The sequence below is a fragment of the Microcaecilia unicolor genome, chromosome 3 (genome assembly GCF_901765095.1).
Source record: "Microcaecilia unicolor chromosome 3, aMicUni1.1, whole genome shotgun sequence".
NCBI classification, from domain to species: Eukaryota; Metazoa; Chordata; class Amphibia; order Gymnophiona; family Siphonopidae; genus Microcaecilia; species Microcaecilia unicolor.
Genome location: NC_044033.1, coordinates 400,590,549 through 400,662,637, shown reverse-complemented (window position 1 = coordinate 400,662,637; position 72,089 = coordinate 400,590,549). Strand labels below are relative to the sequence as shown.

Here is a 72,089-nt window from a genome sequence, read left to right as displayed (position 1 = left end):
TTTGAAGGTTTGAATAAACATGTAGTTTATCTAGATTTTCAGAAAGCTTTTGATAGAGTTCCTCATGGGAGACTCCTGAGAAAATTAAAGAGTCTTGGGATAGGAGCAGTACTTTTTTTGTGCTGGTACACGACGGTATGGCGTACCGGCACCTTTTTTCTGGGGCTCACCTGCTCACTCCCTGCTGTTTGCACCCGGCCGATCCCTGCCTCGTAAAACTTTTATTTTTTCGAGAACCGGCAGACTGAAGAAAGAAAACAAACAGCAGACAGGCTTGCCTCCTTCCATCTCGTCGGCCGCTTCGTTTCCCTGCATTCTCAGCACGTCCTGCCCTCCTTTGATGTCATTTCCTTTCCTCGAGGGCGGGACGCGCTGAGAATGCAGGGAAACGAAGCGGCCGACGCAATGGAAGGAGGCAAGCCTGTCTGCTGTTTGTTTTCTTTCTTCAGTCTGCCGGTTCTCGAAAAAATAAAAGTTTTACGAGGCAGGGATCGGCCGGGTGCAAACAGCAGGGAGTGAGCAGGTGAGCCCCAGAAAAAAGGTGGGGCTGGGGGTGTGTGTGTGTGGGCAAGTAGGGCTGGGGGTATGTGTGTATGGGCAAGTGGGGCTGGGGGTGTGCGGGCAAGTGGGGCTGGGGGTGTGTGTGGGCAAGTAGGGCTGGGTGTGTGTGTGTGTGGGCAAGTGGGGCTGGGGGTGTGTGTGTATGGGCAAGTGGGGCTGGGGATGTGTGGGCAAGTGGGGTTGGGGTGTGTGGGAAAGTGGGGCTGGGGGTGTGTGTGGGCAAGTGGGGCTGGGTGTGTGTGTGTATGGGCAAGTGGGGCTGGGGGTGTGTGTGTGGGCAAGTAGGGCTGCGGGTATGTGTGTGGGCAAGTAGGCCTGGGGGGCTGGGCAAATGGGGCTGGGGTTTGAATGATCTCGGGGGCAGGTGGAGGCTGGGGCGAGTCACTGGACATTGAAGGGAGGGGGAGGATAGGGGCAAAAGAGAATCGCTGGACATGGAGGGGATGGGATAGTAGGGCAGGGGAGAGAGGAGAATGGAGAATTGCTGGACATGGATAGGAGAGGAGGGCAGGGGAGAGATAGGAGAATCACTGGACATATGAGGGGAGGGCAGGGCAGGGCAGGGGAGAGAGGAGACATGCTGGACATGGATGGAGGGGAGGGAAGATAGGAAGGAGATTCACATGGATGGGATGGCAGGGGAGGAAGGAGAATGCTGGAAATGGATGGAGAGGAGAGCAGAGCAGGAGATAGAGGAGAATTGCTGGACATGGATGGATGGAGGGGTTGGCGGGGAGAGAGGAGAAATGCTGGACATGAAAGAAGAAAGGAGGAAAGTAAAGAAATAAATGGAAATGAAGCCCTGGAAACGGAGTTAAGAGAACAGATAGAGAGCAGCAGAATCAGACACTTGGACCAGTATGGATAGAAAACAGTCACCAGACAACAAAGGTATAAAAAAATTATTTTATTTTCATTTTAGTGTTTGGAATTTGTCCAATTTGAGAATTTACATCTGTTGTCTTATTTTGCACTGGGTATACTGGAGCTGTAACATCTTACAGAAATGATTTATAATGAAAAAAAATCACAAGTTATTGTTTTTCTCCTATGCTAGTATATTTTCTATGATGTCTGTTTATATGCGCCATGGCTGATATAAGGGGTGTGGCTAATGTGGGTGTGTCTAACATAGGGGTGGAGCCATATGTGGTGACTCCGCCCATAATGAGTACCGGCACCTTTTTTTCTACAAAAAATGCACTGGATAGGAGGCAAGGTTCTGATGTGGATTAGGAATTGGTTATTGGACAGAAAACAAGGGAATTAGGAAAGGAATGGTGAAAAAGACCGAAAATACTATAATGTCTTTATATCACTGCATGGTGCGACCGCACCTTGAGTATTGCATTGCGTTCAGTTTTGGTCGCCGTATCTTAAAAAAGATATAGCCTAATTAGAAAATGTTCAAAGAAAAGTGACCAAAATGATAAAGGGGATGGAACTCCTCTCATATGAGGAACGGCTAAAGAAGTTAGGGCTCTTCAGCTTGGAAAAGAGAGGGATGAGGGGATATATGATTGAGGTCTACAAAATCCTAAGTGGTATAGAATGAGTAGAAGTAAATTGATTTTTTACTCATTCCAAAAGTACAAAACTAGGGGACACTCAAGGAAGTTACATGGAAATACTTTTAAAACAAATAGGAGGAAACATTTTTTTCACTCAACGAATAGTTAAGCTTAGGAACTCTTTGCCAGAGGATGTAGTAACAGCGGTTAGCATATCTGGGTTTAAAAAAGTTTTGGACAAATTCCTGGAGGAAAAGTCCATAGTTTGCTATTGAGACAGACAAGGGGAAGCAACTGCCTGGCCCAGGATTCGTAGTATGGAATGGAGCTGCTAATTGGATTTCTGCCAGGTACTTGTGACCTGGCTTGACCACTGTTTGGAAAACAGGATACTGGGCTAGATGAAGTATTGGTCTGACCCTGTATGGCTACTCTTATGTTCTTATGCACACTAACCAGGAAAGAAACAGAGGTGGGCTTAATATGTTATGAGCTGTTGTATTCTAATTGGTCTTTCATGTGTAAGCATTACAAAAAGGCTACTATGACTGTTTTCTTCAAAGCAACTGTGTAACATTTTTTTGGATGTTTTGGATAATGCCCCAGCAAGTCTGTTGGGGGAAGGAATTACAACCCTGATGATTTAAAGCCAGTGTGAAATTGTTTAAGCGTACTTGGTAATTGGAGGTGAAAGAAACCCCATGCAAAGGTGCAGAGTTTTCAAAAGGCAGTTTGGGAAAAGAAACAGACTGTGGTGAAAAGCTGAATATTTTTATGTTTGAGAATTATGTTACTGCTGTACTTGTGATTGGAAAGAAAAAGACTCTGTCCTGTATTTTGTTTTTGAGCAAAATGAAGACATGTAAAAGGAATACTTCTTTTTCCAAAGACAGATTATTTTTCCAATAAAAGAAATAAAAGGTTCAAACAGTTTTCTAGAGTGGAGGAGGGCCTATAGATCCAAGTATATGGTAAAATATAGTCCAGGAAAACCTAAGCCTATATTGTGTACAATTTTGGAGGCCATATCTTGCTAAGACAATATGGTTCAAAGAAAAGCAACGAAAATGGTATGGGGTTTGTGTAGCCATACGTATGAGGAGAGACTTGCTGACCCAAACATGTATACCCTGGAGAAAAGGAGAAACAGGGGTGGTATGATACAGATGTTCAAACATTTTCCAGAGAAGGTAAGGCGGTAGAAGTAGAGGGCATGAATTGAGGTTGAAAAGGGGCCGACTCAGGAATAATGTCAGAAGTATTTTGTCATCGAGAGGGTGGTAGATACCTGGAATGCCCTCCTGCAGGAGGTGGTGGAGATGCAAATGGTAATAGAATTCAAAAATGCATGGGATAAACACAAAGGAATCCTGTTTAGAAGGGATGGATCCAAAGAAGCTTAGCAGAGATTAGGTGGCAACACTGGTAATTGGGAAGAAAAGCCAGCACTGATAGTGGCTGAATAGATTTGGATGGGCTAGAGTGGAGTTTTCCAAGGTCTTCAACGACAACTTGAGAAGTTTTAGAACAAGGACAGTGCCAGGCAGACTTCTACAGTCTATGCCCTGCAAATGGTAAGGACAAATCAAGATCAGGTATACATATGAAATATCACATCATGCCATATGAAATGAGTTTATCTTGTTGGGCAGGCTAGCTGGACCGTACAGGTCTTTATTTGCCATCATCTACTAAGTTACCAGAAGTGCTGACCACACCTTGTCATAAGAAGATGGTTTATCCAACACTACTGAAGCTGACCTGGAGGAGGTGCTACGTGTCAAGGACCACCTAGTAAAATTTGCCTAGGGGAAATCTGACACCAAGAATGTCCCTTGGCCTAATAGACCAGACATCTGGAATCCAAATAGTGTGAGGGAAAGGAATTTAGATTTCCCATCAAACAAAGAGAAGACAAAAATGCAAGAAGTCAAACACCTACCTAATTGTACATAGATGATCAACTCACTGCCATATCCAAGCTATCCTCAGCACCCCCAGACCACCCTTTGGCACCATGGGCCTGGTGGGTGCCAGATCAGCTGCTAAGAAATCTTCAGTGATCCATTATGTCATCTGTGAACAACATCTAGACATTTTAGGAATAAGTGAAACTTGGCTAGATGAAACCTGTTGGGCATAGTTAGTCAGTGCTAACCCCCCCAATTTCAACATCCAACATCAAACAAGACCAGGGAGATGGGATAGAGGGGTAGCAGTCCTGATTTGGGACACAATCAAACTGCACAAAATTGCCATCCCCCTGCTTATTGAATCAGAAAAGAAGAAACTAATTTGGATGCTCATGGTATACTGAGTTCCTCATGACAACATATCATCTGTGAAAGAACTCCTTGATCTGATTACAGAAGACCTTGAATTACCCAATGCTGGTGATCATGGCAGACTTTCATCTACATATTGAAACCCCAGATACCATCACAGCTGTCTTCCTGGACATGATTACAGCAGTAGGATTGACGCAGATGATCAATTCTCCAACTCACAAAAAAGATCACATGACTAGTCTTAATCTTCTACAAGGGTGTTAACATCCCAGAATACTACATAAGTACATAAGTACATAAGTAGTGCCATACTGGGAAAGACCAAAGGTCCATCTAGCCCAGCATCCTGTCACCGACAGTGGCCAATCCAGGTCAAGGGCACCTGGCACGCTCCCCAAACGTAAAAACATTCCAGACAAGTTATACCTAAAAATGAGGAATTTTTCCAGTCCATTTAATAGCGGTCTATGGACTTGTCCTTTAGGAATCTATCTAACCCCTTTTTAAACTCCGTCAAGCTAACCGCCCGTACCACGTTCTCCGGCAATGAATTCCAGAGTCTAATTACACGTTGGGTGAAGAAAAATTTTCTCCGATTCGTTTTAAATTTACCACACTGTAGCTTCAACTCATGCCCTCTAGTCCTAGTATTTTTGGATAGCGTGAACAGTCGCTTCACATCCACCCGATCCATTCCACTCATTATTTTATACACTTCTATCATATCTCCCCTCAGCCGTCTCTTCTCCAAGCTGAAAAGCCCTAGCCTTCTCAGCCTCTCTTCATAGGAAAGTCGTCCCATCCCCACTATCATTTTCGTCGCCCTTCGCTGTACCTTTTCCAATTCTACTATATCTTTTTTGAGATACGGAGACCAGTACTGAACACAATACTCCAGCTGCGGTCGCACCATGGAGCGATACAACGGCATTATAACATCCGCACACCTGGACTCCATACCCTTCCTAATAACACCCAACATTCTATTCGCTTTCCTAGCCGCAGCAGCACACTGAGCAGAAGGTTTCAGCGTATCATCGACGACGACACCCAGATCCCTTTCTTGATCCGTAACTCCTAACGCGGAACCTTGCAAGACGTAGCTATAATTCGGGTTCCTCTTACCCACATGCATCACTTTGCACTTGTCAACATTGAACTTCATCTGCCACTTGCACGCCCATTCTCCCAGTCTCGCAAGGTCCTCCTGTAATCGTTCACATTCCTCCTGCGACTTGACGACCCTGAATAATTTTGTGTCATCGGCGAATTTAATTACCTCACTAGTTATTCCCATCTCTAGGTCATTTATAAATACATTAAAAAGCAACGGACCCAGCACAGACCCCTGCGGGACCCCACTAACTACCCTCCTCCACTGAGAATACTGGCCACGCAATCCTACTCTCTGCTTCCTATCTTTCAACCAGTTCTTAATCCATAATAATACCCTACCTCCGATTCCATGACTCTGCAATTTCTTCAGGAGTCTTTCGTGCGGCACTTTGTCAAACGCCTTCTGAAAATCCAGATATACAATATCAACCGGCTCCCCATTGTCCACATGTTTGCTTACCCCCTCAAAAAAATGCATTAGATTGGTGAGGCAAGACTTCCCTTCACTAAATCCGTGCTGACTTTGTCTCATCAGTCCATGTTTTTGTATATGCTCTGCAATTTTATTCTTAATAATAGCCTCCACCATCTTGCCCGGCACCGACGTCAGACTCACCGGTCTATAATTTCCCGGATCTCCTCTGGAACCTTTCTTAAAAATCGGAGTAACATTGGCTACCCTCCAGTCTTCCGGTATTACACTCGATTTTAGGGACAGATTGCATATTTCTAACAGTAGCTCCGCAAGTTCATTTTTTAGTTCTATTAATATTCTGGGATGAATACCATCAGGTCCCGGTGATTTACTACTCTTCAGCTTGCTGAACTGACCCATTACATCCTCCAAGGTTACAGAGAATTTGTTTAGTTTCTCTGACTCCCCCGCTTCAAATATTCTTTCCGGCACCGGTGTCCCCCCCAAATCCTCCTCGGTGAAGACCGAAGCAAAGAATTCATTTAATTTCTCCGCTACGGCTTTGTCCTCCTTGATCGCCCCTTTAACACCATTTTCGTCCAGCGGCCCAACCGACTCTTTGGCCGGTTTCCTGCTTTTAATGTATCTAAAAAAGTTTTTACTATGTATTTTTGCTTCCAACGCTAATTTCTTCTCAAAGTCCTTTTTTGCCCTCCTTATCTCCGCTTTGCATTTGGCTTGGCATTCCTTATGATCTATCCTGTTACTTTCAGTTGGTTCTCTTCTCCACTTTCTGAAGGATTGTTTTTTGGCTCTAATGATTTCCTTTATCTTACTGTTTAGCCACGCCGGCTGACGTTTAGTCTTTTTTCCCTTTTTTCTAATACGTGGAATATATTTGTCCTGAACCTCCAGGATGGTGTTTTTAAACAGCATCCACGCCTGATGCAAGTTTTTTACTCTGCGAGCTGCTCCTTTCAGTCTTTTTTTCACCATTTTTCTCATTTTGTCGTAATCACCTTTTCTATAGTTAAACGCTAGCGTACTTGATTTCCTAGTTTCACTTCCTTCAATGCCAATATCAAAACCGATCATATTATGATCACTGTTATCAAGCGGCCCTCGTATCGTTACCCCCTGCACTAGATCATGAGCACCACTAAGGACTAAGTCTAGTATTTTTCCTTCTCTTGTCGGCTCCTGAACTAGCTGTTCCATGAAGCTGTCCTTGATTTCATCAAGAAATCTTATGTCCCTTGCGTGTACAGATGTTACATTAACCCAGTCTATATGCGGGTAATTGAAATCCCCCATTATTATTGTGTTGCCCAGTTTGTTTGCGTCCCTGATTTCCTTTAACATTTCCGCATCCGTCTGTTCGTCCTGGCCAGGCGGACGGTAGTACTCTCCTATCACTATCCTTTTCCCCTTTGCACATGGAATTTCAATCCACAGTGATTCCAAGGAGTGTTTTGCTTCCTGCAGAATTTTCAATCTATTTGATTCAAGGCTCTCGTTAATATACAATGCTACCCCTCCACCAATCCGATTCACCCTATCACTACGATATAATTTGTACCCCGGTATGACAGTGTCCCACTGGTTATCCTCCTTCCACCAGGTCTCAGAGATGCCTATTATATCTAATTTTTCATTTAGTGCAATATATTCTAACTCCCCCATCTTATTTCTTAGGCTCCTGGCATTCGCATATAGACATTTCAAACTATGTTTGTTGTTCCTAAGTACATCATGCTTAGTACTTGACAGTATTAATTGGCAATCTTTTGTCTGATTTTTAATACTGTGTTAGCAGTATTAAAATAACACCTCTATCATGCACAGACCACCTTCTAAACAGATTTTCTCTAACAAACCATCTGAAACAAATGTCACCTCCTAGAGTTTAGAAGCAGATCAGAGACAAGAAAAAGCTGACTGCTGAGTATTTCCTGGACTATCCCCATGTGGATGAAAAGACAACTACAGTGTTGGAACAGATTGATATTTGGAATATACACATAACTAAGCCCCTATAGAAAATTGTACCACTAAAAAAGGTCTTATGCCCCACTCAAATGCTCACTTTAGTTTCTACCAGAACTTCAGACCCACACAAAGGATGGAAAATGGAAAGAAGATGATGTATATCTTGCCTGGATGAGGACAGTCTAAACTGTAGGAAGTACATAACAAAGTACCACCAATCTATAACAGCAGGTAAAAAAACAATAAATATAATATCCAGCCAACAGCGGGCAGCGCTTTTGCTGTCCGCCAGTGGCATTAAACCTGGATATGCTGGGTATTGCCGGAGACTAGCATTGAATATCTGGGGTTTTTATAACCACTAAAAAGTTAACCGGCTATGCCGATGTTCAACGCTAACCAGTTAACTAACTTTTTAGTGATTAAAGATAGGACAGCTATTTATGTGGTTCTATTTGACTGCTAAACTTATCTGGTTAGGCATTGAATATCGGCGCAAAACCAGATAAGTCTCGCAACATAGTCATTTATGTGCTATGTGCTAACCAGCAATAATCAGTGGAGATCAATGGCGTAGCTAGGTGGGGCGCAAGGTGAGCAGTCGCTCCCCCAATCAGATTTCAAACGAAAACGGTGCCTACCTCTCCTGCTGCTGAGCCGCCACACAACAGCATAGATTTTATTTTAAACTTTGCTGCACTTCTTCTCAGAAGCGTAGCCAGGTTTTGACATCAGGGGAGCAGACGTTTGTAAAATAGGCGCCAGTGCGAGGCTGAAGGACTGGGAGAGAGGAAAGGGTTAAAATCCTCATAGGCATATATGTGTGGTCAGTGACTCAGTTGTTTGGGGAGGCTAAGATGGAGTGAGGTGGGCCTAGAGTGGGGTTGGGGCAGGGCTAGGTAAATTCCTTAGGGTGAAGGCAGCACCTATGTCAGCAGCAAAGGCACAGTGAGGGCACTTTTTAACACAGCAGTGAAGGACCCCTTCACTGTGTCTCTGGTGCTCCTGCACTAGTCATTTCCCCCTAGTATCTCTATTACAGAAGGTATTTACACTGAATACACTCCAGGGAATGATGTGCCAATAACATCCATATACTGTACCACAATAATACTAATAAGTAAACAGAATAGTATTTACAGTATTCTGTAAATATATAAGGGTACTTTTAAAACTTGGCTCCCAGTCAGTTCTAGCTCTCTAGTCCAGCATCTTTCTGTTGGCCATGTGAACAGTTGATGTTCAGCAGCACTGTAACAGAAATCCTGTGGTTACTGGCAACCATAAGATGATTTGGCTATCACATTTTTGGTAAGTTGCCAAATGGCCACCAGGTTTACTGCAGAGTTACAAAACATGTTTGTTAGATGAATCTAATGGTTTGAGAAGTGAGCTAAGAACCAGAGAAGCCAGGGTTCAAATTCCACTGCTGCTCCATTACCTCCTGTACAAACTTAGACTGTAAGCCTCCAGAGGCAGGAAGATACCTGTTGTAGCTAAATGTAACTCACCTCTAGCTACTACAATGAGAGGTATGAGCTAAATACAAATCCAAAGTCCAGTACCAGGTATATTGTGAATACAAAACCCTACAAAAGTTACTTAGGACCTATAGAGCAGCTCTAGCATACCATAATAGCACTAAATTTCCAGGAATCATACAACAAGGGTCTATCTAGGAAAAGACAGCACTGTAAATATTGCAGTCGGTACTAGAACTCAATACGTCTATTGAGAAATCTAAGCAAGCTGGATTAGTACAGATTGATCCTACACAGAAATTCAGTGCTTAACAGAATACCTAGCCTCTTTCACACACAGACCCTCACCAAATACAGAATAAGTAATCATAACCTAAAAATAGAAATATGTAGACAAATTAATCTGAACCCTCATGAAGCCAAAGTCTGCAACACCAGAGAAGTAGCAACACTATGTGTCCCCCTGTATTGTGCAAAGCAAAGTTAGTAGCTGCAAATTTCAAAAACTGACACATTCCAATCACTTTATTAGGCATTAACAAATACAAATAAAACAAAAAAACCCAGAAAATAAGGTGATATCTTTTTACTGGACTAAATACATTTTTTTGCTCATTTCCCCATCCAGCTTCACTCTATTACTCTCACTCTTCTCCCCCATCCAGCATTACCCCATCTATCTCTCTTTTCACCCATCACCCTGTCTCTCTTTCCCCATCCAGCATCACCCCATCTTTCTTTTTTTGTCAGAATCCAGCATCACTCTCTCTCTCTCTCTCTACCCCCCCCCCCCAATCCAGCATCACCAGTGGTTCTCAACCATTTTTTAGTGAGGACATACTTGATGGACGATGCTCACATCCATGACACACTACATACATGACCCTCTTGGACCTTTGATCTGATACAGTATCCTGCTTATAATCGAATGAGAAAAACGCCCAAGTTCCGACCTAAATCGGGAGATGGACGTTTATCTCACAAAAACGAATAAAGCGGTATAATCGAAAGCCGATTTTTGGACTGTTAATATATGGCCTAGCTTTAAGGCTACCACTGGAATATTGCTGGCCAAAGCTATGCAGCCTAAAAACAACTGAAAAAGTACTGACTAGGCCAAACAACAAGTAAATGATTTAATATTTGAGAATCTGCAAAAAGCAGGTCTGAACAATGAGTCCTGCCACAAATTGGTACAATTTTTAAATCAAATATAGCATCTGTAATGAAAGATCAGATGAATAAAATGGAGCTTATTAGTTTTGGTATACAATGATACAGAGGTTATACAGAGTTCTTAAGATGGTGTGAAAAGTATTGCGACACAGAGAGATGTGGAACTGTTATCTCAACGTTTCCCAAAACATGCTGATAAGACCGCATGGGAAAGTCTCATGGGAAAGTATCATCTCAGAAATTGAGAGCTAGGTATCTAACCATTGACTTCTATGGAGAGGTTTGTGTATAAAAGAGGGGACAATTTGCCATAGCTTTGGAATGCTCCCCAACGCTTCTGTCAGACGGCAGGGCTCTGTCCGGTTGTACCCAGAATCTGTCTGCTGAATGTACCTGATTAAAGTCTGATGTCTGTATTTGTACCAACTTGAAGACTTGTCTTTGGGTAAGAAATAAAATGTATCTATCTATTTAAACCTATCTCTGTCTTTATTCTATCTTCTCTTTACCTTACATTTAGCTTACAAGGCACATCACATACACTCAGTCTCTGGAGAAACTTAGACAGATTTTTATTAGGCATTATCTGGGAACATAAATGGCCCAGAGTATACCTAGATCCAGGAACACAGAAAGCAGTAGTTATGGGAATTAGAATTCGATTACAGCCCCTAATGCAAACCCAGAGCAGACCTCCTTGTGATTGGGTGGCAATGGAGGTTGGAGAAATCATACAGAACCTGTTATGTGACATAGGTATCGTTAGCCCCCCGTGTGATCTGGAGTCAGAAAGAGGTCCAAGAGGGGGGGGATTAAAACAGTGGTGACCAGCCGTACGCTGACCGTTCACTCTATCCTCTTTTCTCTTCTTTTGAACGCAAGAGGGGATACTTATATTGTGCGTTCAAATGTTCTATGTTATCTTTCTATCACTTTTTTCTCTTTTTCTCTTATCTTTCCTTCCCCAATCTCCCTGCTGTTATTCCTTCATTTTTCCCCTATCACGGACACTGCCCACTTCAGGGGTATTGGGCACCAATGTTCTGTCTGTTCTCACCCCTACTTTAAATACTCTTCTATTCTTCTGTCTTTTTACTTTCTTCCCTGAATGTCTTCATGCCTTGCACTGACCTAACACACCTGCCTCTCTGCCCTTGTCTATGCTGATCTCTATTTGTGGTCAAACCTTCGTTTCTGTCTTTCTATATCCTGTACTGTTTTTTCTCACCTTTTTTTCCTTCCTCCTATTCTGTCCGTCCCTTTGATTTGAAAGATGTGCGCAAGACTGTGCTTGTTGTGTGCTTGGTGCATAACACCGAATCCAGGCGACTGCGATTTGGGGTTGGCTGTAAGTTTATTTCAATGTTCAAAATCTTTGGATTGGTCTTTATGCTAGCATTCTCGCTTAACAATCCTTAGAGATTGCGCATTTTTCTGTTTCCCATTCTCACCCTGTGTTCTGTCTTAATCCCTTCTTTTCAAATCCCTGTTCCCTTGTTCTCACTATGTATTCTGTCTTTCCTCCTTCTGTCGACCTTACTTTCCACTTTTCCTGTTCTCCTTCATCCTAACTTCTTCTGCCTACCTCTTCCTATTAGTCTTTTCTCTTCTGTATGTTCCCGTCTCGGGGGAATTTTCTTTACTCTGGGAGAACAGCACGCTTTCAGATTGCTCCCTTCTAAAATCCTTCTGGTTTCTCTGTTCTTATTACCACTCTTCAAAACTGACAGCCCCCACCTTTCCACATCTGCTATTGCCTTCACTCTGTGTGTGCGACACATACTTTTGATCTTGTGCTGAAACAGTTATCCACGAGATTTTTTAATGTCTCGGGACTGTTCCTTTTACTCTATGCCTCTAGGAGGGTATCTTCCTATTGGACTTCCTACAACTTTCTTTTCTTTTCAGCTGCAAACACTGCTTACCGCCGTCCAACTGCTGCTTTCCCCTTATCTCTCTAAGTCTTATCTGCGGTTGTTTTAAACTTCTCTGTCTCTCATGATAACTGCAAGAATTGTATATTCCTTCAGTTCTTTGCCATCCGTATCCACACCTTTGTGCACTACACTTCCCAGCATACCCTATTCTATTCTTTCAGTCCTCTGCACTATGCTTTCCCTCTAACAGCCCTTCTTCCTGTACTTTTCTCGGCTCTTTTTCATAGTGCAGCATCAGAACCTCTGATTTCCGTTTCTCCTTACACATATATAGTTTCTATCTTATGCTCCTGTGCTATCTTTCCAGCTGTTACACACATTTCCTGATCTTATCTTTCCTTTTTAATTTCTGTGACAGTATATGGCCGTCTTGTTGTCTGGGGGTGTGTCCGCTCCTTTTTCTTTTTCCTCCTTTTGCATCTTTGTGTGTGTGTTTCTGTACTCCGTCTGATTTGGATTTTTGTGGGCACTATACTGTGCCGTTTCTGTTTTTCTTAGTTCTTATCTCTGTATGCCGTTGTCTAAATCTGGCTTGGCTTTTTTCACTTTGAAGCGCATTTCCTGTCTTTTATTATCTACTGCGTAGTTCAACTGATTGCTCTTTTTCACTGCTGCTCAGTTCTGTGCTCTCACCCTACCCCCATAGCCACTTCTTTTTCCCTTAAGTCCAATCTGAATTCCTTCCTCTACAACACTTTGTTCTGCTCCCACTTTCTCTGCCATAATAATCCTCCCTGCCCTCTTCTCTGATGCTTTGCCGACTCCTAAAATTTATAAGGATGTGGCCCGCACGATACCAATTGGGGTAACTTAACACCTTACATACACCTTTTTGGCTTCTGGTGCAAACTAGAAATCATTTTTTTTGATTCCCTATAAAACTATCCCTTTTCCTTCTCAGTCCCATGTGGTGTGAGTCTTGATTATATACTCCCTCTTGGGCTTCGAATAAACTTGCCCGAAGAGCTGTAAGTTCTAAACCCCTTTTTCTCACATTTTTTTAATATCCTTATTCAGGCTTCTGAAACTGCCATTTCTTTCTGTAACTTTTAAGAGTTTTCCCTAACAAGCGCTGTAGTTCACTATCTCAAGGACATGAGAATCTGGGAAGCTTGCCCACTTTAGCTGCCTTATCAGTCCAGCACTGCTTTGGCAGAGGAGGCTCTACAGTTCACTTTTAAAAGCTCATAAAGTAATTTTTTTCCCCCTTCTCCGTCCGTTTTTTCTGTTCTATGCTGAGGTGGTACAAGTTAACCAGTCATTTACACAGGGATATTGTGAACCTCTTGCTGTCTATCCTCTGTCAACTGTATTGCTCCTAAATCCATCTAACTAACTCCCTCTCATATCTTTTTCATATCTTTCAACTCCGTTTTCCCCTCGACATTGGTACAACTTTTTTTTCCAACATATTCTCGACGGTGGACTTATGCAAGGGTCTTTCCCTTAACGCCGACGAGATTATCTGATTCTCTGGTATATTTCCTTAGCAGGTATCATAATTGTAAAATGACTTATCTTTTCATGCCTCATGCTGCCAAGTCCGTTATACGGGCACCTCTGAGCATGTAACAATGTACGGATGTATTCTTTTTCTTTCACTTTTAAGATTATGACACTGCACCTTAGTCTTACTCTGCATTCTCCTTTTATTAGGACGTTGTCTCCCACTCCCCAAAATTTATGCTCATACTGCCTTGACTTTTGTGCGTTGCCCTCTCTTTCAGCTCACCTCCCTTAAACAATAGATACTCTAATGCTTTCTCACTCCGTCTTTGAGTCATGATTTTAAACCCAAGACAGGTTTCTTTATTTTTGCGCTGCTAGTGACAGCCTGATAGACTTCATTGTGCTACACCATGTGCTTACAAAGTGTTAAAAAGGTATCTTTCCTTCAAACATACATAACTTAACCCTTTGAAAACCGGCTTTCTCCTTCTTTGTCCGAGTACAAGGTTAAGTATTTCTCAGACTTTTTCAGCTTTGTTTGTCTTGCATGATTGCTTTTGTACTGTTTGCTATATTATAACGTTATCTACAGGAAATACTGCACTTCCTCGCCTGCATTGTGGTTTTCGTCCTCCGACGGCATACAGCCTGGACTGGCTTATTTTAAATATTTGTAATAATGAGCTAGGTTATAATATTTCCTGATGAATATTTCCACGTCCTGAGAATGACAATCACTTTTAAATAATATGGTTCTATAAAGAGTTAAATTGTGTAAGTCTTTATAATAAGTTTGATATGAACCAAGATCCAACACAGAAAGTCACATAAAATTACAATGGTTTATTGTTACATTAAGAGCTAGATAATCCTTTGTATAACTTATATGATAGTATAAATATTCTGTACTATATAGAAGCATTTCTCTGCTTTTACCTTAATAGATATGCATATAAAATATGTTTTACCTTTCCGGTTGAGAAGATGATGGCTGCGTGCCATGAGAATACAGCGTTGTTTTACTTCAATTATTTCCTGTTGGTCCTTTATAACCCAACCTTCTCTTTCCTTCTAATGCTGCAGCTGTTCTGTTTGTCATCATTTAGACATATCATTTCAGTCACTGACTAGTATGTATGTTTTATGCCGTATCATTGGAAGTTCTTGATGTAAGAATCACATGTTTTAATTTGTTTTTTTCCCCTTTCACCTGTTTAGCCACAAAAGCTTCCTGCCATTGCATTCGGGTTTATTTTATTTACTATGTCCCTTTTCTGAGTGTATATTTATGGGTATGAGCTTGTCATCTTTACACCACGATTCTGGTGTCCTGTTTCAAAATTTATTGATTTATATGCTTCTCTTATATTTAATATGTCTTTGTTAATATACATTTTCTTGCCTTTTGTTGAAATCGGTGTTTCCTTTCACTATTCTATTTTCCATTGCTGCATGACAGTGATGTCTTTGGCATTTTTGGTTCTGGCTAATGTGTTCCAACTAGTGACTTTTTTTTGGACTGTGCCTTACCCGAAGAGCTTACATGTTTTTTTCCCTTTAAAATAATTTTTTTTGCTTGTTACTTCTGGATTAGGTTTCAGAGGTTCTTTCTAGGAACATGCCATATTTATTATTTCCTTTTTCTTTCTTTCTCCTTTATTTCTTAATATTTTTTCTCTCTCTACTTTATTGTACTAGTGTCATGCAATTAACTTTGATACCGATGTCTGGGACTTACATGCATTGAAGGAGATCCTTCAATGGATGACGGCATCTTATCTATTAGGGGCAGACTTCCATTCCATTTTCGGAGTGGCCTGCGGTTTCGGCATTATTGCCCACCTATGAGTTACTTGTATAGATGAGCGCGGGGTTAATAAAGAGACGTCTAACGACTTTCGTTGCGATTGTATACAGGTTGACTCGGGCATTCAATATTTTTGGATGGTTAACTTTTACACGAGAAGTTTCCTAACTTTCCAATGTTGTAGTTTGGTTAGTCATATACGAGAAGTTCCCTAACCACAAAATTTTGAGTGGGTTGTTGTACACGAGAAGTTCTCAAACTACAGGTCCTTTGGGGTGATTAGACGCACACGAGAAGTTCAAACGCACACGAGAAGTTCACTAGTCAGCGAAAACCCATTGGACCGCTGCTCTTCGACTCATGACACCTTATTCGCTGGTTTCTTGAGTCCTTTTTGGGAGTGTTTGCAATGTCCCTTTTTGGGGGCTCTGCCATGTATACGGAATAGTTCTTGGTAGGCTGGGAAACTGGGTTTCTTTACGCCTTTAGAAGCACACTCTGGGGAGCAGTTTTTATTAATTTGGGATAGAGTAGTATAAATCTATAATAGCTGACACTAAGTATTTATTTACTTTTGTACTGTCTCTCTATGCATATTTCTGTTTGCAGTTTATGTCTTGCTTTCTCCTAATGTCACTTGCGGTCAAAGCGTCGAGCTTTCCGCCAATTAGTAATTTTTATTTTGGGTCCCTATGTTGGAGTACATTAATAGATGCGTGAGTATGATTGTGTTATATCTCTGTATGTTTTACTATCAGGATAATCATTGCATGTTTTTGTAAACTGTTAACAAATTATCATTTCTAGGTCTCCTTGCTGTCTCTGAAGCTGCCTTTTGAACCACTGACCTTGTACCGGGTTCTAGATCTGGTCAATATATATATTACTAATTTAGTTCTTTTTTTCCCTCTATATTGGGTGATGTTGTTCACTACCTCTGGTTAAGACCCTAGGATTACTTTTATTACTCATTTTCATTAACCACCAATTGCCTTTGGTATAGTCCAGATCTTACATTTAACTATGGAAACTACCAACATGAAGTGCCTAGCCCTTTTGTTGTGTATGCTCACCATGCCTATAGTAATACTGGTGATCTGACATCTATTCAGAACCCTGGTAAGGACTTTCCGTCCGAAACAAAACCTTTCTATTTTGCGGTATGCCACCGAGATTTCGGACGGGCGTAGTGATCCCGCCAATTGTCCTCTTTCTCTATTAATTTTCTGCCCTGGAGATTACATTGCACGTGAGTATATTTTCATTTATTGCATGTGTTGCTATGAAGCTTGCCATTGTATATTCGAATTTTTTTTGGAGATAATAGTAACAGATTGTAGTGATATAGGTGTTTTATAAGACTAGATTTGCCAATACTATTTGACACAACCCTGATATCGGTGTTCTACCATACCAGAGTTCTGGTACCCAATTCATTATGCTGCCTCTTGAGAGAGTGATAAATCACTTCCCAGGAGACCACATATATCTTATAAAGTTTTGCCAAATATGGCATTCTTGGAATAAGTTTCAGCCTGGACTCTCGTGGCCCCGTAAGGGCACCTTTAAGACCAAAACTCTGCAAAGGTTATTAAACTTTATTTACACATACACACCCGATTCCACCCGTCATCTCCACTATCAGATTCTCAGTAGATGGCTATTGACTATCACTGATTACGTGATCCCAGACACTGTCGATCTGACATCGTTATTGATACCTGGTGAGGTCAATCTTAATCCACGACCTAGTAGACGGCCCCCTACAAGAGCCGATTCACCCATTCCACATAAATTCAATGGTCCTAGAGGTAACAATCAGTGCCGGGACTATCGCTCTCAGCCTACTCCCAACCACCGAGCTGAAGTACAATGCAACCGTTGTTTCCAATTGGGACATTACGCCATGGAATGTCCATGCCGGCACTTTCCTCATAGTCAATACCGTCAACCTCCTTCAGACTCCCCATCGTTGCGTGTCTCCCAGATGCAGATACGACAACCACAGAGAGACCGCAGGCAACCAAGTGACCTCCCCTCGCTAGATAACCCACATCGGCAAGACTGTAGGAATGATTACCCTGATAATCGTGGCCGCCGGTCTCAACCTGCAAAAGGCCCACCCATCACTAATATACGACCCAGAGACTATCGTTCCCGGCCTAGCCCTGATCGTTATATAGATGTTCAGTGTTATCGTTGTCATCAATACGGTCATTATGCATGGGAATGTCCACTACCACCTCAAAATGCAGTTATGAATCAAATCCGCCGTCAAAACCGTCAAACCCGTCAAAATCCCCCAGAACGACAGTCATTCCCTTTGTGGAACCCGGATCAACGTAGACTGCAGTGACCACAGACCTAGGGATCAATATTAACCGCCCCATAATGACTGGACGTAATCCGAACCCGATCTAATTTTGTTGTTCTCAGTTACTCATATTACTCAGCTTCTCATTTAGTATCCAGAAACCATTTCTCTGTATCTGTATTGGTGTGATGTTTCGGTTTCTATTACAGGTGACATGTCTTTATCTTATATTTTTCGAGGTTTAATAGCAAGTGTATATTTATGGTACCACACAAATGACCTAACTGAGTCAGCAAGTTATTTATTTGCTTCTAAGCATACCTTCCCTGGGGAGTTCTTATCAACTGCAGGGATGAGCGATCCCCGAAGGATGTTCATTTTATATATATACCTGTACTGACTTATTTATGCCATTTTACTTGATACGGGATCCCTTTTTAATAAAAGCTGTGTATTACTCATTGTTAAAATATTTTCTGCTTTAACTGTTGCGCTGTTTAAATTGATGTGACATTCACTTCTTTAATTTTTTTATTAATATAAAGCCTTCATTTTTGAAATCTCTCTATGATATGTGTGACATCTGAAGGCTTTTCATTATTTCCTTGTCCAAGAAAGCAAAATATTAAATAACCATTATCCGATTATATGGAATAAATGCGAGAAATATTCCCTTGAACTGGCCATTTGGGGGAGCATTTTGCGCTGATCATAGATTTTATAGTATTCTTGGACTGAGAATTGGTGAAGCTTTCAGACATAAATTAGGAAGATTATACACTCCACTTTCTGATTCCTTTCTATTCAAAACAGCAACTATTACTCTTTTTATCTCTCTGTCTTTCACTGTGAGTGATTGTGAGAAGAACTGGTGTACATTATTTGTGTGCAGCGGTCCTGGAATTTATGCTTTGTGTATTTAACTAACACCTTGCTTCAACTAACTCTTACCACGTGGTGGCTTTGTCTTAAAACGATATGCTTCTCCCTACTTCTTTGACTGATTGAAAAAGGTTACTTAAACTCTATGTGAGGTCAATCACTGGTGTCTGCACTTTTGAATGTTTTTTTCATTTGTCTTTTTCAAGAAACCTTTTTCTTGCATTGCCATCTGAATATGCCTTGTTACAATTCAGATATATCATATTTTGTTTTATTTTTATTTTTCTTTTAAGCCTATTTTTATCTTACACCCTTCAGGGTGCTTTTTTTTAAATATTTTAATCTTTTTTAATTTTTTTAATTTTTTCATTCTCGATGCTTTGTTTCTTACCATGCCTCCTTCCTGAACCCCATTTATACCCACAACCCACCTCCTAGCATTATGACTTCCTTCAATAAATTTACTGGTCTGTTTTAGTTTTGCCTTTCTCCAGATGGATACACGAATTCCGCTGACGTTCCTCACCGAGGACACGACTGCTAGCAAAGAAGAATTACCCGATAATGTATCTGATCTGAAGGCTATGTTGCAGCAAAGAATCGCTAAATTAAAAGACAGATGCACAGACCCCAACATTACCTGGTGTGAGAAACGAGACATTATTCAGCGTGAGTTTCGACAGATGCATCAATTGGTCCATGAGCAAAAGAGATAGGCTCTCCACTTACTGGAGTTGCAAAAAGTTTTGGCCTCTACCCTTCCTTCTGAATCATCTAGCTCGTAAGTCCTGCTGGCCTCCTGCAGCTGAGGGCTCAACCCTTGGTGAATGGTAGTCATTACAGGTGAAGAATCCATACCTACTGGCTATACATTGCAACGCATTATCCGTGCCTTTTTGCCTATTTCTGTTCACCATATTCCTTGCCCTCCATACATCAATAATTGAACATTTACCATCATCTCTAAATTCTAATTGTTTTTTTGTAGATACAATTTCATATATACTATTGCTATTTATGTAAATTGGCTTTTCATTATTGAACCCTTCTGGTTTCCCTTTTGCTTTTGTACTTAATTAACACTGTTTTCTCCATGTTTACATTGTCTTTCATGTCTATTCAATTCACCCTGACTATGCCCACTAAGATATAGCAATGTATCATTCAGGCATACAGTTATTTTGCTTATTCCTTTGCCAGCCTCTGGCTCTTGATGGACTGATTATGATGGTGTATGCCTAGAATAAAGACATGAAAAGATCCCACTTTGTACACCACAAGTACGTCTTCAAGATCTATCCAGGCCCAAATGATGTTAGATCCCCCAAGGTTGTGGCAATAATCTTTACACCTTGCAAACTACTGGACCATAAGTTTTGGGTCCATGTGAAAGATATACGTGTTTACTCAGCCGCAGAACCAGATGTTACAAGCCTAACCATCTCAAGACCGACAACTTCCTTCAGCAAGCCAGCCTGAAAACCCAGCCCTGTTAGATCTTCCAGATCTTCCAGATTCTTCAACGCTTCCACCGCCTCAACCATGATCGATGAAAGAGAATTTAGAACTGATACTTAATTTGAGAACTACTGTTGCTGTTTATGGACATTATAGATTCATATTTTGTTTTATTTTCAGTTTAGCAACAATCCTGTCTAGATATTGAAAAGGTTTTATTTTTATTTTCCTATTATTTCCTATTATTTCCTTTATTGTTCTAATTGTTTTTCTAAAAGTTTTCCCGTTATTTCTGTTTATGTAATTTAAAGTGAAAATTGATATTGTTCAGATACAAGGGTAACATCAAACCCTAATACTAGCTAAGATATCATAATGTAGATGTAAACTCTGTTAGTATCAACCTGTTATGCAATTGTTTAACTTTGGTGTAGGCTTACTTGAGCCACATGTCTTTCTGTAGGTTTGACTAAGCTCCAAGAGGGGTAACGGATATATACAATGCTTCCCATACTTCCAGGTCATACTTGCTATCCACTTATTAGTGCTCATGATTGGATGCCAATGATGAGTACTAGTAAGGTCCAGGAATCCTGACCTATTTTAGGATTCTGAATACCTACAACCTTAAACAGCCTATTAGTATGATCCACCTGAAATTGCTATTACCCGCATACCTATATTTCATGGGATTTTGTAAATGAGCTCATGGATTAGTCCCATTCATAAAAACATTTCTCGCTACAGGTTTGAGTAAGTCTCAACCGAAAACTAAACAAATTGTACCAGTTGATCTTAAGACTCAGACAATTTGATGGCCTCCTAGAATACCTTCTGGAATGGATGGTACCAAGGTACGTTAACCCTGGTGTCACCCTATGGGATAGGGTGAAGAGGGGAATGTTAATATATGGCCTAGCTTTAAGGCTACCACTGGAATATTGCTGGCCAAAGCTATGCAGCCTAAAAACAACTGAAAAAGTACTGACTAGGCCAAACAACAAGTAAATGATTTAATATTTGAGAATCTGCAAAAAGCAGGTCTGAACAATGAGTCCTGCCACAAATTGGTACAATTTTTAAATCAAATATAGCATCTGTAATGAAAGATCAGATGAATAAAATGGAGCTTATTAGTTTTGGTATACAATGATACAGAGGTTATACAGAGTTCTTAAGATGGTGTGAAAAGTATTGCGACACAGAGAGATGTGGAACTGTTATCTCAACGTTTCCCAAAACATGCTGATAAGACCGCATGGGAAAGTCTCATGGGAAAGTATCATCTCAGAAATTGAGAGCTAGGTATCTAACCATTGACTTCTATGGAGAGGTTTGTGTATAAAAGAGGGGACAATTTGCCATAGCTTTGGAATGCTCCCCAACGCTTCTGTCAGACGGCAGGGCTCTGTCCGGTTGTACCCAGAATCTGTCTGCTGAATGTACCTGATTAAAGTCTGATGTCTGTATTTGTACCAACTTGAAGACTTGTCTTTGGGTAAGAAATAAAATGTATCTATCTATTTAAACCTATCTCTGTCTTTATTCTATCTTCTCTTTACCTTACATTTAGCTTACAAGGCACATCACATACACTCAGTCTCTGGAGAAACTTAGACAGATTTTTATTAGGCATTATCTGGGAACATAAATGGCCCAGAGTATACCTAGATCCAGGAACACAGAAAGCAGTAGTTATGGGAATTAGAATTCGATTACAGCCCCTAATGCAAACCCAGAGCAGACCTCCTTGTGATTGGGTGGCAATGGAGGTTGGAGAAATCATACAGAACCTGTTATGTGACATAGGTATCGTTAGCCCCCCGTGTGATCTGGAGTCAGAAAGAGGTCCAAGAGGGGGGGGGATTAAAACAGGACGTTTTCAACTGCAATCCGTCGCGGATGCGGACAAAGTTGATGGGGGCGTGTCAGAGGTGTGGCGAAGGCGGAACTGGGGCGTGGTTATCTGCCGAACAGAGATGGGCGCATTTCACCGATAATGGGAAAAAAGTATGCGTTTTTAGCTAGAATTTAGGACACTTTTCCTGGACCCTGTTTTTTCACGAATAAGGCCCCAAAAAGTGCCCTAAATGACCAGATGACCACTGGAGGGAATCGGGGATGACCTCCCCTGACTCCCCCAGTGGTCACTAACCCCCTCCCACCACAAAAAATGATGTTTCTCAACTTTTTATTTTCACCCTCAAATGTCATACCCAGCTCCCTGACAGCAGTATGCAGGTCACTGGAGGAGTTGTTAGGGGGTGCAGTGGACTTCAGGCAGGTGGACCCAGGCCCATCCCCCCTACCTGTTACAATTGTGCTGCTTAATGCTTATTAGTCGTCCAACCCCCCCCCAAACCCACTGTACCCACATGTAGGTGCCCCCCTTCACCTCTTAGGGCTATAGTAATGGTGTAGACTTGTGGGCAGTGGGTTTTGAGGGGGATTTGGGGGGCTCAACACACAAGGGAAGGGTGCTATGCACCTGGGAGCTCTTTTACCTTTTTTTTTGTTTTTGTAAAAGTGCCCCCTAGGGTGCCCGGTTGGTGTCCTGGCATGTGAGGGGGACCAGTGCACTACAAATCCTGGCCCCTCCCACGAACAAATGCCTTGGATTTATTCGTTTTTGAGCTGGGCGCTTTCATTTTCCATTATCGCTGAAAAACAAAAACGCCCAGCTCACACATTGTTGAATAAAACATGGGCGTCTATTTTTTCCCAAAATACGGTTCGGTCCGCCCCTTCACGGACCCGTTCTTGGAGATAAACGCCCATGGAGATAGGCGTTTTCGTTCAATTATGCCCCTCCATGTCAGTTCTTATATAGTAAATGTAAACATGTTCTGCATCCAGAAAAACCCTATCTCCCCCCACCCCAATAATAGGTGCAGATCATAATTAGCATATTTTCTCCATGGAAGTTATCATACAAAAAAAAATTCTGATTCTCACATTATCTCAGTAATAGCGAAATACATTTTTCCACTACCAGGCACATTGTGAAATAACACAAAACTTGAAAAAAAATCCTAACTCAACATACATGTAGAAAATCTACCATAGAACAGTAGCACTGATTCCTATGATTTAAACAACAAGAACCCTATGTAAGAACAGACAGCACAACAAACAATACACAGGATGCTAGAATAGCAATACACCTACCACTGGTACAACAGAACAAGTGAGACTGCTACAGAATTCTACACAGAAACTATTTGCCAACAGAATACTACACCTCGGTCACACACCAAATAAAGAACAAGGGATCACAAATTAGAAATATAAAGACAAAAACTGAACTGGGAAACCAAAGAAGTCAAACTAGGTATGTACTACAACATAGGAAAAATAAAAACAGAAATGTGTTTCCTTTTGTAATGAAAAAAATACAAAGACATCCATGAAGTACATTTCCCAAAGCTAATGTTTTCCACCAAATAAATACAGATAAAACACCTTTTTTCTACCTTTGTTGCCTGGGTACTTTATTTTTCCAAGCATATTGTTTCCAGTTTCTTCTTTTCTGTTTTCCTGCATGTCTTCTGCTCTATTTCCAATAAGTGCAGTCCACTTATTTGTCCTTTCTCCATGTTACTCTTATCTTTTCCTATTCCCTCACTATATCTCTGTGATATATTTCCTCTCTCTCCGTTTTCTGTCTCTCCCCTCAAATTTCACCTTCTTGCTTGTCAATCCTCCACCTATATTTCACTTGCTTGCCACTACCTATCAACTTTCCATGTCCTCCTCTCCCCCCTACATCTCCTGTGTCACTCCATCCCTGGTCTCATTCCCTTCTCTTTCACCTACTCCTCATTAGTACAATTCTTCCTTTTGTACTTCCTTATTTGGATTTTGCTCACACCTTTTTTTCAATAGTAGCTCAAGGTGAGTTACATTCAGATACACTGGGTATTTCTCTGTCCCTGGAGGGCTCATAATTTAATTTTGTACCTGAGGCAATGGAGGGTTAAGTAACTTGCCGAAGATCACAAGGAGCAGCAGTGGGATTTGAACTGGCCACCTCTGGATGTCAAGACTGGTGCTCTAACCCCTAGACCATTTCTCCACTCTTACTTACTATCCTCCTCTCACTCCTCTCCTTGAGATCCCCCATGGTCTCTCCCACATGGTTCCACCATGCCAAGTATCTCCCTCTCCCTCTCCCTCCTTACACTGTTGTAGCCCCGCATCTCTCTGTCCCTCCCCTCTCCACCAATATGGTCCAGCATTTCCCTTTCCCCTCTCCCTTCTCTTCCACCCTTATGGTCCAGCAATTCCCTTTCTCCTCCCCCCTTCCTCCTTATGGTCCAGCAACTCCCTATCCCTTCTTCCTTTCCCTCCACCTCTATGGTCCAGTAACTCCCTATCCCCTCTACACCTATGGTCAAGCAACTTTCTGACCTCTCTCTGCCCCTCCACATTTATGGTCCAGCAATTCTCTGTCCTCTCTTCCTTTCCCTCCACCCCTATGCTGCAGCAACTCCATGTCCTCTCTCTCTCTTTCTTTTCTCCACTTCTGGCCCAGCAGCTCCCTGTCCCCTCTCTCTCTCTTTCTCCCTTTCCCAAACCTCAAAGTGAGGCTTCAGTGTTCAGCAGGGCAGCAGCTCAGAGAGGCGAGCCTACTCAGGAAATCCAGCCTGGTGCCAAGAGAAGTGGCTACACATATCCCAGTGCCATGAACCTTTCCAGGTTGTATAAGTGGCAAACCACACAGTAAAAATAAAAGCCTGCTAAGCATGGTTTAGCCCCTACACAACCCAGGAAGGAGCACCGCATCAAGGTTTGTGTACCTGCATCTCCTGTGAGTCCAGCATCTCTCCCCTTCTCTTATTTACTCTCTCCATCCGCCTATGGCCTTCCATCTTCTTCCTCTCTCCATGGTCCCCTCACCCATAGTCTGACATCTCTCCTATCCCACTACCCCTGCACATCTAGCACCTGACCCCTTCCCTCCCTCTTTCTCCCCCCTCCATGGGTTCAGCACATCTCCCTTCTCCACAATGAGTCCAGGACCTTTCCCTCTTCTTCCCCAAGTCCCCCTGGAGTCCAGAACCTCTCCTTCTGCCCTCAGCCCCCGCCCCATGAGTCCAGCTCTTCCTCTCGTTCCCTCAGCCTCTCCTGTCCAGCAACTTTCTCTTTATCCATCAGCCCCCCCCCCCCCCCCCCCCGTGAGTCCAGCACCATTTTCTCTTTATCTCTCAGGTGTCTCCTGAATCCAGCACCACTCTCACTTTTGTTCTAGCCCTCCCTCGAGACCAGCACTGCTCCTTTTTCCCTCAACCCCTATCCTGAGTCCAACACCTTCATCTTCCATCAACCCCCCCCCCCTCCCCGTCCCAAGTCCAGCACCTCTTTGTGCATTTGTGTATCTAAAATGTAACCTTCTACAAAACATGAAGTGAAGATGTGATTCCATGAGCCCCAATGAAAGGAGAGTTTAATTTTACTTCCATGTAATTTCAATATATTCCATCAACTTTATAACACCTGGCTTCCCAAGGCAGATTACAACAGTTAAGATGAACCCATCAAGAAACTGGATATCCTCACTGAAATTTCATCTGTATTGTATAGAACAGTGTAGAAAAATGAGCAAAAAAATACAGAGTTTTTAACTACTACACTAATTTTTTAAAGCTGTTGTAGTGATACTCAATTTTTATTTCATATAATGGGCTAGATAGGCTTACTCACCCTGGCTGTCTTCTGTTTTTATCCAACTTCCTTGGCTGATACCGTCTTCTGTTCTCAATCTAACCTTCTCTTTCCCTTCCATCCCTCAAACCTGCTTTCTGTAGCAGCCCCTCCCTGCTGCTGTTGCCCTGCAGTCATAACAGCCTGCCTGACTGAGCCCCTGCTGGAATGCTTCCCTCTGCCATGCCCATGTCCCACCCTTGGGTACACAGTTGTGTCAGAGGGGCAGGGGCGGAGCAGAAGGAAGCATCAGACTCCAGCTCACTCAGGCAGCCTGTGATCACTGCAGGGAAACAGCAGCAGGGAGGGGCTGCTACAGAAAGCAGGTTTGAGGAACCGAGGGGGAGGGGGAAGACAAACCCAAAAGCTCTGGTGTTAGTCTGCCAGGCTCAGGCGGGGGGGGGGGGGGGGGGGGTAGTGTTTGAGGAGAGGAAAGAAGAGGGACGGTCATTTTGGTAGGATGAGAGGAGTGTGGTAGCCCTGTTAGTCCACTCTTAAGGTTATCAATAGAAATCAAACAAAATAAAACATGGAAAAGAAAATAAGATGATACCTTTTTTTTATTGGACATAATACATTTCTTGATTAGCTTTCGAAGGTTGCCCTTCTTCGTCAGATCGGAAATGAGCAAATGTGCTAGCTGACAGTGTATATAAGTGAAAACATTCAAGCATTACTATGACATTCTGACAGGGTGGGAGGATGGGGGTGGGTAGGAGGTATGCAGGGGGACATCAAAGCATATCATTGATATTCTAACAGGATGGGTGTGGATAGGTGAGGGGTGGGGTGATCAACAGAGAAATACAGCTTTATGGTTTATAATGGGCTAGGAACCCCAGGTAGGATGAGAGAAAGGGGAGAAGAAGGGGACCTTGCCAACAAAGGTACCCGACGGCAGGGGAGGGTTGGCAGCGGCGAGAAGAGGGGTTCGAAAGGGTTGGCGCCGGGGGGGGGGGGGGCAAAGGTGGTGGGGGTCAAAATGACGGGGGGGGGGGTTAAAAATGGCGGGGGGGGGCGGCACCGGTGGGGCGGCTAAAATGTGCCCCCGCACCTTGGGCTCTGGACCCCCCTCCCGCCAAAGTCTGGCTAAGCCCCTGGTACTGGGAGCCTACAGAGCTACCTTTATCCTGCTCTGATTTTCTCTTTCACCTGCCTGATTGTCAGTGAATGTAGGCTAGTGGTGCTGCTTTGTTTTACTCAGGCTTTTCCCCCTCCCCCATGGCATCAAAACATCCTGGCAATTAGGGAAAGAAACACCTTTTAAAACTGTAAAGGATACTTCTAACTTTTCTTGTGTGTGTGTGTGTGTATGTGTGTGTTTCCAGCTTCTTAATTCAGCAACTTTTGGGGATATTCTATATCCATGTCACACTCTGTTATTGATGTGTGATTCCTTGTTTCTTATTTGTTGAGGGCTTGTGTTTTGCACATGTGCCCAAGGTGTGATATTCTGTTTGCATGTAGTTATTTTTTTTTTTTTCAGACACCTTATAGCAGTCTTGCTTTTTCTGTTTGGTATTAGGACCTGATGTAATGTTTACAGCGCTGCCTTTTCACAGATAAGGTTGTTCCTCTTTGAATCCTGGGAGTTAGTGCTGTTATGGTACGGTAAGTTTCACCAGATCCAATTTTTAGTGATAGCTGCTTCTTTCTAAATATTTCTAGAATATTAATAGTTTATGAATGGGGTGCTGAATAAGCAAGATCAGATCTTTATTATTTAGATACCTCTATACCATTTATAACCATAACTTCAAAGCGTTTTACAGTCAAGAAGATAGATATCATATTTGGACATGAATTACAATATCAAAAAGCAACAAAAGGTTTACAATAAATCAGAATAAATATGTTTTTAAAGCTTTATGAAAAGAAATAGAAGGAATGTTCCCGTGTTAATTTCAGCTTCAATTTCTTTACTATTGGTATATCTAATGTAAGGTTTTTGGAACTCCTCAACTGTCCTCTGGTATCCAGAGGTGGTAACAGCTGACACACCATTGTCGAGATTTTCCATAAACATTTTTGTGAACTAAACATGCAATTTTAAATTGAATGCGTGCCTCCTTTCTTAAAGGTTCACATAGTACAACAATACAACAACACCACAGTACAACAAAAGTAACTTGTATCACAACAGGATATTTCAACTGGGGTTTTAACAAAGCACTCTGTGGAAGTGAAATTGTTAAAATGATATGCTGTAAGAGACAATTGCATATTAGAAATAAAACTATGCTTTAAACCCCTAGTTTCAGACAGAGATGCAGAGACTAGCTAAACTTCCAGGCTTGAGCAAGGCCATTTTAGAAAAAGAACTGTTGAGTTAGCCCATCAATAGTTGAGCAAGGCTTGTACCAAGATAGAAGAGTAGTTTGTCTTTTCAAAGATAATAAGTGAAAGACCACAGAAAAACAGGATGTGATCCCAGAAAGAAGTTGCTGGGGAAGCTTTCCAGATTGTGAACGTTAACGGTGGAGGTACAAAAGATTTCCACCTGTCATAACACCCTGATACTACTACTAATACTACTACTTATCATTTCTATAGCACTACAGGATGTACACAGCACTGTACACTGAACATCTAAGAGACAGTCCCTGCTCAACAGAGCTTACAGTTTAATCAGAACAAACAGGACAAATAAGAGATAAGAGAATTACTTAAGGTGGGAATGATAATATAGACATGGGCACTGAAAAAAGTGAATAGGAGTTAGAAGTTAAAAGCAGCCTCAAAAGGTGGGCTTTTAGCTTAGATTTGAATACGACCAGAGAAGAAGCTTGGCGTATTGACTCAGGAAGTCTATTCCAAGCATACGGTGCAGCAAGATAAAAGGAATGGAGTCTGGAGTTGGCAGTGAAGGAGAAGGGTACAGATAAGAGGGATTTGCCCGATGAACGGAGTACAAGAGATAAAGATGTTGTGGATGTAGGCAAGTTTGTTGGAGACCGAGCAGGCATTCCATAGGTCACATGAGAAAGGCAGAGAAAAAGGGGAGAAGAAAGCAGTGGCGTACCTAGGTTGGCTGCCACCCAGGACAGGTTGCCGTTATGTCCCTCCGGCTCATCGTGACCTCCGGTGCATCAGCCCCTCCCTCCGAAGTGCATCATCCTCACCACCTGGGGGTGCACAGAGCAGTCGCACGGCTATCAGCTCTGACGGTCCCTTGCCCCGGAAAAGGAAGTAACGTCAGAGGGGGCAGGGAACCGGCGGAGCCGACAGCCATGTGACTGCTCCGTACACCCCTTGCTGCCTGCACCCAGGGTGGACTGCCCCCACCGTCCCTACTTTGGTACACTAGAGGAGGAGTGGAACAGAAATTAGACTTGAGACATTGTGGTGTGACCTGCACAAGTAGGGAGGGAGCTGATTTGGAGGACCAGGATTGGGACTGATATCCCCAGCAGTGAGCAGGAGAATGAGCATGAAAGTACGAAGAGCAGGAGAGACATGACAACAGCAACGAAGATCAGATGCACTAAGACAGAATGGAGATAGTTGAATGAAAGGAAGAAAATATTGAAGCTTGAGAGCTGAGAAGAAGGGAGAAGGCAAAAGGGATGGTGAGGTGATGAAAGCAGAAGATGAGCAATGTGGGCCTGAGGTATACAGTAGTTTCAGATGGAGAAAGAGATTGGGAAGGAACAGTATCAAGATGAGTTGTTGTACTGGAGACATTGGGAATAGCAGAAAGAAAATAAAACCTGTAGAGATAAAATGCTTCTCAAGCCACATGGCGCATGGCCCATGGGAGAAGTAGGTCGCTGGAGAGGATGCCTTAGGTGGTGTATCTGGGAGTCACCCCAGAGAAGGCTAGGAGGATATGCTGATAGACTGCAAGTCCTCCACAGCAAGATGGACATCTATATCCTGGTTTACACTATATGACATTGGTTCCGCAAATTAGTTTTGCATTTTCCCTACAAGAAGCAGGCTTTACTGACTTTAATTTGAAGAGCATCAGAGTCAGAGAAAGACTCTTTCTGTATTATGTTTTTTTTTTACCTTGTCTAGGCAATATCATAGTTTATAATTTATTAACGCTTTCTATACTACCTGGGCTAACTAGCAGATGTAAGCCATGTACAGACTATTACATAAATTCAAAAGTTAGAAAATCAAACAAAATTAAAACATGGAAAAGAAAATAAGATGATACCTTTTTTATTGGACATAACTTAATACATTTCTTGATTAACTTTCGAAGGTTGCCCTGCTTCATCAGATCAGAAATAAGCAAATGTGTTAGCTGACAGTGTATATATCAGTCCCTCAAAGATGATCTAGCAGGGTGGGTAGGAGATGGGGACTTCAAAGCATTCCATAGTCTAACAGGATGTTTGTGGGGAGGGGAGGGGAGGAGAGGGTGATAAGCAGTGAAATACAACTTATGGTTTATAGTGGGCTAGAAAACCTAGATCCTTGTTAAGTCCTGTCCTTTGGGTGTCAAAATATTCAATCATTCTGATTCCAAAGGTTTTACGTTCCTGTATTGTTTTAAAGTTACCTTTCAGTATTCTCACTGTGAAATCACTGGTACGGTGTCCTGGTTCTGTAAAGTGCTGTCCCACCGGGGTTGGGGCCCTACTGGCAGTATTGTTCATGTGATGTCTATGTAAATTGAATCTTGTCTTAAGCATCTGGTCTGTTTCTCCAATATAACAACCTTCGTTGCATTTTTTACACTGAATGATATATACCACATTGGAAGATGAGCATGTGAAAGATTCCTTTATGTTTAATATCTTTCCTTTGTGCATGACTGTGGGGCCCTGTGAAATGTTTTGGCATAGTTTGCAGCTAGATATATTACAAGGATAATATAACTTAAAAGTTAGAAAAGAACTACAAATATTGACAGGAAAGATTGAGAACAAATATCCTAGAGCAAGTAAATGTAAAAGGAATTCCAGACAAAGTGTAGTGGGTAGAGGGGTGGGTAAAGGAAAAGCAGACAGGGAGGGTAGAAGAGGAGATACATCAGAGTGATAATAGTTAAGATTTGCAATCAATGTATCAGGAAACCTGAAAACTTGTTGGAAAAGCCAGGTTTTTATAGACGCTTTGAAAGGAAAGGTCGGCACAGATATGTCAGGGAAGAGAATTCCAGATAAAAGGGGCCATAAAATAGAAAGTGTGTTACCTAGTAAATTCCAATTGTGCAGATTTAGGATTGGGAAGAACCAGGCGATGATCATTCAATGCACAATGCTGAATAAAGCTATCATGTTCTAATTACTTGTAAGACTCATTCATTATGTCTACAGCGTTCCTATTTGGGAAACTCCTTAGGGATCCACAAATTTTGTAGGGGACACCTGGATCCACAATCCTGTTGCTACTGGAATCACCTATGCTGGAATTCCACCCTGATCACAGTTTCATATTATACTAAGATTTATTTCTACCTTCTTTTTCTTAACCGATTTTTCTGGGTGCCAGTGCAGATTAGTGGTTCACAGAAAGTGGAACACCTAAAATTTATTATTTAACTCTTTTCCAGTTTGATGCGATAAGTCATCATTACAAAGAATCCACTGTTACGTATCATGAAAAGTTATTTGTGTATGTGTGTTATATATCTAGGTGTTCCTTATTTGGGTCAGTGTAAATGTGCGATTTTTAGTTTATTTTCTCCTTTGTTTGTTTGTTTTTTTGCCATTTTGATTTGCCCTGGTCTTTTCCCCATGGTTTACCAATACATTTCCTGTATGTTTCTATGGGGCCATTTTACTTAGCCGCGTAAGCGTCTACGTACACCCAAGGTGCACCAAACTAGAGTTACTGCCCGGCTACCATGTGGTTCTTATGGCAATTTAATTTTTGGCACGTGGCCGATACGCACATCCAAAAATTTTTATTTTCTGGCACGCATCCACTACACGTACCCAGTGGCCTTTGACGTGCATAGGTCATTACCGCCTGGTTACCATGTGAGACTTACCGCTAGGTCAATGGCTGGCGGTAAGGTCTCAGACCCAAAATGGACGGGCGCCAATTTTGATTTTGTTGCCAAAAATTAAAGAAAGCATTTTTTTGCATGCACGCTGAAAAATGGATTCTGCATGCGGCCAAAACATGCACCTACACTATCGCAGGCCATTTTTCAATGCAGATTGTAAGCTCCTCTGAGCAGGGACCGTCCTTCTTTGTTAAATTGTACAGCGCTGCGTAACCCTAGTAGCACTCTAGAAATGTTAAGTAGTAGTAGTAGTAGCATAGTAAAAGGACCCCTATGTTAGGTAAATAATTCTCTTTCCTCAAACAGAAACACTATCTGTAGTAGCTTTTGCATTATTTTACACAACACTGCCATCTTGTGACTGCTTTTGAAAATTGCAGTCTATTTTGTTGCATAAGTTTTTCACTGTATATCAGTATAGTGGGATGAATAATGATTATCTCTCATTGAGATTGTGTGTTCCTTGCCACCAATTATTATTATTTTAATAATTTTTGTTGCTGATTCTGATGCATAGTGAATGCACTGTAAATGCACTGTAATCCAAGGGGTTTTCATATATAAGAGCACCAATTTATTCAGTTAATAATTTTAAGCCAAATACTAATTGACAATATTACTAAAGGATTTATTGCTTAGATTAATTTCCTTTGTGTATTACCTGTTTGGATACATCTAATCTTGGGGTATTAGAACTCTGATTACTTGGTGCCAGAGAAATTCTAAGTAAGAGTCCCTACACTTGGGCGGACTGAAGTAACAGATTTTAGTGTGGTCTTCCAGCTTGAGAGGTCACAGGTAGACCGAATTTGACAGAAGTGGGTGGACCCACTGTGGGCAGGATCCAGTAGCCATGGCCAAACAACCCACCCTGAATGCAGGAGAGAGTGGATTCTTTGAATAGATTCCATAGGCTCTGGAATCAGGTAGGCTCCCTAGGGTCGGGATCATAAGTACATAAGTACATAAGTAGTGCCATACTGGGAAAGACCAAAGGTCCATCTAGCCCAGCATCCTGTCACCGACAGTGGCCAATCCAGGTCAAGGGCACCTGGCACGCTCCCCAAACGTAAAAACATTCCAGACAAGTTATACCTAAAAATGCGGAATTTTTCCAAGTCCATTTAATAGCGGTATATGGACTTGTCCTTTAGGAATCTATCTAACCCCTTTTTAAACTCCGTCAAGCTAACCGCCCGTACCACGTTCTCCGGCAACGAATTCCAGAGTCTAATTACACGTTGGGTGAAGAAAAATTTTCTCTGATTCGTTTTAAATTTACCACACTGTAGCTTCAACTCATGCCCTCTAGTCCTAGTATTTTTGGATAGCGTGAACAGTCGCTTCACATCCACCCGATCCATTCCACTCATTATTTTATACACTTCTATCATATCTCCCCTCAGCCGTCTCTTCTCCAAGCTGAAAAGCCCTAGCCTTCTCAGCCTCTCTTCATAGGAAAGTCGTCCCATCCCCACTATCATTTTCGTCGCCCTTCGCTGTACCTTTTCCAATTCTACTATATCTTTTTTGAGATACGGATCAAGGGAAAGTGTTCCTAGAAGAAGGGCACAGAGCAGGGGCACAAGTTGTCAGAGTCTTTTACCACTGAATTTGCCATGGGTAGTATTAAAAGTAAGTCTAAAACCCCACTTTTAGGGTCAGCCGCTTGCCTGTAAGTACCTAAAGAAATGGCATTTTCCACAAGGGATAACCCATCTTTCCAATTGAAAGCACATTTAAAAATTGGCATTCTTCTCCATTTGAGGGAACCATAGAAGCTAGGAAGGTGGCACAGGATCAATGGACATAGTATTTCAGGCAATATGAGGAGGGTTCTAAAAGGGACAAGGAACATGCGGTTTTGGGGTTGAAGACTTCAATAGATATAAAGATGGCTGAAATTAAAAATAAAAACAGAAAAAAACCCCATGAAGATTATTTTGTAAAGAAATACATTGCAATATTTTAGGCAAAATTTGATATCAGTATAATGATTTTTCACATTTGTAGATGGATAAAGACATCAAGGAATAGCATTCAAAACTTATAGAACATTTTTCTTTATTATATATCTAACAGCATATATATACACAGATACAGGAGATGCTTTACTAAAGTGTGGTAAGGTTTTGCATATATAGTACCATGCAATAGTTGCAAAAACTAGAGAATGATAAGTGTAAAGCATATGCATTAAATGAAGGGGCTATGTCTAGTTTTTGCCCTGCATCTACCTGCGCTATCTGCCATGGCAAGTATGTGCTGGCCCAAGAATGAGAGAATTTTAAACAAATCTGTTGTGATCACTCTGGCCAAATACACATCCCCCCCACAAATACATGCATTTGATCACTTCTCCCAAATCCCCAGAAATCTAAATCTGCCCCTTTCCATACTTTAACAATCATATCCTCTGACCCGCCAACATCCCTAATGATATTCTTACCCTGACCAACTCCACTGATGACATTCTTCACCTTCTCTGATCCTGACAATTATCTGTCAACCTCCCCAATCCCCTTGACCTGATATCTTAACCTCTCAATCACAACTAGACATGTCTACTGCCCCCCAACCTCCTCAAACCCCCCCCCCCCCCCCACTCCCCTACCACCCCTAGGACTTACCTGGAGGTGCTCCTTGGTAGTCTAGGGCTGGGATGGGAGCAGGGGTGTGCTGGTAAATTTTTAACAACAGGCTCTTTCTCCGGACGTAGCCAGCTCTGCAGTTGGAAGGGCCAGGGGTGGCCGGGGGTGGGGTGGGGTGGGGAGCAACACTTGCCTCTCTCTCCTCTCTCCTCTCTCTCCTCCCTCCCTTCAGCTAGGCATACCTTTGCTGGCAGCCAATAAATGGACTGCCACCACTCCCAATGTCTTGCTCTGAACAGCATGCTGGAACTTCTCGCACATGCTCGAGAAGTCCCAGCCTGCTGCCCAGAGATGGAAACAAGGAGCGGGGAGCAGCAGTAGTCTATTTACTTGGCTGGCAGGGCTCATCATCCCCACCAGCAAAGTAAAAGATAATTCAGCAGGGGGCCCAAGCCCACATTTTGGGATCCAGTTGTTAAAGTAGCCATGGAGGCCCTACTTTAACAACCGGCTCCCAAAATTCTTAAAGACGTAACAACCAGCTCTTGCGAGCCTGTGAGAGCCTGCTCCAGCACACCACTGGATGGGACTGATCACCCTGCATTCTTGCATCATTTGGCTCTGGGGATCAAAGTGGCTGCCATAACAGTCTCATATGGAAAGATTCCCTTTCACAGTAGTACTGTGAGACCGCCTCTAGAGGTCATGGCAGCTATTTTAATCCCTGGCACCAAACAGAGCAGAAGCACAGTGAGACTGCTCCTGTCCCAGTCCTCTAGACTACCTTGAGTATTGTGTTCAGTTCTGGTCGCCGTATCTCAAAAAAGATACAGCGGAATAAGAAAAGGTTCAAAGAAGAGTGACTAAAATGATAAAGGGGATGGAACTCCTCTCGTATGAGGAAAGGCTAAAGAGGTTATGGCTCTTCAGCTTGGAAAAGAGATGGATGAGGGGAGATATGACTGAGGTCTACAAAATCCTGAGTGGTGTAGAACGAGTAGAAGTAAATTGATTTTTTACTCGTTCCAAAATTACAAAGACTAGGGGACACTTGAGGAAGTTACATAGAAATACTTTCAAAACAAATAGGAGGAAATATTTTTTCACTCAACAAATAGTTAAGCTCTGGAACTCTTTGCCGGAGGATGTGGTAACAGCACTTAGAGTATCTGGGTTTAAAAAAGGTTTGGACAGATTCCTGGAGGAAAAGTCCACAGTCTGATATTGAGACAGACATGAGGAAGCAACTGCTTGCCTATGTATTGTAGCATGGAATGTTGCTGCTAATTGGGTTTCTGCCAGGTACTTGTGACCTGGCTTGGCCACTGTTTGGAAAACAGAATACTGGTCTGACCCAATATGACTACTCTTATGTGAGTGATGCCAACCCACACTCTATTGGTCACAGATGGCCAATCTGCTGCTTCTCCCTTGTTACACCCACTAATCACATTACGTAGCTAGTGCAGATGCATGCTACACTGACTGTTTAACACGGGTTAGAGGTTAGCGTGGGTGAGCACTAACATCTAATGCATGGTAAAATTTATGTCAGCTGCTTAACACAGCTTAGTAAAAGGGTCTCATATATATATTTTGCAGTTATCACGTTAATTTTTGCTGTTAACATGTGATAAGTGCAAATCCTACCGCACTTTAGTTTAAGAGCCCCATAATTCTTTATACGTAGAAGCATAATTGATCATGTTTTCAACATGTATTTACAGAAAACACTATAAGATGAGTGCTTGTTATTTTATTTCTGTAGTACATAGACAGGTAGCTTGGCAGGTATTCCACACTTCTGTGTTCACATAACAAAACTCCTTATACTTCAAACAGTTTATGGCTCGATCATCATATGGGCAAGGATTTGCTGAAATAAAATAAGTTGTTAAACATTACAAGATTGATTTTTGTTATGCAATGAAAGTTCCCTATGTAGGAACTAATATTACTTAAGTTTATTTTTCAAGATTCTTATCTGATCAGCATAATCCTTATTGTAGTAAGATGTATCATAATGGAGTGAGTTCGTGTCTGTGATTAGTCCCTCTCCCAGAGAAAAGGAACTGGCAGTCTGAATACTGACACACAGCACTAGCGGAAGTTGCAGCCGTAACCACTACAGGTGAAAAAATCACTATGGCTTACTACCCTGAGAGGAAAAAACAAGCAACTGTTTACTGCCTCAACATGGAGAGTTCAAACTTTCTACATGCTGGATCTATGACCCAGGTAAAGCTACCATCTCTCTCAATTTTCCTCAAGAGAGCAATGGAAGGGAGGGAAAATTCTGCTCCTTTCTAGCATATCCAGAGGCAAGCAGTAACAAAGCTCCAAAAGACACTGAGAGCAGAACACAGGTGTTCATAAAGGCTAATTTCAGAGGGCTGCAGAAATGCAGGAACCTGGTCCATTATACACAGCTTAATAAATATACTGACATATAATCTGTCACATGCAGACAACACAAGCTGTCCCATGTAATGGAGACAGAATGTTCTTTCTAGCTTCTGTTATTCTATCTTATCTGTCTATATGCTCTAGCTTCACTTACACACTATGCTGTCTGGTAAGATATTTTATGGTGTATTGTGCACACCTTGTAAGTAGCTCACTATGCCATAATATGCACTGTTATTTGAATATTTTTTCTGTTAATATTTTCTATTGCTTTATTGCCTATATTTTGATCGATCTTGTTGTACACCAATTTGGTTGAATTTCTTCAAAATAAATCTTAAGTAAATACATAGACACCACTGACTGATACAGGCCATAAGTATAGTGTTGCTATTCATCCTCTATACATACTCTATCACTCAGTTCAATTTAGGGCATCAGTTTTTCTAACCCCATATCTGGATAATGCTGAAATGTTTAGATGGAATTTTCAGTGTCATTATAGTGCCCCTGAAAATTTGCCCATAGGGGATTTACATCTTTTGCAGCCGCTGCTAAATATATAAGTCCCTTGAATATTGATCCATTAAACTTTAAAAAGTGGCAAATATGAGGTCAATATTCAATGCGAATTGACTGACCAGATTTGGATCATAGCCATTAAAATTATCTATTAGGGGTTAACCAGTCATTTTTCAGTGGCTCTTAACCAGTTAGTGCTGCTGAAAATAACTGGTTAGCACTGAACTCAAAATGAACTATTTTGGGTGAGTTCCATGGGCAGAGTCAGCACTTGGTTGGTTGAGATATTCAGAACTTAACCAGCCAGTTTAATCACATAAGTAGGACCACATGAAAGTCAGCCCTATCTTTATGTAGTATCACATTTAACCGGCTATATGTTAGCCAGCTCTACAAACCCAGAGCTTCAATGATGGTGCCCAGACATGTCCTGGCATTGAATTTCCAGGTTTAGTGCCAGCAGCGGTCAACAAAATGCTGATTGCTGTTGTTGCCAGCTGAATATTGGGCCCTATGCTTTCTGCCCATTCTCCTTCACCTTCCATATCCCCTCTTTGTGTATCTTACCCCTTCCTGATTACAGGTATGATCCTCAATTGCTCATGCCCCTCCAGTACTACTTTGGGGGGATGGAGGGAGAGGGGATTGAGATTGTGATCAGGGAGATACGGGGGCCCAGGAATCTCGCTAGCTGGGAGTTAGCCAGGCACTAGCTGACATTCAGACCAGTGCCTAGTTAGCTCCACAGCTATAGTTAGGACATACTTTTTTTTTTTTTTTTTTTGGGGGGGGGGGTCAATATTCAAAAGGATTTAATGGGAAGGGAGAGGATCCTGCCTTGTTAAACTCCGCTGAGATCAAGTCACCAATATTCAGCCTCACTTAACTGGTTAGTGCTGCTGAATTTCACTGCTAACTAGTCATTTCCTAACTGGCTAGGTTAGGGGCAGGATGGGGTGGAGTCATCACTGGCTAGTGATGATATTCAGTCCACTAACTGGCTAAGTAAGCATATAAAATTAGGACAGCAAAAAGGCTGTCCTTACTTTATACACTGAGATAACCAGGCACTGGTCTGAATATGGGCCGGTGCCCATTAACTTTCAGTTCAGAGGACATAATGCTGGTAGATATGGTTACTGACACAGGCTGAATATTACATCCTTGCTGTCCTAACTTTAGCCACTTAACTAACAGTTTAGCCGTGTGACTATTACTGTTCACCAGTTAAGTACTGGCTCCTCCCAGGCTCTGTCCACAGACCACCCTGGTACTAACCAGACCATGCAAGTGTGGTTAGTGGTGATGTTCAATGGTATTGTCTGGTTAAGTGCCACTGAATATTGCTGATTATGTAGCCATATGAGATTTAACTAGGTTGTAACCTCCAGGTTTCCATATAAGGAAGCATGAACCCTAGCTGTAGTGTATGAGACTACCACTAGGGGTGACATTTTGATAGATGGCACCACAAGGGCAGGAGCAACTGGGAATCACTCCTGCCCAGGAACCCCCCCCCCCCCAAACCACTAGGGAATTAAGATACTGGCATAGAGGTGGGGGACCTTTGGGGTAGGGACTTGATTGGGAGGTATACTTTAGAGAAGGAGCAGCTTAGGGGGATCCAGTTTGGGGACCTCCAGGGGGGCAAAAATAGGGAAGTTCTATCAGATAGGTCCTACTTTGGGGGCGGAGCATACCCTAAAGGTCACAGCTATGAGCTTCAGGCTGCTGCTTGGCTTGTAAACTATCCTTGTATGCCAATGATATGCTGGCCTTCTTATGATAAACTCCATGCCAGTTCTCCTTATGTCCTGTCTAGGTACAAAGTAAATTGGGTGAAATCAACAGTATTCTTCCTCAATGCTAAAGTTAGTAGAGCACACATTGCAGTCCACCCAATGGCTTGTTCTGACAAACCAATTAAGCACTTTGGAAGAAGCATGCAGTAGACCAGGACTTTGAATGCTTTGTTCATCCTTGAATCGATCAAGGGCCTAACAAATCAATGGACCTCCCTGCCTCTCTCATGGTAAAAAAGATTGGAGACTATCAAAATTGTTATTGCCTATAAAGTGAATCACAAGCAGAGTTATTCATTTACCACAGTAGTAGGCAACCTCCAGGACTATTATGCTGCAGGTTGGTGACTCCCGTGTGTAAATTAAGGTGTGTTAGAAGCTTGCCTTTTACTGCACCTTGATAACTTCCCCCTGAGTAGCCTCTCTTTTGCTTAATCTGCTGCATATGACATGGGAAAGCAATTCAATAAAAACATGTTTTACTTACTGCACAGTCCTTTATCACACGCATCAGGACAATCAGCACATGGTTTTCCAGCCTGGTAAGGCATATTGATCACATTTTCAATGTTTCCTCTGAAAGTGTACAACAATAAAAGTAAAACAGAAGGTAAGTATTTTATTTATGTATTTATTTATAGCATTTATATCCCACATTTTCCCATCCATGGGCAGGCTCAATGTGGCTTACATCAATCTAGCAACAAACATTCAGACACATTTCAGTTGAAGAGGTTGGTGAGTAATTACAGAGGGGGAAGAAAAGAGAAAGGGTAGTAGAGTGCAATACGTCCGTATAATAGTTACAGTATGATTATCTCATTTATATATACAGTTTTGTCATGTACCAGATGCAGTGACTAATATTTTGTCAAGCTAAGTTACTCAAAAAGAGAGATTTGAGTTGAAGAAACATTTATAAAGGTATTGCAACAATTCAATATATTTCCCTAGTAATTTTCATATGATGCTTATTTAGTGCGGTTTGTTCAAATTTTGGCCTGATGGATAGACCACAGTTCTTGAAAGCTAAACCCAAATCTATTATGTCAGTTCAATGGAAAGATACCATCTTCAATGTTAGAAAACGTTTATGCATACATTTTTTATAAGTATATTTTTATTAAAAACAACAAAGGCCAATTATAAAACTCAACGTAGCAAGACGTACACAGTGGTATCAAGGTACTCCATTGCTAGTCATGAAGACATTAAAGTATACAGCTTAAACCTCACCCACCCATCTGTCCACCAACCTGCAAATTCACAGCCTACTCAGGAGATATTAACAGGTTAACCGTTCAGTATTCTGCTGTGAGCATGTGAGGTCAATGTGTCCCAGAATGAGGACCAACACTGGAAAAGGCAGTCTCCCCGTGCTGAGGATAGATCATGAACATCTTTCCATTCCAATGTGCTTAATGTAATCATAGTGGACCACCAATGTTGTACTGGAGGGGGATTTGGCTTAAGCCAAGTGCCAAGAATAGTCTGACTAAATATATGTGAAAAAAGTGAGCAGAGCTGCCAAATCATTGATAAAGGTACTGTTGCTCTAATTTGCTTGTCCCAGTACCCTGTCCTTGTCCCAATACCATAATTAACATAGAGATTCTGATAAAGGATAATTGTGTCACCTATAATTGAAATGAAAACCTGGTTTTGCCCTATTTCTTCCAGTGCCTCCGTTAGGGTTGTGCACTTTAGTGACCGATGCTATGGTTTATGGCTTTGCTTTTGCTATGTAAGTATTGTGTGCCCCAAAAATGTTATGGTGCAAATTCATTTTTAAAAATGTCATGCATAATAGGACATCCTAGACCAGTGGTTCCCAGACCTGGTCCCAGAGGCACTCCAGCCTGTCAGGTTTTCAGGATATCTACAATGAATATTCATGAGAGATTTGCATGCAGTGGAGGCAATGCATGCAAATCTCTCTCATGAATATTCATTGTGGGTATCCTGAAAACTTGAGTGGCTGAGGTGCTTTCAGGACGAGGTTTGGGAACCACTGTCCTAGATTATTAAGTTTTGAAATCACAGATACTGTACCCCTCCCCCCCACCACCACCCATCAACACTGAGGTCCTTCGGAGATTACAATTATAACATCAGGACCACACTGATCATTTTTATGAGGTCCTTTGAGTAGGGAGAAGAATGAGGGGAGCAATTAGAGAAAAGCAGGAAAATTGGAGCCTGGCCCCCAGGTATGCTACAGCTGAATCAAAATGATTTTGTTCTTACAGATTTAAACTAAAAATAATTACGGTATTTATGACAAGAGTCTATTCTGCCCGATCATGCACCATTTCTGGGGGAAAAAGAAAACTCCCAGAAAAGGCTTATGCAGCAGTAACTGGCAGTAATCGGGCATTGCTGCGCGCTGCCCGGTTACCACGGGAGCCCTTATCGCCACCTCAGTGGATGGCAGTAATGGCTCCCCACCGCATGGCCACACAGTAAGAGTTCTCCTACCACATTGCCATGTTTGGGGGCTTTTTTCCTACTGCAGTAAAAAGGGCCCTGGCGTATGGGAAAAACAGCCCCCACCCAGGGCTGCCGAGAGTAGGGGACAGGGGGGGCAAAATTCCCCGGGCCAAGGCCTCCGGGTGGGGGGGTCCGGCGCCGCCACCGCAGTCCGGCCTGCCCGCCCTCTGTCGCTCCCTGACATTGAATTTAAGCGCCTCAGCCTCACCTTCAAAAGCGCAGCAAGCAGCGGCAGACCACTTCTTCCTTCCATGTCCCGCCCTCGCCTGACCTAACTTCCGCGAGGGCGGGACACAGAAGGAAGGAGTGGTCTGCCGCTGCTTGCTAGCGTTTTTGAAGGTGAGGTGTTTAAGGTCAGTGCAGACAGCCTGGGGGTTTAGAGAGGGCCCGGTGGTGGGGGGGGGAGGCCCAGCGACCTTGGGTGGGAGGGGGGCCCGGGGGTGGCCTTGTCCCGGGCCTGGCCCAGTCTCTCGGCGGCCTTGCCCCCACCAATAGCACAGGGCACTTTTTCCCACAGCTTGTTAAAAGGACCCCTTTAAGCATAGCTTATAGAATAGCACTTTTTTTGGCACTGTTTTTTTTTTTTTTTTTTTGCATCATATATAGAATTTACTCCTAAATGTGCATGCAATCGATTTGTGCACACACAAAAAGTCATAGCATACATACAAGGTGCACCTTTAAAATAAATATGTGCTAAAAACTTGAGGAAAACCCCCACAAAATTTGTAAAAATTTTAGGATAAAATGGTATGGTAGCTGTGTTAGTCTACTGTTAAAAGTAATGAATAAAAAGAAACAGAACAAGAAAAAAAAGAAGATGATACATTTTTATTGGACTAACAATACATTTTTGATTAGCTTTCAAAGGCAATACCTTTCTCAGATCAGAAATAAGCAAATGATGGCGTATATCAAAATATATAAGTGAAACATAAAAGCAATCCAATGACAGTTTCACAGCGAAAGGTAGGAGTGGGTGGGTGTGGGAGATAGAAAAGGAAGAGAGAGATTGGTGATCAGAGAGTGACAAAACTGTGTAATGTTATGGTTTATAATATGATAGGAATCAGCCATAAACAGAATTAATTTACACAGGCACCATACCAGTCATCACAGAGCTAACCAGGGTGACATGTCTGTAGGAAAACACTTTGCAAAACCAGAGCACCACATCTAAGATTTTATGGTGCAAATACTAAAAGGATATTTTAAACAATCCAGGAACATAACGTGGAGGGGAATAATCGAACGTCGCCGGCGAAATAGGTCACCGGCGATCTATTTTGGCGGCGGCGCAACAGCTGGCCGGAACCGTATTTTCAAAAAAGATGGCCGGCCATCTTTTTTTTCGATAATACGGTGTGGGCTAGCAAAATGCCTTGGATTTCGCCGAGTTTGAGATCGCCACTTTTGTTTTTCCGCGATAATGGAAAAAACTGTTGGCGATCTCAAACACGGCGAAATCCAAGGCATTTGTCCTTGGGAGGAGCCAGCATTTGTAGTGCAATGGGCCCCCTCACATGCCAGGACACCAACCGGGCACCCTAGGGGGCACTTCAAACATCTTTTATAAACAACCAAATTAGCTTCCAGGTGCATAGCACCCTTCCCTTGTGTGCTGAGTCCCCCAAATCCCCCCCAAAACCCACTGCCCACAAGTGTGCACCATTACCCTAGCCCTAAGGGCTGAAGGGGGGGCACCTACATGTGGGTACAGTGGGTTTTGGGGGGTTTGGGAGGGCTCAACATTACCCACCACAAGTGGAACAGGTAGGGGGGGATGGGCCTGGCTCTGCCTTTCTGCAGTCCACTGCAACCAACAACAACTGTTACAGGGACCTGCATACTGCTGTCAGAGTGCTGGGTATGACATTTGAGGCTGGCATACAGGCTGGCAAAAAAGGTTTGTATTTTAATAATTTTAGTGTGGGAGGGGGTTGGCGACCACTGGGGGAGTAAGGGGAGGTCATCCCCCATTCCATCCGGTGGTCATCTGGTCAGTTGGGGCACATTTTTGAGGCTTGGTCGTGAAAATAAAAGGACCAAGTAAACCCGGCGAAATACTGCTTATCGCTGGGTTTTATTTTTCCATTATCCATGAAAGTCGGCCATCTGGTAGCCACGCCCAAGCCTGCCCATGTCCCGCCTTCGCTTCACCGCCAACACGCACCTTTGAACTTTTGCTGGCGAGGCAAAGGGAAAGCGGCGAAGCTATCACAAATGTAGCTTTCGATTATACGCTTTTCACCGCTTTTGCGAAATCGCCGGCCATATACTGATTTGTGTCGGGAAATAGCCGGCGATTACTTTCGAATATAAGCTGGATAGTAACATAGTAGATGACGGCAGAAAAGCCCTGCACGGTCCATCCAGTCTGCCCAACAAGATAAATTCATATGTGCTACTTTTTATTCGTACCTGTCCTCTTCAGGGCACAGACCATATAAGTTTGGCCAGCACTATCCCCGCCTCCCAACCACCAGCCCCGCCTCCTACCACCAGCTCTGGCACAGACCATATAAGTCTGCCCAGCACTATCCCCGCCTCCCAACTACCAGTCCCACCTCCCACCACCAGCTCTGGCACAGACCGTATAAGTCTGCCCAGCACTATCTCCACCTCCCAACCACCAGCCCCGCCTCCCACCACCAGCTCTGGCACAGACCGTATAAGTCTGCCCAGCACTATCCCCGCCTCCCAACCAGCCCCGCTTCCTACCACCGGCTCTGGCACAGATCGTATAAGTCTGCCCAGCACTATCCCTGCCTCCCAACCACTAGCCTCACCTCCCACCACCGGCTCTGCCACCTAAACTTGGTTAAGCTCCCAAGGATACATTCCTTCTGAACAGGAATCCTTTATGTTTATCCCACGCATGTTTGAATTCTGTTACCGTTTTCATCTCCACCACCTCCCGTGGGAGGGCATTCCAACCATCCACCAGTCTCTCCGTGAAAAAGTACTTCCTGACATTTTTTCTGAGTCTGCCCCCCTTCAATCTCATTTCATGTCCTCTCGTTCTAAGATCCTTGAAATTAAAGTGATGAAATATTTTGACACCTAGACTTAATAAAGATTTAGGTTTCCTATCACATTATAATCCATAAGCCAGGGTGCCTTGTCCAGTGGTGTCCTGGCTCACAACGCCCAACCCAGGAGTGCCATGGGGCTATGGGCATTTAGGAATGCCAGGGCATCTGTGAATTTTGAAGTCTAGGGCATGGGTTTTCAACCCAATCCTTGTGGTACTCTCTGTCAGTCAGGATATCCTGAAAACTGACTGGCAGGGTGTGCCCTGAGGACTGGGTTGAAAACCTCTGGTCTAGGGGAAGGGGTGGGGTCAAGGAGTCCATCAGCCTTTTTCAAAAAATGTTTTCTTTAATGTCAGTGCATGAGCCAATCCCCACTCACACAGTGATAGGAAGGGAAACATTTAACTCACAGTGCAGCAAACTGCTATAGATTGTCACAATGCTGTGTGCTTTTTTTGTTTGTTTGTGTTTTCCAATCAGCACATACTTTTTAATTTACTACATTAGGAGTAAAAGGTTATTTAAATATGTGCTGAAGCTTAGCACAACATTCTAATGCACGTCTTGTTGCATGAAGCTTTGGTTCTTTTTGATCCAGGCTGCCAGTCACCACACGAACCGTCCATCAACAATATTTATGATTATTTTCAGAATGAAAAGCTGTGAAGAATGCAAACACAATAGCTCATCCAGCCCAGAAGCTTAATTTTTTATTATGCAAATACAATTAAAATCAGTGTTATCATACTTACGCAGGGCAGTAATGACAGACATAAAAGTATGTATATACTTTATGAGGACAGTATGCCACGGCACATCCAATATTGTAAGATTTGTACCAGACCAGCTTATAAAAGAAAATGCCAGTATATTAGTGTATTAGATGTATTATTTTTTTTCTATACAACATTATTACTATACTGTTTGGGGGTAGTTTCATAAGGTTCTACTGTATATAAAACAATATTTTATGTGCAGAAAGCACCTTTTATAAAACTGTGGGGCTCTTTTACTAAGGCGCATAGCCGCTTATATGCATCTAACGTGTGTCAAATTGGGACTACCACCCGGCTACTACATGTCCCTGGCAGTAATTCCTTTTTTGACGCGCACACAAAACACGCGATAGAAAATATTTTTTATTTTCTACCACAGGGCGCTTACTCACGGTAATCGGCAGTTGACCCATGCTGGACACATACCGCCCGGTTAGCGTGTGAGACCTTACTGCTAAGTCTGGGTGGCATTAAGGACTCAGGCCGAAAATGGACACATGCTGGTTTTAATTTTACCGCACGTCCATTTTCCGGCACAAAAGAAATCCTTTTTTTCCCCAAGTGTGCTCAGGAAATGGACCAGCATGCATCCAAAACATGCTCCTGCACCAGCGCAGGCCTCTTTTGGGGGCGCCTTAGTAAAAGGGCCCTGCTAGAGATGTAGGGGTACATGGGTTTTCATTTAAGCACATAGGGCTAGATTCTATTTATGGTGCCTGAAAATTCCGTGTGGGGAAAAAAAAACACACCTGGGTGTATTCTCTATAATACACTTAAATTTTATGGAATAGGCTTAAATTTCCACATGGTATACAGAATTATACTGAGCGCCTCTATACGCAAACAAACCTAGTCATGGCCATTTATGCCATGTTTGACCTGGCTTAAATCCTTATGCGTAAATTAGGCACAGAGCGGGTATATTCTATAATAACATGCACTGATTTTAGAAATGCCCACGTCCTGCCCATGGCCATACCCTCTTTTCTACTATACAACTTAGAATTTACATGCACCACGTTACAGAATATGCTTAGGAGTATGTTTACTAAGGTGTGTTAGTGCTTTTCTTATGAGGATGATATTACTATTTCCCTTTTTTGATAGGCCCAAGGATGACATAAATACATTTGTTAGTGATACTAATAATTTAGTGAAAAGATGGTTTGATTGTTTGCATTTGAAACTAAAGAAGAAAAAAAAACAAAGGGGCGCTTTTACTAAAGGGTTGCCGCATGGCAACCCGAAACTACCGCCGGCCCAATGTGGCCACCAGCGGTAGTTCCACCACCAGTTTCCTCTCTTCGGCCTAACTTTTATACTCTGCACATTGCATATAAGTAGATTTGCCTGCACATTACTGTTGGATTCTACTCTTTCGTTAACAAATACATTTATATCCTAGAAAACTTCTTAACATTACTCTAGTTTTCCCTCTTTCATAAACTATTACCATTGCTCGAATACTATATGAAACTTTGCTCTGGGTTTCCATTCTTTTACTCTGTTGTCCAGTAACATGCTTGCAAGAGTCCTTTATATGATGCTTGATTGCTTAGTCTTTCAGTCCTATGTGAAATTGCACTGTCTCTGTGGGAGGGACCACCTTAAACACTGTACTATGGCCACATATTAGCAGATGTGTTAGGATTTGAAAAGAAATTTTAAAAGATACTATAGTAGCAGCAGCATGGAGTGTTAGTAGCTTAATCCCTGAATGAGGCATGCCAGTGCACTGGAAAGCAGTCTGTTTTTCCTGCCCTTATCAATGACCCTAACTAGAATCCATAGGCGGTCGGTGGCCCAACTGTTTGGGGAGGCTAAAGGGGGCGGGGTTAGGGGTGTGGCCAGGGGTGGAGCTTAAACCCATAATTGTCTGATAACACACAGAAAAAATAAATAAATAAAAATAAAAGTCACAATTAATACCTTTTATTAAATTTAGATATTAGATATGTATCATATGTCAAAGAATAAAGTGGTTGCTCAAAGCATATACTAACCACAATCGCTCAACTCCAAAACACTATGCACAACTTTATGCAAAAACACACTCAGAACCTTACTGTACCATAAATATTACACTGGGCAGAACCTAATACACCAATATACCGTCCATACGGAAAATGCAGACCGTCAACAATATGAAACAAGGGATCATAATATCACAATTCTCATGCAGAGCCACAAAACATCCTAATTCTTGTATAATGTGGGATAAAATGCCATACATAAGTAAATAAATATAAACATTTAATGTTGAGCACCTGATTCTCAAAGTGGACATATTCCAAACACTATAATGAAAATAAAATGATCTTTTCTACCTTTGTTGTCTGGTGACTTTGTTTTTCTGATCATGCTGGCCCAGTATCCAATTCTGCTGCTATCTGTCCTCTTAACTCCATTTCCAGGACTTCCTTTCCATTTATTTGTTTACTTTCCGCCTTTCTTCTTCAATTCTTGTCCTACATCCGTAAGTAAAAGCTGGGTCCTCCGCAGACTTGACTGTCCAGTGGATCCAGCTTCTGCCTGTTTTCTTCATCCATGTGCAGTTTTTCTACTGTCTTCCTTTTCCTTCATCTCATCTCCTTCCTCACTCCTCCCCCTTCCATCCATGTCCAGCATTTCTTCTTCTCTCTCCCTTCCCTCTCCTCCATCCATGTAATGCAACCCTCCTCTCCATCCGCCCACCCATGTCCAGCAACCCTTCTCTCCCCTCCCCTCCCCTCCATCCACCCATCCACCCACTTACGCAGCAGCCCTCCCCTCCATCTACCCATGTCCAGCAACCCTCCTCTCCCCTTGCCCTCCCCTCCATCCACCCACCCATGTCCAGCAACCCCTGCCCTCCCCTCCATCCACCCATGTCCAGCAACCCTCCTCTCCCCTGCCCTCCCCTCCATCCACCCACCCATGTCCAGCAACCCTCTTCTCCCCCTGCCCTCCTCTCCATCCACCCATGTCCAGCAACCCTGCTCTCCCCTCCATCCTCCCATGTCCAGCAGCCCTCCTCTCCCCCCTACCCTGAGCCCTCCCTGCCCACCAGCGACTCTTCTCTCCCCTGCCCCCCAGCCATCTGTAGCTTTCGCTCCCCCCCCTCCCCCCCCCCCCCGGGGTCCTGTCTTTTCAGTCTGCTCTCACCCATCTGCATTCTCCCTCACTCCGACACCGGCGATTCACATAGAAGCCAGCCTTAATCTGCCTGCACCAGAGCCTCTCCCTCAGACGTGTCCCACTTCTGCGTAAGACAGGAAGTTGTATTACAGGAGGCGGGGCGCATCTGAGGGAGAGGCTCCGACGCAGGCAGATTAAGGCTGGCTTCTATGTGAATCGTGGCGTCGGAGCGAGGGAGAACACGGGTGGGTGAGAGCGGCTGCGGCGGGGGAGGCAGAGACAGGTCATCTGTTTGGGGGAGCGACCGCTCCCCTTGCGCCCCACCTTGGCCAGCAGCCAAGGAAGTCCATGATTTGGCTGGGGAGGCTTAGCCTCCCCAAGCCTCTTATACAGGGCACCTATGCTAGAATCTTTAAAACTATTTTAGAAAATGCATCTACAATAACTTAAAACTCTCCAAAGTCACATAATCAATGCAGTGCTCATACACTCAGGGACTTCTCCATGAATAAACAAGAAAACCAAGGTACACAATTAAAAAATTCCTCTGGCTTCCATGGGAAGCCAATTCAACTTAATATAAAGTGGTGTTACCTTCTCATGCTTTGATATTGAAAAAATAGAACTAGCTGACATTTTTAATAGTTTGTACTGAGGGTACATAAAAGAAATTACAAACCACATATACTATATTACAATAATCCATCTGAGATAGGATCAAAGATTGTATCAGTAATCTAAAATGGTCTCCGTTGAATCAATAATGAATCCATCTGGAGGACAGCAGTCAGCTGCCGAGGTTGTATCTTGGAATGGAATGGATACTGCACAGTTTCATGGAAGAAAGCGTTTTCTTGAAAATGTGAAAGAGGACAAAACTATGAGGCCGGATGGGATACATCTCAGGATACTGAGGGAGCTCAGAGAAGTCCTGGAGGGACCTCTTAAGGCTTTATTTAATAGATCTTTAGAGACAGGAGAGGTTCTGCATGATTGGAGATGAGATGATGTGGTCCCTATTCACAAAAGCAGGGACAGAGAAGAAGTGGGAAACTACAGGCTTGTAAGCCTCAAGTGGGTGGTAGGAAAAATAATGGAGTTGCTGCTCAAGGAAAATTTAATTTCTTTGCCTGACTGACCAAAGAACTGGATAAAGGAAATGTGCTAGATGTAATCTACTTGGATTTCAGCCTTTGATATGGTTCCTCACAGAACACTAATGACTATACTGAGAGAGCTGAACTTAGAACCCAAAGTGGTGAACTGGATTGAAAACTGGTTGACCGACAGGCAACAGAGGGTGGTAGTAAATGGAATTCATTCAGAAAGAAGAAAAGAATGTGAGTAGAGGAGTGCCTCAAGGGTCAGTACTGGGGCCAATTCTGTTTTATATATTTGTGAGAGACATTGCTGAATGATTAGAAGGAAATGTTTGTCTTTTTGTGGATGACATGAAGGCAGCCAATGCAGAGGGAGTAGAAAGCATGAGAATAGTTGTCAAAAAACTAGAATGGTCAAAGGTCTGGCAGTTAAAATTTAATTACAATATATCAATACTGAGTTATCTGTTTCATTCCAGGCTTTTAGATCAATAAATTGTTATTTTAATAATATCAAAAACCTAAACTTTAAAGTTATAAAAAAGTTATACAATTGTAAAGTTATAATTTTTATAACTTTAAAATTTAGGTTTTTGATATTATTAAGGTTTAAATTGAATGCCAAGAAGTGCAGAGTGATGCACTTGGGTGTAGAAATCCAAAGGAGATATACCAGATAGGAGGATCAGATCTCAGGAGAGGGACCTTGGAGTGATGGTGTATGAGGATCTTAAGGTGATGAAACAATGCGACAAGGTGGTGGCCACAGACAGAAGGATGCTAGGATGCATAGAGAGGGATGTAACCAGTAAAAGAAAGGAGATGTTGATGCCCCTGTACAAGTTGTTGATGAGGGCCCACTTGGAGCATTGTGTTTAATTTGGAGACTGTATCTTGCTAAGGACATAAAAAGACTTGAAGCAGTTCAGAGAAAAGCAACAAAAATCGTATGAGGTTTGCATCACAAGATGTATGAGGAGAGACTTGAGATCTGAACATGTATACCCTGGAGGAAAAAGACAAGGTGATATGATATAGACATTCAAATATTTGAAAGATATTAATCTACAAACAAGCCTTTTCCAGAGACGGGAAGGTGATAGAACTAGAGGACATGAATTGAGTTTGCAGAGGGTCTGACTTAGGAATAATATCAGGAAGTTCTTTTTCACTGACGGAATCCTCTCCTTCAGAAGGTGGTGGAGATGAAAATGGTAATGGAATTCAAAAATATATGGGATAAACACAATGGAATCCTGTATAGAAGGCATGGAACCAATGAAGCTTAGCAATGATTAGATGGCAATACCAGTAACTAAAAAGCATAGCTGGTGCTGGGCAGACTTCTACGGTCTGTGCCCTGATCATTGCTGGACAGATTCAGCTTCAGTAGCTGGAGAACAAGGCCAGTGCTGGGTAAACTTTTACAGTCTGTACCCTGATTGTAACTGGACAGATAGACCAGTGCCAGAAAGACTTCTATGGTCTGTGCCCTGATGACAATTTTAGAAGTTGGAAAAAAAGGACAGTGCTGGGCAGACTTCTACAGTCTGTGCCCTGAAAATGGCAAGGACAAATCAAGATCAAGTATACATATGTAGTATTTTATTTTATTTATTTATTTTATTGCATTTGTATCCCACATTATCCCACCTTTTTGCAGGCTCAATGTGGCTTACAATTCATCATGGAAACTGGAAATAGAAAAGAATATACATTTGGTTTTACAGCAGGTATTAGGTGCATGATGGTGAAATACATGGTACTGGAAATAGAAAAGAGTATACATTTTGGGTGCATGATGGTGAGATACATGATAGTATTAAAGTCATAGACATTAGGTACATGATAGTGTGAAAGCAAAAGACATTAGAGAACGTTCTTGGATATCTTAAAGAATGTAGAGTTACGCGTGTTGTTCTTTATGATACATTTTGTCGAAGAGATAAGTTTTCAGGAGTTTGTGGAAATTGGTCATTTCGTAGACCGTTTTCAGGTTACTTTGCAGTGTGTTCCAGAGCTGTGTGATTGTATAGGAAAAGGTTGATGCATGCATGCATGCATAGTATTACATCATGCCTTATGCTATGAGTTTATCTTGTTGGGCTGACTGGATGGACCATACAGATCTTTATCTGCCATCATCTACTATGTTACTGTATTAGTTGTTTTTTTTTTAGTACTAAATATTCTCTTAACCATGGCCTTCTAAAGTTAATGACTATTGCAATTCCCCAAATTTTCATTTCTGATTCAAGTTTCAAAAGTTTATTTTGCAACTTCAATTGTATGTCATAAGTAATATGGGACAAGTAAGAACTTTTACTAAGCTGTGGTAAAAAGGGCCCTGCGATAGTGGCGGCGGCTATTTTTGCTGCTCAGGGCCGTTTCTACCACAGTGGTTTAAAAGCCTGAAAAAAATACAAGGATGTGTGGTAAGCTTGCACTTACTGTATTGCCATGGGGGGGAGGTACTTATTTTTACCCTTTGATGTGGCAGTAAGGGATCCCGCACTACGTAACCCACTGCTGTGTATTTTTTAAAAATCCAGCAGTGCATGCTGGTGGTGGAACTACCGCTGGTGGCCACATTGGGCCGGCAGTAGTTTCGGGTTGCCATGCGGCAACCCTTTAGTAAAAGCACCCCTTTGTTTTTTTCTTCTTTAGTTTCAAATGCAAACAATCAGACCATCTTTCCACTAAATTAATAGTGTCACTAACAAATGTATTAATGTCATCCTTGGTCCTATCAAAAGGGAAATAATAATATCATCCTCATAAGAAAAACATTGAATGTCCTTCCTTTCTAAAAAATATCCCAAGGTTGACATCAACACATTAAACAGTATTGAGGAGAGAGGTGATCATTGTGGGACCCCACTTACTGCCTTCCAATTTTCCAATAACTTCCCCTTCATTTTCATATTATGGGTGTCCTTTTACCAAGCTGTGGTAAAAGGGATCCCTGCGGTGGCATTGGTGTGTGGGCTTGCCATGCACTGAGGACTCCTTTTACTGCAGTGGGTAAAAGGATTTTTTAAAATTAGAAATGGCCATGCGGTAAGTTAAGCACTTGGAGGGTGATTCTATATATGGCGCCTACAAAATCAGAGTTGAAATCTGTGCCAACTAAGCGTATCCTATACCGATTATAGAATATGCCTAGTTGATACTTCAGCACATAAATCTACGCATATCCATTTACACCAATGAAAATGTGGCATAAATCTCAGCGTGTAGATTTAGGCGCACTGGGCCATATTTTATAACTAAGCATGTAAATTTCAGAACACCCACAAAGCACCCATTTCCCTGTCCATAGCCATGCCCCTTTTTGCCTCTGTGCATTAGAAGTTTGGCACACATCGTTAAGAATATGCTTAGTGAGTTGTACACCAAAATTCTAATCAGTGCCAATTAATGCTCATTATTGATTCTTAAGTGCTGTTATCAGCACTCATTAGCTTGTTTACTTACTCACATTGTTATAGAATACATACCGATTTTGCGCAGATCTCTCGATTTGCTAAATCGAATGCAGGGGTTGCCATGTGGCCATTTAGAAGGTAGTAAGATCCCCTGCGCTAACCCAGTGATAACCAGGAAGCATGCAGCAATGCTCGATTACCGCAGGATAAGCCTCTATTGGAAATGGTGTGTGGCACACACTGGCACTATTGCGGTACAGCCAATTTGCCACGCACCATTGCCACAGTAGCCCTACCACGGCTTGGTAAAAGGGTCCCTCTATGATCTTTCAGTAAAAAATCCTTCTAATTATTTATACACCCTATCCTCAATCTCAAAATTATTTAAAATTGTCAATAAAGCCTGATGATCTACAATAACGAATGCACTAGACAGATTAAATTGCAACAAAAGAATCTGTCAACCAAGACTGGTATGCTTCTGCATTTCTGAAATCAATATCCCCATCAGAGTCTTGGTACTAAAACTTTCCTAAATCCTGACTGCATTTGATATAATAGATTATGATGTTCCAAATCATCAGTAATTTGAATCACCACAATTCTCTCTATTATCTTAACATGGAGTGGGATTGATGCCACAGACCTATAGTTCATAACTTCTCCCATATCTCCTTTCTGATTTTTTTTTGAATTGGGGTAATGATAATCTTCCCCAACTGTTCTGGACAGATTCCTTTTTCTAATGAATCTGTTAACCAGTGTAACATTCATTTCACATATTTATCTGACAGATTTCTCAACAGAGAAACTGGGAAAGCATCCAATAAAAATTGAGATCTTGATTATCTAGAATGTTACCTAAACTCCACTTTTGTAACTGGTAGAAAAGCATGCCAAAATATATCCACTGGATACCCTATCCGTGATTGTCTCACTATATCAATACTGTAAATAATCTGCTCATATATTTCCTGAGTATTATCTTTACAAAGAATGTCTCTTCTTAACATTGTCTACCTTTTTTAAAAAATAAAGAAGCTAATTTTTCTGCAGTAGGTGTACTTACTGTATTTATTTATTTATTTGTTACATTTGTATCTCACATTTTCCCACCTATTTGCAGGCTCAATGTGGTTTTCGTGGTACCATAAAGGTGTTCGCCAATTCTGGTATGAACAAATACAGTAATGTTGGGGTAGAATAAGGTTTGTGTGTACAGACACATTAGGGAATCGTAGGGAGGAAGAGTATTAATTATGAAGTCATATGGGTTCGCTAAGAAATTAGTTATTTTAGCATTTTAAAATCCGGTTTTCCTTTTCCAGTCTTTTCTGAGTAATACCTTTATTTAGCCTGTTTCAATTGAGACTTAGGGGTCCTTTTACTAAGAAGCATAGGTGCCTACACACGTACAACGTGCATCGAATTAGAACTACTGCCCAGCTACCGCTTGCCCCTGGTGGTAATTCTAATTTCTATGTGCATTCAAAGCACGTGGCAGAAAATAATTTTTATTTTCTACTACGTGGCGCTAACTAGTCAGTAATTGGCAGTGTACATGCACTGACGTTTACCGTCCGGATAACGCATGAGACCTTACGGCTAAGTCAATGAGTGGAGGTAAGGTCTCAGGTCCAAAATGGATGTGTACTGATTTTTATTTTGCCACATGTCCATTTTCAGCAAAAAAAAGAGGCCTTTTTTGCAGGTGTGCTGAAAAATGGAGCTGTGTGAGTCCAATACACACGTCTACACCAGTGCAGGCCATTTTTCAGTGCACCTTAGATACATTAATCAACTTTTTCCATTGCTCCTTATCCTTGCTCTGATAAGTTTTATACCATTTTCATTCTAACCCCCCTAAATTGTTGCTTTAACTTCAACAAATCTAAGTTAAACAAAACTGTTTTCTTTCTTTCTATAACCTTCCTTTTCTTTCTAGGGACAATCTTATCCAGTATTGCTTTTAACAGTCTCATTCCATTGATTAACAGAGATTGTATGTTCATGCTCTAAAGGTATTTCATCCATCATTGACCAAAAATGGTAGAATCAATTTTTCCCCTTATTTCATGAATTTTGCAACCACCATTCTTTCTAAAGCTTAAAACAACCGTAAATCAAGTGGCAAACATAGCCATTTTTGAACCTGAAAAACTTTCTATCTTGTTTGAAAATCACCGTTCTCTAGATGTTTTGTGTTCAGAACATTTTTCTTTTGGGATTATATTTTGGGGGAAAAAACACCCAAGAGAAAAATGTCCAATAACCAGCTAATGGGATGTCTGGGGGCCATCATTCGTAGTAGACTGGCCACATAGACATCCCAGCAGAGCAATGGGGCAGCCTAGGGGGCACTGCAGTGGACTTCACATAAAAGGTCCCAGTACACATCTCTCCATAACCTCCTTATATTGTAAAAGTGAGCCCTCCAGGAGCAGAGAAAAACCTATTGTACCTCACTGTACATTACTACAATAGCCCTCAAGTTTGCAGGTGTCACCTATAAGTAGGTATAGTAGGTATTTAGTAGTTTTTGTAGGGCTCACACATTCCATCACAAGTATACCAGCTAGAGTGGGACCTGCCTGCTGCTCTAGTAAGAATGGCCATCTTATCAGAAGCTGTAATAGAGCCTGGCATGTACTATCACTGTTATATCTTTGGGGGGAGAAGGGAAGAGGGTCTGCCTTAATCTTCCAGTGGTTATTTGCCTTAATCCCTCCAGTTGTCATTTGGGTCATTTAAGTCATTTGGGTCATTTGGGTCATTTTGGTCAATTATTTGTGACTGAAACAGGTCTAGCTAGATACATCTTAATTTTGGCCTCAGACATTTACACTTTGTTTCATTATTGCAGAAAAACATCTGTCTTTTAGTGCTGCCCATGTCCCGCTCAAAAGATGCCCCCATGAAATTTGGACAAACCATTTAGAAAAACATCTAAAATTGGAGTATCAAAAATCACAACTTGGATGCTTTTGAGAGAAAAATGTCTACTTCCTTATGATGGTTTAAAAAAAATGTTATGTTAATTTTGAATTTGAGCCCCGTATACCAGTGTTCAATCATGAAGATGTGGAACCTGTGCGTAGTGCCAGATTTCACCTCTAGCCAACTTGTTGGGCAGACTGGATGGATGATGTAGGTCTTTATCTGCTGACATTTACTATGGAGTCCTTTTACAAAGGTGAGCTGAAGAATGGCCTGCGGTAGTGTAGACATGTGTTTTGAGCGCAGGCAGAATCATTTTTCAGTTCACCTGTCAAAAATGCCTTTTAAAATTTTTTGCTGGAAATGGACGTGTGGCAAAATGAAAATTGCTGTGCGTCCATTTTTGGTTTGAGACCTTACTGTCAACCATTTACCGAGCTGTAAAGACTCATGCAGTAACCAGGCTGTAATGACCTATGTGCGTCAAATGCCACTTGGTGGACATCCAAAATGTTTTTTGGACATGCGTATCGGGCACGCGCCAAAAATGAAATTACCGCAAGAGCCAGGTGGTAACTCCATTTTGCTGCGCATTGGGTGCATGTAGATGCTTACGCAGCTTAGTAAAAGGGCCCCTATGTTAATATTGACGCTACCAGAAACACCCTAGAAAAAAATGAAGCAGATTTGTACATATGATTTATCTCACTCTGGTTTCTTTTGGAAGCTGAATAATAGGAAAATGTAACACCCCTTTTCCCATGGACCTTAGGATAATATTATCTCCAGGAGCACACTACACTGTAAACCCTCAGAGAGAGCAATTTTGGTCATAATGTCTCAGTTATAAATCAAAGGCTGGACTTATATAAATATAAATAAAACAATAAGCACAGAAATCATTAAATCATAATCAAGTGACTTTATAAGTAATAGTTGTTGGTGTTGTTACTGTACCTGAGTATAATGATAAACCATTACATTTGGTTCTGTTTCTCCAGTTCCATAGTCAAAATGTTTAACTTCATCATACCATGTTTGTATAGAATTGATCCATGAGTCTGGATAATTTGCCATGAGCAGATTTTCACCACAGATTTTACCTGGAATGATTAAGCAGTTATGCCAAAATAATGCTGTAGATAATGTATAGCATGTCAAGCAAGTTAAAAGTAAGGATATGCATGGAATTGGTTTCAGTGCTGGATTAGAATAATTAACATCTTTTCATTCATTCCCATTCAATAGTGGGGAAAGGAGTTCTGCATATTAAAAATGAGGTTTCCTATCCAGTTTTAATCAAGCTTGCTTAAAACTGGCTGGTAGGCATTAGCCAAAGAGGCAACAGCATATCAACGGGCCTTTTTACCAAACTGTGGTAAAAAGTGGCCTTAGCACATGCTTACACAGGTTATTCCCATGTGCTAAGGCCATTTTTTCCAAGTAGGTAAAATGGTAGATTTTTCTTTTCTTTTTTAATTAACAGCTATGCACTAATTTTGGAGCAATAGCAGTGAAGTGGGCTACAGATAGAACAATGAGGCAGAAACAAGGGATAAGAGGAAGCAACATGTAGTCGGAGACCTGGCACGGCCCGTGTTTTGGCAAATGCCTGCATCAGGAGTCTATATACAAAAAAATGCACAGAAATGTTTAAAATACATTCTAAATATTGTTTTTAAAAAACTAAATATAAAACTTACAAATTTAAGAAAAGTGACATCAAAATCCAAATATAAATACTAGAAGCAGTCTTCACAACAAAACAGAGCTTCCTATGTAAATTCAACAATCTTGATGTTACAGCATCTGAAGTGCTGTAAAAAAAGAGAATTGATAATGATGACCCATCAGTCTGATATTTGGCAATCACATTGTCAAAAATATACTAGAATACACAAAACTTGCCCAGAGTAAATTCAATGTAATTAAAAACATAGAGCTAAATTCTATATATGGCACCTTAAAAATCAGCGCTGACCCCCCCCCCCCCCCCCCCCCCCCCCCCACACACACACATCTAGGCATATTCTATAAACTTCACCTAAAGTTAGGCTCAGTTTATAGAATATACCTAGCACCCATGCACATGACTAAATTTAGTCGTGGGCATTTATGCCAAGTAAAACTTGGTGTAAATGCCCACACCTACATTTGGTGTGGACTGGGTGTATTCTGTAACAACATGCAAGGCCACACCCTTTTCAATTAAGCACCTTAGAAATACTTTACAGAATTCGCTTGGAGAGTTATGCATGTAAATTCTAATTAATGCCAATTAGTGTTAATACAGTGAAACCTCGATTTTCGTCGATAATTCGTCTGAAAATTATCAACGAAAACCAAAACCAACGAAAACCGAGGCAACAAGCAATTTTTCTTCTAAATTCTTTTAAATGAATAAAAAAGACTAATGTGTAGAATAGATGAATATTTAACATGGCATTTACCTTTCTGAAGACTCTTCTTGATGTATGGAAGATGGAGAAAGAGGAGCAGATACTGTATTATTGTTTGGAAAGGGGATCCCCCTCCATAAGGACACAATCTGGGGGGGGGGTCACTTGGCAAAACGACAAAATTTTTTCATCAAACAGCAGGCAATTAGAAGCAGCAGTGTGGTCCCACAACCAGTGTTGGCAAAACGACGCCCTAGAAGAACTCCCCAACATGTGAGAATTCAAAATTAGCAGCGTCGGCATGGCGACGAATTCCGAGGTGACCAATGAAAACCGAGACAAATTTTTTCACCAAAAAAATTGACGAAAACCAAAACCGACGAAATCCGAAGTCAACGAAAACCGAGGTTTCACTGTAATTGCTTGTTAAGTGGCAATTATCAGTGCTGATTGGTTTGTTAGGATAATTAAATTGTGCACGCTAATCAGACTATGACCTGATTTGTGTGCGCAAATCAAGATGCACTATATAGAATCCGGGGAATAGTGCATACAATGTTAATAGGTGTGCTGAAATGTATCAGGCTAGACTGAGTTTTAATAAATATAACTAAATGAATAGATCATGTGACTGTAGTCTGAAATACATGTAAAATGTGCATGTATTAAATACTGTAGTAAACAGTCACAGTGTAGTATAAGATTAGTCATAAAAAGCAACCGCAATACTATTTTAACAATAGGAGGCATTAATGTAAAATCTAGAGCCCCTTTTACTAAGCTGCAGCAAAAGGGGACCTGCGCTGGTTTTGTCACGTGTTTCTCACATGTGCCGAGGCCCCCTTTTACCGCAGCAGGTAAAAGGAAAATATTTCCTGCAGGAAATGGCCATGCATCATGTAAAGCACGTGCCACATGGTCATTTTGGGGGGGAGCCCTTACCGCCATCCACGTGGGCAGCATGTGAGCCCTTATCATTAAGTCAATGTCTGGCGGTAACAGCTCAGGCCTTAAAAAGGCACACACTAGTTCTAATTTTTGCACACACCTTTTTCCCAGCCCATTAAAAAATGGCCTTTTTCCCAGCTGCGGTAAAAAGTGGCCCCGCATGTGCCCAAAAGATGCGCCCACACTACCGCAAGGCACGTTTTGCTTCTAGCTTTGTAAAAGGACCCCTGCAAATCTTAATGTGTGACGAGTCAACTCTAATGAATATATTAAAAACCAAAATGATCTCACTGTTTGCAGAAATAATATTTCAAAAATCTGACATTGGACTGGTCTGTGATTGAACAAAATCAAAATTGTGTCCCTTTTATATGTTGACACTTATATGAACATTTAAAAAAACCCAAGGATAAATGGTGTAAATAGGTAAAATTATATTCATATTGTGGCTGTTGGGGAAAAAAGTGGTTATCATGGTAGGAACAATCAAAATATAGCTCAATGTATAATGCATCCAATTGTTTGTGTTTGAAAAAAAATAACGAAAAACAGATTAACGTAAAACATGTAAAATTATGATTATGCCAAATATCAGATGATTTTCTTAATAAATGATGATAAACATATTGAGAAATATGCTTTCCAATTTACACTTGCCACAGATGCATGTGTCTGGTAAAATTCTTTGTTTTATGTTTTAAGTCATACATTGTGAAGTTAGAATTGATTTTGTTAATAATTACCTAAAATTATGGATTAGTATTCTTTAGAGTGTGAATAAGTGTTTGAACGGTATTTTGTAATCTTTTTTTTTTCTGTACCCATCAATCTACTATAATTGAGTGGAACATGTATCTACGTTTTAAAGAATTTTTGAAACTGATCAATGCAGTCAGTTTCAAGCTGTTTTATGAGCTAGTTTCACATCCACCTATAGCGGTGGAATGCAAGTGGGGGCTTTCCAACTTAGTTCATCTTGTCCTTGCATGCTCTTTTTGAGTCATGTGCAATAACAGATACAATTTGAACATAGTACATTCTATCTATACCATTTATTCTTGTTTATTTATGTTTATGCAACTGTCAGTAGAAGTAAGGGACTCAAATTTAGGGTGGAGATACCTTTTTAAGTTGTAATACACCATTTTGGGAGATGACTGAGGTGATAATGGCCTTTTATACTTGGGTATGTAATGACAGCAGATATTTTTAAGCCATTTGAAATGACTAAGTTTATGATTTTGTTTATCATACTGAATATATATATATATATATATATATATATATATATATATATATACTTTTGTTTACATTTCGTGGCAAATAACTTATCTAGGTTATATTTTTTGAAAGAAGAGCATTTTTCCAAACTAGGGGCCCTGTTTAAAAAGGCGTGCTAGCGTTTTTAGCATAAGCTAAAAATTAGCGTGTGCTAACCATGTATATATCCATAGGAATATTATGGACGCCTACATGTATAGCATGCACTGAAAACACTAGTGAACCTTTGTAAACACGGCCCTTGATTTTTACATTCATGCATCCTATTGTTAAAATAGTATTGTGGTTGTTTTTATGACTAATCTTATACTACAGTATATATTACATGCATATTTTACATTTATTTCTCTTTTATCTGTTTTGGCCACTTAGCAAAATATACTCTTTCAGACCACAGTCACATGATCTATTTATCTATTCAATTTTTTAAATACTGAGCCCTTTTTACAAAGACATGGGAGGGCCTACATGCGTACAGCATGCGCCAAATCATCACTACCGCCTGGCTAGCACGTGAGCCGGGTGCTAATTCGGAATTTGGTGCATGCCAAATCCTGTGGCAGAAAATAATTTTCCATTTTCTACCATGGGCTGCTTACCCAGCGGTAAATAACAGTTGGTGCATGCTTACCGCGCAGCTTGTACGTGAGACCTTACCGCTAAGTTAATGGGTGGTGCCAAGGTCTCAGGTTGAAAATGGACACCCACTGGTTTCAAGTTTAGGGCATGTCCATTTTCCGGACCCTTTCCTAGATGCGATAAAAAATGGCCCAGCCCACGCTCAAAACACGTGCTCGCACTACTGCAGGCTACATTTTACCTCAGTTTGGTAAAAGGACCCCACTATGTTTAGCCTGACAATATTTCAGTGTACCTATAAAAATTGTAATCACTATGGTGTGCTTTTACCAAATGGTGGTAAAAGGGACTCTGGTGGCATTGGCGCATGGGTTTGCCATGCGCTGAGGCCCCCTTTTACCACCGCAGGTAAAGGGTGTTTTTTTTTTCTAGAAGGAAATGGCTGTGCATTAAGCCAAGGCATTGGTGCATGACCATTTTCTGGGCATGCCCCTGAGCAGTAGGGCCAATTTGGTGCCACTTCGTAAAATGGCCCTATCTTTTTAATTACGGTGAGTTTACTCTGTGTAAGCTTTGTATGTTCTAGTATATTTTTGACAATGTGAGTGCCAAATATCAGACTGATGGGTCATCATTAACAATTCTCTTTTTTCTTTTTTTTTTTACAGCGCTTCAGATGTTGTAACATCGAAATTGTTGAATTTACATAGAAAGTTCCATTTTGTCATGACAACTGATTCTGGTATTTATATTTGGATTTTGATGGTACTATTCTTAAGTATTATATCTATTTTATTGTTTAGTAATATTTAGCATGTATTTTTAACATTTGTCTGTGTTATTATATATATAGACCCCTGATGCAGGCAGTTGCTAAATCATGGGCTGTGTCAGGTCTCTGACTAAATTTTGCTTCTTCTTATCCCTTGACTCTGCCTTGTTGTTCCATCTGTTGCCCATTTCACTGCTGTTGCTCTACGTGCTAATTTTGCCATTACCGCAGGATCCCCTAACGCCACTTATTTTGTAGACAGTAAGAGTTCACGCACTAATCATGCAGTAAATTATTAGTATGCAGCAATGTAACTGCATTGACTAATTAGCGCTCCATCCCCTGACCACCCCTAGTGTTAAAAAATAAAATCTGGTTTTTTTGCGCGTAGAAAATGCATGCTGATGCCAAAATTACTGCCCAAGCCTGCCCCATGGTAAGGCATTTTAAGCTGTGGTAAGCACAAAACATCAAGAGGTCCTTTTACGAAGCTGCAGCAAACGGGGGCCTGTGCTGGTGTCCGCGCATGGTTTTGATGCACGCCGAAGCCCCCTTTTACCACAGTGGGTAAAAGGCAGATTTCCCTTTTCTTAAAGAAATGGACATGAGCAAATGAACCACTTGCCGTGCAGCCATATTTTTTTTTGGGGGGGGGAGGGAAACTTACCATAACCCATTGAGGTGGAGGTAAGGGCTCTCGCTCTTACCTGGTGGTGATTACCGCCGGGTACGCACCGGCATCACAAAAATTGAAATATTTTTGCAGTGTCGGAAATGGCACGTGCTGGGTGGAGGGAACTACTGCCAGGATGCTGCAGTATCATGGTAGTCCTCCCCGTTTTTGCGAGTGGTAAGCCTGCATTGGGCTTACTGCAGCTTGGTAAAAGGACCCCCAATAGTGGCATAAAGAATCCCCAATACCAAAAGGGGGCAGTAGGCACTTAAAATAGAAATTCTATAACTGTGTCAGCGGCTCAGTGCTACATGTGTACATGAATGGCACTAAGGGCCCTGTTTACAAAGCTGCGTTATAGGCACGTTAATATTTTTAATGCACGCATGTTAACTGTGTGCATGCCTACAATATCCCTGTAAGCGCCTACATGGTTAGCATGCACACTAATTGTAGGCATGTTAAAAATGCTAACGCACCTTAGTAAACATGGCCCTAAGTTATAAAGGCATGCTTCTGCAAAATTTAGGGGTGTGCAAGTGGGTGGAGCTTGAGTGGGACATGAGTATATCTCTAACTGACATACACACCTTATAGAATGCTATTAGATGCACATGTAATTTTCTGTATTTATGCACACCCATTTATACCAGCCACTGACCTGCCATAAGTGGGTGTGGGTCCATTTTAACGTGCTAATGCTGGTTTTCAGTACTATTCAAGAATGGAATCTGGGAGCTCAGATGCTGTTATAGAATTGATGTGAATGGCACTGCATCAGGGCACCCATGTGTAGGCACCAATTTAATTGCTATCTGTCAGAGGTGCTTTTCTTTTTCTTATTTCTTATATAGCTCCTGATACCTTTTACTCTGGTGAAAATGTCCTGCTACTTTTTCCCACTTCTCAATCAGTAGCTTCAGTACAGTGTTGCTACTTTCCTTGCTTCCTGGGTCTAGGGAGTCTCTTACTACCAAGTGCAGTAATAATAATAATAATAATAATAATAATAACAACAACAACAACAACAACAATAGAGCTATCCCTGGTGTTGTTGGACCTTTAGGCAAAATTATGCAAAAGTTAGACAAATTTCTACAAAACCTTGCCATTTCAGATTTTACAACAATGTATTCACAAAAAAAAACATTGTTGGGTTCATGCTATATTTTGGGATGATACCTGGATAGTTCTTAAGCTTTGGGGTAAATCTCTGTTTGTGCAATGTGTCATGCAGATCTTCAAGCAACATAAAATGTTTCCACACCTATGATGTTTTATGAGACTTCCTCTCTACTTCCTTGGGAGTCTGTGATACTACTGGAACTGGGACTAAAGATGAAAGACCAGGCACATCCCTCATCTGTTGTACTTGTGGAATGCTCTTGGCCATGCAGTATATAACTCCTCACTTTTTAGCATGATAACAACTAGATTTTCAAGATCTTCTTCTGTATGAAACTTTCAATATGTTTCTGGAAATCTCTCAGATTCGTCAGATTTTGTATCTACCGAAACCCACTCCATCTACTTCTTGACAGAGAACAACGTGTTCCTCTTAAACTTCTCTATCGGAATCGGCTTTATCTGTTCCTAGTCTCCTGCACCTCCACCCAGAGGTGTGCTGATAAATTTTTAACAACAGGCTCTCTCCCCGGTCCACCTCTGCGCCCCCCCCCCCCCCCCCCCCCAGCAGAGCTGGCTATACCCAGGGAGAGAGCTGGGTGGAGGGGTCATGCATTACTCTCTCTGCACAAATATAATACATGCTAGGGTGTCCCTATAACCAGCCCCTCTAAATGACACACTCAATATGATTGATAACAAATTACTACTCTATCTATGAAAAGTTATTCCATTACTATACTTCCTCTGACCTCTGTGTACATCTGTATGCTGCCAAAGCTGGCATGTTTGAAAATATAAGAGAGATTGAATTAAAATGCTACCGACAATAAAGAATGACAACCTAGATGCAGCAGCTCATAAGTTTGCTTGATTTTGTTTTCAGTTTAAGGGCGCAGGAAGGGGAAACAGACTAACTTAAATAGCTTCAACTTTTTTTTTTTTACTTCATGCTGCCCTCATTCAAACCCAGCATCATCTCCCTCCTGCTGCTCCTCTGCCTACCTCTCTCTCAGCTTCCATTCCCTCTGGCCATTGATCAAACATTACTTGTTCCAGCAGCTGTAACACAAGACCTGCCTGATCCACCCCCAGCCAGGGTTGCCAAAAAAAAAAAAAAAATTCCCACACAAAACCGTCAAAAACCCGCCCAAAAACCACACACACCCCACCCCCGCCGTCATCAACCCCGCCCCTTCCGTCATCACCCCCACCCCTGCCGTCATCAACCCCGCCCCTTCCGTCATCACCCCGCCCCTTCCATCATCACCCCGCCCCCGCCATCATCAGCCCCACCCCCACCATCATCAGCCCCGCCCAATATGTCAGCAAACCCCACCCAAAACATCACAAACCCCGCCTCTGATGCCATTAGCCCCACCCCCGCCGGCCGAAATACTGCCCCAAAACCCGCACAGAAAAAACAAAACGAGCCCAAAAAACCGCAACCCGCCGCGGGCAAAAGTTTCCTGCGGCGGGTTGCGGAAAACCGCCCAATTGGGCGGGAAAACCGCCCTTCTGGCAACCATGCCCCCAACCTGTCTGTGCCGAGTGAATGTACAGCCCCACTGATGCAACATGCTGTGGGTGGGATCTAGCAGAGAAAAGGCTCCGAGTTGGTCAGGCAGTGGTGAGGGGGGGATGATGATCCTAAGGGACGACATGACCAGGTATGCTGGGAGCCTATGGGAGGGTGGGGGCTTGGGGAGGAGGGAGAGAGGAGGAGAAAAAAAGCAGATGCTTGTGTGCTTGCTGCCTGACTCCAACAACCCGCAAAAATCATTAAAATGTATCAAGGGGCTCGTGCAAGCCGGTTCCAGCACACCACTGCCTCCACCCTTCTTTGCACCTGTCTTCTGTCCCTCTTTGGAGATGGAAGCAGACAACTTCTCATTCACAGATATACTAGAAACTGCACCTTGTTGATTTTAACCTCTTAAAGAAATCTCTTTCCAGCTTGGCTGGTGGAATATAAGGGATTGTAGATTGTCTTTGTTCCACTAGTGCTGTTGCTTGCCTTAGATCTCCTGGCAATATTAGCTGACTTCCTTCCCCTGCTTCTAGCTCCATTACCTTCCCTTCCCAAGCACTGTGATTTCAGCAGATTTAATCCTCTACAAAGCAGGGACTGTCTCTCTAGATTGTAAGCTCTTTGAACAGGGACCGTCTTTTTGTGTATGGTGTACAGCGCTGCATATGCCTTATAGCGCTATAGAAATGTTAAATAGTAGTAGTATTATATGTGTCTGTAGAAATGGTGACTAATAGATGATTGTATACCTTTCTCTGCTTATCTGTCCTTCCATTACTGCTTGGGTTTCTTTTCCCTTTGCAGTCTGTTTGAACCTAGAGCAACAAATCCTGAGAATTTTTTAAAATTCAGCTTTACTTTTGAGACAAATACTGTGCTGGCAGTCTGTCTCTCAGAGCCCTCTCTGTGATATGTGTTTTTGACTAGTGACTAAGCATTCTCTATTGGATCTGAAGACAGAAAGCTTCAGATAGTTTTAAAACTCACTTCTCTTTGTTTTTAGGACAGATTCAGCTCTGAAACAGGTAGAACTGCATGTTGATCACTGGATAATTTACGTTGTGGTTTTTTTTTTTTGTAAACTCTTTTTGTTTTTGAGGAAAGTAAATTTGTAAAGCAGAAATTTACAATCTGTGCTACAACTTTTGTTTCCTTTGGGGGTCTTTTACTAAAGCTTAGCTTGAGCTATCTGCAGCAGGGCCCATTTTATTCATATGGGCCCTGCTGCAGATAATTCAAGCTAAGCTTTAGTAAAAGATCTGCTTTGTCCTCTGAGGTGCATATGACATCATCAGTTATGCGATTTAGGAGAACAGAGGTAGGTATAGACTTGTCTGGCTGCTTGTTAAAATGTTTCAATATGATTGGAGAAGTGCCCCTGTGCTTGTACCTTCTCTCCTTGTCAGACTGGCTCCACTGTGTCTGACCACCGAGGCTGTATCCCAATGATGTCAAAAATAAAGGAGAAATTATTTAAAGATATTTGTTATTTAAAGTTCTTCTATACTGCCTTTCCAAACCAAACCAGACATACAAGAGAGTTTGCATAATAATCAAACATCAAGAACCAATGAAATATAATATCTGATACATAAAACAAAGCAATGCACTAACAACTGAGGTGGATCTACAAAATACTGAAAATGACCTCATTCCAAAACATCTACTAAAAGCTCATCTTGGAGGAGTGGCCTAATGGTTAGAGTGGTAGACTTTGGTCCTGGGAAACTGGGTTCGAATCCCGCTGCAGGCACAGGCAGCTCCTTGTGACTCTGCGCAAGTCACTTAACCCTCCATTACCCCAGGTACAAATAAGTACCTAAGCAGCATTGAGCCTGCCATGAGTGGGAAAGCGCAGGGTACAAATTTAAAAAAAAAAAAAAAAACACCCAACCTAATGCCACGGTAATAAAAGACCAAAGGCAATCTGAAAATAATTGGCCTTAAGATGCTATTTGAAATATTTCAAAGAAGTTTCCTCATGCAATGCCTATGGGAACCCATTCCACCAGAACAGGGCAAGGCAGCACTGTTGTAAAAAGCCCCCCCCACTTCTAATTGACTCCAAATGTGCTCTCTTTAGAGTCAGAATGACCAACTGAGATGTTGATCACAATGTCCATAGCGGAGTATAAGGTACAAGCAATTGCGCCAGTGTAACCTTTTCATAAAAGGCCTTATGGGCAAGCACCAATATTTTAAAATTCTAAACTGCACTCGTAACCACAGGAAGAGGAGGTATAATGGAGTCACATGATTCTATTTATAGGCTCGCCCCAGTATACGAATAGCAGTATTCTGCATAGTTTGAAGCTTCCGAAGGGTCAACGATGACAAGCCTGCTAAGACCACATTAGAATAATATAAAGAAGATACAAACAAGGCATGCAATAAATTATGGAAAGCTTGTTCGTCCACATAATCCCTTACAGCCTGCAACTTACGTAACATATCATATCCCCTACGAACCATTGTAGTAACATTAGCATTAGAGCTAAGCAAATAATCCACTACAATCCCCAGGTACTTGAAATTGTCAACCACGGAAACTGACTCATCCAACTGAGTCACAGGAATGGAAGGATGAACTTTTTGTCCTGTGATCCAATTGGTGAGTACTCAACCAATGGGAGTTCAGACATAAACATTCTTACAAACCACTCAACTTGAGGGTAAAGCTTGAAGTTCTCGCTACTAACGGGAAATTGTCAGCATATGCATAAGCACTAACACTACAATTTTCAATAACTGAGAATAAGGAAGAAAGAAAACGTTTGAACAATAAAGACAAAAGTGCAGAGCCCTGGAAGACCCACAAACCTACAACTACATCAACCACTGTAAACGTATGCCCAGACAAAAACTCTGAACATCACCTAAGCACAGTAACGGGAAGCCCTATATTGCTTGTTTACTCTCTTAGAACTATTTTATTTAATAGTAACTCTCTGCGCCTTGGCTATGATGACAATAGTTAATAAGGGGCCCTTTTAATAAAGCTTAGAGTACACTAGTGGACATTAGCATATGCAATGTGCCACATGGCCCATAGGATGTGCAACATTTAGGAGGAGATTCTATATATGGCACCTACAAATCAGCTGAAATCAGTGCTGATTAGGCATATTCTATAATCAGTGCCTAGACTTAGCTGCTAATTATAGAATATGCTTAGTTTATATTTCAGCGCCTGAATCTACAGGCATCCATTTACACCAATGAAAATTTGTTTAGGCGCACTAGGCCATATTGTATAACTAGGAGTGTAAATTTTAGAACGCCCATGAAATGCTAATTTCCCTGCCCATAACCATGCCCCTTTTTGCCTGCGCACATGAGAAGTTTGGTGTACTTCATTACAGAATACATTTAGCGAGCTGTGTGCCTAAATTATAATCAGTGCTAATTAGTGCTCATTATTGCTTGCTAAGTGCTGTTATCAGTGCTTATTAGCTTGTTAAATTGCATGCATTGTTATAGAAGCCACATCAATTTTGGCGCTGATCTTTAGGCACACTATATAGAATCCAGGGGTTAGCGCATGCTAAGCTTTAGTAAAAAAAAGACCTCCTAAATTAGGTTTTTGCAATTTTATTTACAAGTTATTGTGTTCTTTTACATTACGTTAGATACTTACCATTTATTGTCCTGTTCTCATCAATACTATGTTGTATGGAACATGTGTTTGCCCACCTTCTAGCAGTTTTTGCAGCTTCATCACACCATGTCTTAACAAGAAGAGAAATAACTGAACTATAATTATGTTATTATAGAATCATTTAATTTTCACTGATGAAAGAATGTCCAATATCATATGCAAGCAGAGCATGGCTATTTTTGTTATTGGTTCTAGCAATATCTCTTTCATTTTATTGTATAGAAACATTAATTTTTATTTTATGTAGTACAATGTTGTATAACCTCTTCTTGGACTATTAAAAGATAGTGTACATATACAAAAGACAGCAATAACAAAGGAAAGCAGCAAGAATTAGAAACAACATCTTTCAATCAGTTGGAAATAATTTAAAAAAAACAAACAAACATTTCAGATCCTTCTGAAATTGATCTACAGTAAGGTTTCTGCTTCTCTTAAGATCTGAGGAGAAATTATTTCAGAGTTCAGCTGCACTAACAAATCTCTAATGAACAAGAAGGTAATCACAGCATACTGATAGAGTAATTACTTATTGTCTAATACAGAATGATAGTCCAATATATAATCTGGGAGAAAAATGACTTCAGAAGCATAGTTCACTGAGCGGCTTCATCATCAGTCATAAAAAACTTCCCAGTCTTTTATAATCATTCACTTTTTCTATTGCTTCCAACAATTTTAACATATTTATTATTCATTACAAACTTTTCTTCCTCTTAATATAACAATTTATTCAAATTTATAACAATAACAACTTAACTTTCAGTGGAATACTAGCTTAACAGAGCACCACTGTTTCACCACTGCTTCATCGGGAGCTAAGCTTCTCAGTGCCGGTTCTGCAAATTAATCTTCACTGAACCTTTTGGCTTGACTTCTCCTGCTCTCCAGTTTACTAAACTATGGAAAAGTTTTACATTTACTGGGTGTCATATACACAAATTAATGTGTGTTGAATGCAAAGCTTCTGCTATAATTTTTTTTTTTTTGGGGGGGGGATGTGTGGTTGATACTATTAACTAACTGAATTGACAGCACAACTGTACTTATTACCTTCTGTTTGGGAGGTGGTACGTGCACCCATGCTAACTGCTGCAGTAACAGCACTTGTTAAAGTTCTCTGTGCTAACTGCAATATGCTCATAAGAACATGACTAGCCATACTGGGTCAGACCAATGGTCTATCTAGCCCAGTATCCTGCTTCCAACAGTGGCTAAGTCAGGTCACAAATAACTGTCAGAAACCAAATTAGTAGCAACATTCCCAGGGCAAGCAGTGGCTTCCCCATGCCTATCTCAATAGCAGACTATAGATTTTTCTTCCAGGAACTTGTCCAAACCTTATTTGGACCTATATATGCTAACCACTGATACCACAACCTCTGGCAATGAGTTCCAGAACTTAACTATTATTTGAGTGAAAAAAATATGTTCTCCTATTTGTTTTAAAAGTATTTCCTTGTAATTTCATCGAGTGTTTCCCTGGTCTTTGTACTTTCTGAACACAGTGAAAAAGTTGATTCAATTTTACCCATTCTACATCACTCAGGATTTTGTAGACCTACAGTATATCTTATTCCCCCCTCAGCCATCTCTTTTACAATTTGAAGTGCCCTAACCTCTTTAGCCTTTCCTCATATGGGAGAAGTTCCATCCCCTTCATAGATCTTATGATGTCCTTTTAGTATTCCTTGGGATACAGTTTTAATTGGCAGGCTTTGTAATTGTATGTCTTGTTTTGAACTTTTTTACAATTAAGGTTTTTGTATGATTAATTTTTACAATTTTGCTTTTATGTGTTGGAGTGATGGATCTTCTACTGTTATCTGTACATCTTACAGGATATGTCAGAAATTATAAAAGCTCCCCTCCCCCAATATTCTCTAAAATCTTCCTGGTAGAACATTATGCCACATCCTTCTATCTCTCTCCTGATCACTTGTCTGTCAAAGGGAATAATAACCTGCAATGAAGCCCTGTTGCCCTAGTCTGCAACTTCCATCTTTCTATTTTTTTTAAAGATACCGACCTCCAACTTTACTGAAGTACTCAAGGTCCATAGAACACTGGAATAATCTTCACTTGTTTCTACCCCACCGGTAGCATACAAAAAAGAAAAACGGAGCCTGCGAACTCTATGCTTTCCTTTGCCAATGTTTTAACCAAGTCAGTAGTATAGACTAAAAATCCAGATTGTATGCAGCAAAGTTTTACCATGAGCAGCATATTGCTAGCTGAGGGTATCACATTTCTTCGTATTTCATTGTGAAATTGAACAATTTCATGTTGAACTTTTGGTTTTTTTGTATTCATGGAAGCAAATGCCTGCAAAAATAAAATAATTGAGAAGTATTACACTTTTGCTTTCAATATCTTATGAAACCTGCACATTACTAGAAAATGTCTAGCTATAAATTTACTACTACTACTACTACTACATATCATTTCTATAGCACTACTAGATGTATACAGCATTGTACACTAGAATATGTAAGAGACAGTCCCTACTCGACAGAGCTTACAATCTAATCAGGACAGACAAATGGGAAAAATAAGAGATAAGGGAATTATTTAAGGTGGGAATGATAAAACAGACATGGACTAAACAAGTGAATAGGAGCTAGGAGTAAAAAGCAGTCTCAAATAGATGGGCTTTTAGCCTAGATTTGAAGACAGCCGGAGATGGAGCTTGACGTACTGACTCAGGAAATCTATTCCAGGTGTATGGTGCAGCAAGATAAAAAAAACGGAGTCTGGAGTTGGCAGTGGAGCAGAAGGATACAGATAAGAGAGATTTACCCAATGAATGGAATTGTATTGAGAAGCTGCAGAGTGAATGCTCTTGTAAGTCAGTAAGAGGAGTT

General features: G+C 41.6%; 1 protein-coding gene and 1 long non-coding RNA gene across 2 annotated transcripts; both read right to left on the bottom strand.

The window, feature by feature from the left end:
* Positions 1–8,573: 8,573 nt before the first annotated feature.
* Positions 8,574–15,041, bottom strand: LOC115465169. The gene is made up of 3 exons (XR_003941340.1): positions 14,947–15,041; positions 12,123–12,128; positions 8,574–8,585 (listed from the first exon to the last, which is right to left on the bottom strand). It is a non-coding gene; the product is annotated as an uncharacterized LOC115465169 (long non-coding RNA).
* Positions 15,042–36,056: 21,015 nt separating this feature from the next.
* On the bottom strand, positions 36,057–71,544 carry LOC115465168 (cysteine-rich venom protein-like). Its single transcript, XM_030195579.1, has 6 exons — positions 71,440–71,544; positions 69,205–69,295; positions 57,217–57,362; positions 45,654–45,748; positions 39,864–39,952; positions 36,057–36,522 (listed from the first exon to the last, which is right to left on the bottom strand). The coding sequence occupies exons 1-6, from the start codon at positions 71,536–71,538 to the stop codon at positions 36,398–36,400; spliced, it is 645 nt and encodes a 214-aa protein (XP_030051439.1). The 5' UTR covers positions 71,539–71,544; the 3' UTR covers positions 36,057–36,397.
* Between the last annotated feature and the right edge of the window lie 545 nt (positions 71,545–72,089).

What these genes read in the sequence shown, in the direction of transcription:
- LOC115465168 (XM_030195579.1), bottom strand. Translation starts at nt 71,538, where the DNA reads ATGAATACAAAAAAACCAAAAGTTCAACATGAAATTGTTCAATTTCAC. An exon ending in TGAGAACAGGACAATAAATG is followed by an intron (nt 57,363 to 69,204) that starts GTAAGTATCTAA and finishes TAATCATTCCAG; the next exon opens with GTAAAATCTGTGGTGAAAAT. An exon ending in TGGTTTATCATTATACTCAG is followed by an intron (nt 45,749 to 57,216) that starts GTACAGTAACAA and finishes TTCTTTTATAAG; the next exon opens with CTGGTCTGGTACAAATCTTA.